General features: G+C 35.9%; 1 pseudogene; it reads left to right on the top strand.

Annotated features, from left to right (window-relative positions):
* Window positions 1-4848: 4848 nt before the first annotated feature.
* On the top strand, window positions 4849-43839 carry LOC123818682 (annotated as a pseudogene).
* The last annotated feature ends 28250 nt before the right edge of the window (window positions 43840-72089 follow it).

Below are 72089 nucleotides of genomic sequence, written 5' to 3' on the forward strand. Positions count from 1 at the left end.
AGGACAAACCTACCAGTTACTCTGGAGTGCCAATAAATTATTTGTGGACTTCCCATTTGTGGATAAGATAATTTGCCTCTTTATTTCTGTACATTGTCCAAAGAGGATGTTTGAATAATATGTGGTCACAGTTGGAAGGGGGTTTCTAGTTCTTCTACTCCACATCATCAGATATAAACTAAACTTTGCCATATTTTTCTTCCATCATCTTCTCTGCCTTTAAACAGGACCAGAAGTAGAGACAGAAGAGGAGGTGCATCTTGCAGAGGAGTGTGGTGGGTTGTCCCGCAAAGCAGAAGAGCCCTCAGGCCAATGCCCACCTTCCTGTGGATGCCCTCACCTCTGCTGTCTGAGCTTCCAAAGGCGGCTAAAGTTTTAGTTACTATTTCTGCAACTGCCAGTGACATTTATCATATCAGTCTCCTGTCCAGACAGAGCAAAACTCTCCTTATTCAAATCTCTTTTTCTACCACTCATAAAAAAATAACACGTTAAAAAATCCATCTGAATGGATGATTAATTTCATCATTGTTTTTTCCATAAGCCTAAGCATTTCCAGGATGTCAGTTTACAATTAAGATAGAAAAAAAAACACCCCAAACCCTCCAAGTGTAAAAAGCCTATAACAGAGTCAAAATTGCATATTTTCTTAGAATATTTTTCAACTTCTCATTATTTTTAATTTGAAAATATACATATGACAAAAATAATGCTCATTTTGTTGGATTGTGCCTTTTTAAATGCTGCATTTTATGAAGCATTAAAATGGATTTGGTATCAACATCCTGAAGACTCCTGCACTATAACAGCACCAGGATATCAACTGTCATTACTGTGTCATGGAAATTCATCCTTAAAAAATCTCACACAAAAGTCAAAGAGATGTTTGCAGACAGCATTGTCGTGTAGACATCGTCTCATGGTACATAGACCAATCCTAAGTGCTGTGCTCATTATAAAATGATTCCCAAATTTAGGGAGACTGGAATTCTCCAAATAAATGTTTAATATCTATGGATATTAGCTTGGGTGTTTTTTTAAACCTTTCTACATAGAGCTTTGTGATTTAAGGAATTCCTTTTACCCTTCTGCTTTCAAGGGTTTGTTTTTCTATTTTGGCTTCATATTGTTTATTGGCAACAAAAGCAGCTTAGTGCCAAATGTGTAATACATTGCTCAATACATCTTAGCTTTCATAAACTAAAGAATCAATGCAGCTGCATATTTGTACCTTTGATTTGCTGTGTTCAACAGAAATAATGTACACAAAAGGATATTATATAATGGAACTGCTTCTACCATTTCTACAGTAGCTAGAATGCCCTGAATAAAGCAGGATGCTTGGTAACCTCACTTACCCCTTAACTTCCCCTATATCCTCTCTTAAACGGGCCAAGTTATGTAGCAGGTAACACCAGGTACCCCCGTCATCACTTTTTTATCTCTTTACTACATCCTAGATTTCTGCCCTTTTCCATCTCCAATTCCAATCTCTGCTCACTGAGTTATACCTTTATATTTTAAATAAGACTATAAAGGGTAATCAATCAGAGTGTAGTCTGGAGAGGGCCCTCAAAATATCACTCTTTCTCTTCAATTTCTCTTTCCTCTCTTGATCCAGTTATAGCATCTCCTTATTCTCTACTGTTCAGATCAGAAAAATAAAACAAGTCAATAAAAAATAACAGTCATGTAAGATTTGTCCTGACTTCCTTCTGCCCACAGGTTTTACATGGGGTGGTATGGGAGGGACAACAGCAAAGAAAGACAAGAGAGCTTGGAGTCTGGAGGGAGAGAGGAAAAATTGACAAAGAGACCATTTGAATGGAATCTTAGAGGCACAAAAATCCATATTTAAAAAGTCCTTGGTAGAGTGTATTTTTTTATTTGAATCATGAATACCAGTGCTGGTTTTTGCTTCCAGGTTGATGCAGGGCAAGAAAAAGAGGCTACTCTTGAAGCCAAGACACAATGTTTTAGAGTCAGAAATTATTCTAATATAAAGCCCATAAAATACTTTCTCCAATTGCTTCTCTCTCTTTTCTCTCTGTTTTTACTCCTGCCACTCATAAGAGTTCTATGAACATAGCCTCTACCCAGCATAAATTAATCTTTGTTCCTTTATATTCTACCTCAAAATTAATCTTCCTAAACACTGCTTAGATGACACTCCCCTGGTCAAACTCCTTGCAGGTGCGGAGACTTAGCTATCCCCTGCTAAGATTTGAAGTATAATATTACTAGCATGTTAATGAAAAATTATAATGTATCATCAACTCTGTTATTTGTCCCCTTTTTGTCATTAGTTATCTCCTGCTACAAAATGACTGAACATTGTCCTTAAATAGATATAGTTAAATATGTTTCCAGACCTCAGTGATTTGCCAAGAGGGACTTCTTAAGGGGTAGAATCCAAGTCATTGAAATATATTTATTGCTTATGTGAGCAGGCATTCTTTTCCTCTGTAATACTATTTATATCCTCTACATGTCAACTAACCAGTCAAGTGTTAGCGCAAACTGCACTAATATAATTTCTTGACTATTTAAAGAAGTAAATGTATATTGTATAATCAAATGGCTCCTTCTGTCTTCACATTGTCATCCTGGACAATGGGTTCTTAAGACATGGTCCCCAAAGGACCAGCAAAAAGCATTTGAGAACTTGTGAAATATGCTAATTCCAGGCCTCACCCAAAATGAAATCTCTGGTGGTAGAACCCAGAAATCTGAGTTTTAACAAGTATCCATGTGATTCTGAAAAAAGCTAAATTTTCAAGACCACTACTCTAATGCCCATGAATTCTGAGTTCATTTTTCAATATTAAGTGAGATTTGGCATAAAAAGTATATTCTTCTAGGTCATATCTACTACAGAGAAAGTGAATGTGAGTTATCATTATTCATTCAATTAATATTATAAAAAACTTTCTGAAATTTTTGGAAAATAAACTTGATGATACCTAGGCTTTCTATTTTTCTTTTCTTTTTCATTTTTTTTATTGTTGGTCAAGTACAGTTGTCTCCATTTTCCCACCACAACTTTCCTCTGCCCCACCCACTCCCACCTCCCACCCTCACTTCTTCTTCCCTTTGGCTGTGTCCATGGGTCCTTTATACATGTTCCTTGGTGACCCCTCTCCTTCTTTCCCCCATCATCTTCCTCTTCCTCCCCCTCTGGTTACTGTCAGTTTGTTCTTTATTTCATTGTCTCTGGTTATATTTTGCTTGCTTGTTTGTTTTGTTGATTAGGTTCCACTTATTCGTGATATCATATGGTATTTGTCTTTTGCCACCTGGCTTATTTCACTTAGCATAATATTCTCCAATTCCATCCATGTTGTAGTGAAGGGTAGAAGATCCTTCTTTCTTTCTGCTGTGTAGTATTCCATTATGTAAATGTACCATAGTTATTTGATCCACTCATTTACTGATAGGCACTTAGGTTGTTTCCAACACTGGGCTATTGTAACTTGTGCTTCTAGGAACATTGGGGTGCATAGGTTCTTTTGAATTGGTGTTTCAGGGTTTCTAGGGTATAATCCTTGCAGTGGAATTGATGGGTCTAAAGTAAGTCATGTATAAAGGACCTATGGACAAAACCAAAGGTAGGAAGGAGTGAGGGTGGGAGGTGGGGGTGCATGGGGGAAGTGGTGGCATGAAAATGGAGACCACTATACTTGAACAACAATAAAAAATTGTTTTAAAAAGTTAGAAGATTACAGGTTTTTATTCCATAGACACAGTGATAGTAAATATGTCACTCTAAATATTAAATATAAAAGTCATATTATTTACACAATGGTAAAAATTTAGCAGCATTTTTTATTCTAAAGTTAATATATAAAAATCTTCCTTTACAATATATTTAATATATTTTAGTGTTTGTAAAAATTCTAATATCTAGTATATTAGAAATAAATTACAAATTGAGTTATTGCACAGATTTGAAGTGTAATTTTTATTAGCTACATGTGTAAGCTCAGATAGTTTTGCAGTGTATCAAATATAAATCTGATGCAAAATAACATAAGCAAACATTCAGTAGAATGTCTGGACCAGTTATCTAGGATGTAATAATTTTTAAGGTTTGTTAAAAAATGTAAATAGAAGCAACTTTTCTCATTTAATATATGTTAAAATTAAGGTATTTTTTAAAGTCACCCTTCCATCAGCCTACCTTCATTTTAACACAGTCTTAAAAACATTGGCATTTTCTTTCCCATTATCCGGTTAAAAGACGTTCAAAAGTACAATTCAGTAACTCAAAAGTGCAGTGAAGGTAAACTGTATCTTGGGAATTCATTCACCATTTGATTTAATGTTCACTGTTTAATCATATTATAAACTTCTCCACAGGCCTGCATAATTGCCTCCTTAGCAGAAAAAGGTAAACAGCTTACCTTGCAACTCCAGTTGCTTAAGAAACCCATTACATTTCTGAAAACATCAAAAGATTTGTCAGCACTTCCATTATCAACCTCTGTTTTCTAGAGTTGATAGCTGGCTATAAAATTTTTATATCAGCTTAAAATTTGATATTTTAACCATGGAATAAATGTGTCCTTCTCTGGGAAGGAACGTGGGGTTCCTTTGCCATGCAGCTCAAATTAGGTAAATTATTGTTTCCATGATTTAGCAAGTCCTCATAATAATCACTGCTTTTGTTTAGTACCTATTTCCTGCCAGGTATATTGTACACAGTATATTGAATTCTTTTTAGTCAGTTCAACAAAGAATGTGTTATTATCTTCAGTTTTTAGATGAGGAAACTCCTGCTTGGAGGAGTGAAGTCCTTCTCCAAGCTCACACTTTAAGAAACTGAGCTCAAATACAAGTTCAGATACCATGGAGTTTCACACCACAGAATTGCTGATTAACCTCCCTCATGCAGATAGGGTAAGTGAGAGGGACAAGAGCTAACAAGAAAAAATAGAATCTTCACAATTCAACAATCAACCTATTTCATTTAAATTGCCAGAGGCAACTGTCTCATTTCATATCCAATTATAGCACCCATGGATATTTTTGCTGCCTATCTTGAAGGGAAAAATTATACTAATAAGTCAAGATTAGAAGAAGACATGCTACTCATTTGACAGCTTGCCATGTTTCTGTAACAAACGACTGTTTAATTAGGAAAAAAAATGAGTTTTCAAAATAATCACTTTAAACCAAAATGTGAACTCATCAATGTAGGTGTTTTTATTAAAAAGAAGTTCACAATAGTTATAATGTACTAACTTAAACAACAGTAGTTTCCTACATATGGTCTTCATGACTTCTTCAGCAAAAACTCTGTAAATACTTTCACACAGAGAAAGCTTAGGCACCTAACATCTACACTAATATGACAGATCACATGGCTCAGCATGTTGAAAATTCATTTTAACTTACAAATACATCTAAAATTGTTCTGTGAGCAAGCTCTGAGTAGTGTTGATGGCTATGCTGATCTTGACTTTGGGGGTGAAAGCAAACTTGAGAGATAAGAATAATTATATTCTTGTTTTAAAAGTCAGAGTATGGTAACCTGACTAAAACTTTGTTTCCTGTTTTCTATGTTTCTACTTTGCCAATTATGACCATCAACATGAAATATTTATTAGGAACAAATCTCCTATGCTTATAGTACTGTAAGAATTGTCCTCAGAACATAGTTAAGACTCCCAAATCTCCTCAATGTACCTAATTTGGCCAATCCTTACAGATTTGATCTTTTAAACCTGTCTTCATGATTAATTGTGAATTGATCAATTGGAGTGACTAGGCAGTAATCAAAACTGAAAACTTAACAGTAAGAATAACCAAATTGTCTCTAGTTATGGTCTTTAAAATGGTCTACATTTGACTTCACATCCAGACTGTAGCATATTTTTAAAATTTTTATGTTTTTATCTTAATCACTGTTTTTTTGTTGATGTTGTTGTTCAAGTATAGTTGTCTCCATTTCCTAACACCACTTTCCCCCACCCCACCCACCCCAACCTCCCATCCTCACTCCTTCTCTCCTTTGGCTGTGTCCATGGGTCCTTTATATATGTTCCTTGACGACCCTTACCCTTCTTTCCTCCATTACACCCTTCCCCATCCCTTCTGGTTACTGTCAGTCTGTTCTTTATTAAATGTCTTGGTTATATTTTGTTTGCTTGTTTGTTTTGTTGATTAAGTTCCACTTATGGGTGAGATCATGTGGTATTTGTCTTTTACCACCTGGCTTATTTCACTTAGCATAATGCTCTCCAGTTCCATCCATGTTAGAAAAGGCAGGAGCTCCTTCTATCTTTCTGCTGGGTAGTATTCCATTGTGTAAATGGCTATTTTAAATCTGTTAGGTAATACCATCTGGTAATTCATCAGCATAGATATAGGGATAACCAATTCTCAATTATAATGAGACTAATTTCATCAATGAGAAAGCTGATTTTTCAATTTTTGATTGAGAGGATCACTTAAACTTATTAGTAATCTCTAAATGACATTTCAATGATAGGTATAAAGTTGATTAGCTTTTATTCCCACAAACTGCCTATAATTAAATAATGGCTGAAAGGGAATGTGTATAAAAACAGAATTCTAACAGTTATTTTCAACCCCTAAAACTGGATGATTTTACTTACCTGAGAACAGATGAGACTCAAAATAAACAAACAAACAAGCAAATAAACAAACATGGTACATATCAAAAAAGGACACTTGTCACTGAAAGTAGTAATGTTCCATCAAAAACATTTCACCAGGAAAGCAGACCTAGTCCTCTGGCCAAACTGACTTTGGGAAGCTTGTTAGCAGGCAGGATTATTCTCATAGCCATAAAAGCAGACAAGACTGGCTTTAAATTTACATTCCTCTTTTTTCCCTGGAGTAAAGACATATTCCACAAGTTTAAGTGACTAGCTACATATCTCTTCATACTTTCTGTTTTACTCTTGGAGATTTTTGATAATTTCCAGAACCCTGTAGATATGGGCCTCCCAGGAGTGAGTGGATTGATTAGGAAGCTCCAGGTTGCTGGATTAAAAATGAAAAATGCATGTCAGGACAACTTGTCTCATGCTGTGTGGCTTGTCTGTATCTGAGCCGTGTTGCTGCTTCGCATGTCTTATGAATTCTACTCAGTCAGGATTTCACCTTGACTAGTAAAAACTCAAACCTTATTTTTAGTTAGCTTAGTTTTTGTTTTTTGTCCCTGTCTGAATGGTTCAGTCTTAGAGAAGCACCTAACAAAAATCAAAGAACAAAATTTTAAGACAAATATACATGTGCGTCTGTTTCTTTCTGACTTGTTATTGTTATACCTGACAAGGCCTCACCTTCTGCAGGTCCAAAACTGCAGTTCTAATTTCTATAAAAGGCCACTGTAGTCCGACTAGAAATGGTTATGGCCTTGAGGAACCACAAAGGGGCGGCAATGGTCTATTTTGTTGACTCATAAACTCCAAATCCTGCTCTGCATATGAAGAAAGTAAACTGGAAGCTGAGGTAGATGATGATGATATTTAGTATGATAGAGACTGGCTAATTGCTCACCACAGCCATTTCTTCTTCCTGAGCACATATCAGTCCATATTTCCCAGCCTCCTTTACAGGGAGAAATAGTCACATTGCTGAATTATATCCAACAGAAATTGAACTGACATAACATAAAAAGTTTCCATGTCTGACACATAAAACCTTCCCATGAAATTTCACACCTTTTCATATGCCTGTTGACTGATTTATATTTTCTTTGGAGAAATATCTATTAAAGGACTTTGTTATTTTGTGGGGGGGGGAGTATTAAGTTGTAGAAGTTCTTTATATATTTTCAATATTAACTCATCAAATATATGATTTGCAAATATGTTCTACCATTTTATAGGTGGTATTTTATTATTTTATTTTATTTTAATTTTATTATTTTATTTTACTTAAAGGAGATTTTAGTCCCACTTGTCTAATTTTGGACTTGTTGCCTGTGTTTTTAGGGTCATATCTGAAACAATCATGGCTAGGAACAATATTAAGAAAGCTTTCCCTATGTTTTTTTCCCTAGAAGTTTTACAGTTTCTGGTCGTGTGTATGTGTAAGTCCTTAAGCCATACAAATGGCTAACAAGTACATGAAAAGATGCTCAACATCACTATCTGGCAAATTCAAGTCAAAACCAAAGTGAGATGATAACATCTCACACTTGTTAGGATGGCTTTATTTAAAAAATAAAGATAAATGTTCAAGAAGATATTCAGAAATTGGAAGAACTGTGCACTATTGATGGGTCTACAAAATGGTACAGCTGCTATGGAAAACAGTGTGGAATTTCTCCAAACATCAAAAATAAAATTATCATATCATCCATCAATCCCCCTTTTGTGTGGATATCCAAAATAACTGAAAGCAGGATTCCTAAGAGATATTTGCACTCCTGGGTTTGTTGCAGCATTATTTATATTAGCCATGATATGGAAACAACGAAATGTCCACTGAAAGATGAATGGGTAAAGAAAATGTTGTATATACCCAAAATGGAATATTGTTAATCCTTTTAAAAGGAGGAAATCTTGACATATGCAACAACATGGATGAACCTGGAAGACATTATGCTAAGGGAAATAACGAATAACAGAAGAACAAATACCACATGATCACAGTTATGCGAGCAAAGAGTAGAATGTTGGCTGCCAGTGGCTAGTGGGAGTGGAGAATGATGAGTTGTTCAATGGGTATAAAGTTTTAGTTCTGCAAGAATAGATTGTAGAGATATGCTGTACAAAATAGTGACTAAAGGTAATGATACTCTATCATACACTTAAGAATTTGTTGAGTGTAGGTATCATGAGTGTTCTTACTACAATAAAAAAATAAACAACAAACATTTTCTTACACAAAAGTCTTCATACTCTTTCTCTACTCCACAAGCTTGTATCAAATATTGATGATGGTTTTGGAAGCCACAACTGAAGATGAGAAATATACAACATGGAAGAACACTGCATCCCTATATTATCATTTGGGGAAGAGATTTCAGCTAATTAGGAAAATTTATGTCAAACTTCATATAAATGAGAAATAAAAGCTTAAGTATAAGAATAGTGAAGTTTGGGGCTCACATCTTTAAACAGCTATCATTACCTAAAGTAATACAGCTATTTCTATGTTGACAATGAAATGTTGTTAAAACAACAACTAAATTGGTTTAGTGATCAAGGATCAAATGAGAAGAGAATTGATACTGGAGACTTTGATGATGGGGTCCTATATGATATAGAACTGTTGTTACCTATGATATTTGGAAGACAAATCAAGACAATATGATCCTGTTTATCTGGTGGGGGGTGGAAAGAATAATGTATTGGCTCTCGCTTTAGCTTTTTGAAAAATATTACAAGAAAAAAGATAAACTCAGAAAAGAGTTGTCCATTTTGTAAGCAGAATTAAAAAGAGAAAATCCAGAAACTCGGCCCAAAATGGTGGCAAAACTGATTATTACTAGATACTCAGAAGTAAAAGAGAAGATTTGAAGAAATTTTGAAAGGCAAGGACTATATAAAATTTCTCAGAAACACAAGATGACTGAGTCTGTGGCAGAAATCAGATTAACCATGGATTTTCTCACGTATTTTTTATAATTAATTTGCTAGTTAATAATTGCATCAAGAAAAAAGTAAGACATGGAAGAGAGTAACAAATAAATTTGTCTTAAATATTATGCCTCAGAAAGGAATTCTATTTTCTTCTTTGACACATGAAATTCACCAGAAACAAATAAGCCAACAACTTATTCAGATATGAGTGAATTTTATTGCCCCAAAATTTTGAGTTTACTCCAAAAATGCCTTTGATTGTTTGTCACTTAGAAAAATGAGTCCCCAAATTTCACTGACAAAATTATTTAAAAGTTATATTTCCATGAAAATTAATTGCACATGTGAATACTTATTGGCATACCCCCCTGATGTTTTAAAAGGTTTTATTTATTCATTTTTAGAGAGAAGGGAAGAGAAGGAGAAAGAGAGGAGAGAAACATCAGTGTGTGGTTGCCTCTCACGTGCCCCCAACTGGGGACCTGGCCTGAAATCCAGGCATGTGCCCTGACTGGGAATCAAACTGGCCCTTTGGTTTACAGACCTACGCTCAATCCACTGGGCTACATCAGTTATGGCTCCCTCCATAATTTAAAATATTATGCTACAAAAAAATTATCACCATCACCTGACTTAAGCATGTTGAAAAGAAAAAAACAAAATAAAAAAAAACATTGCTCATAAAGTAGATGGAAAATTCCAATTGGATATGATTCTCACCTAAAAATCTAATGCTTTAAGACAATGGAGAATTGGGTATAAATCATGAATTTAAGACCCAATGTTGTAACTTATGTGTAAAAGCAAGAAAATAGTTTTCTCAGATATACTACAAATTATATTATTTAATAAAGTGAACAACATGGAAACATTTCATAAAATGAACAACATGGAAATTATTAAAAGATTAACTTATCAAGAATAAGGGGATCATGGTTTTAATGGAATTTCAATGAACATTAAATGTATATAAACATGTTAAAATAATTCAAAATTTATTAGATGAAAACAAAGTTTAACACCATAATTGACTGAGGATTTATTGTTTTATTAATATAATAATAAATAATACCTAACTTAAATGTTTTATTTGTGGCCAAAATGTGAGAAGAAGAATGCAGCGTAGGGAAGTAAAACTGGCTAATCTTCTGTGTATAAAAGGGAGGACTAAACAGAATACTGGTACTCTCAATGCTATGAAATACTTTTAAATGTGAGATTTTGAAAGAGGTAAATGTTTTACATATTTATAAGTTTAAAATAGATTGAATAATTTTCAATGTACTGGAGGATGCAAAAACATTTGTAAGTATAACCTGGATAGCACCAAGAAAAACAAGGAGTTAAAAAAAGAACTTGAAGAAAGAACAAAACAGATAGCAAGAGCACAAGCAAATATATTAATATTCGTACCTCACATAATGAAAGAAACAATCTTATTAAAGTCAAACCATCCAGCAACATAAAACAATGTAGTTCTAAATGTTTACAGTAAAACTAAAATTAAATTTAATAAACTAAATTTAAATTAAAAGTGTTTAAGGAGTCTCTGGTCGAATGGAAAATAGAGCACAGTTCTCCTATATATAATATACCCTCAAAAAGTCATAATATTTAAATTTGGAGTTTCTTAATGTGGAAAAGAAGCTAATTAGCTTCAAATAGATATATCAAGTAGATATTTTGAATTTATACTTATTTCCACTTAAGTACCACTTGCTTTCTAGTATTCAATTCTAAAACTTATTCAGAAAAATTAAAACAGTAGAATAACAAATCATAAAAGATAGTTTTTGAACTGCCAGATATTGATTCATTGTAAATCAATAACTATAAATATGCTGTAGTGATAAAATAATAGGCATACATATAAATGAAATAGAGTAGAACATCCAGAAGAATCATCAGAGGATAATAAGAACAAAGTATAAGCATTGTGTAACAAATTTAAAAGGTGGTGTCATATCATTGGTGTTGAGTGAGCACAATGACAAACCCAGGGCAGGTAAGGAGTTAGGAGAAGGTTAATCTCATCAACTGACAGAGGGGAATGTAAACTGGAATTCGTTTTCTGCAGAAATGTTTATCAGCATGTGCCCATTTGGGCTCTGATTTTCCTCTTCACCTTCTTTAAACAACGTAAATAAAAGTCTTATTTTTAGTAATTTATGCTGAGAACATAAGCAAAAATTTCACAAAGATGCACTCCTAATGCTGTTAATGTCAGTGTGGTTCAGAATAAATGGACAAGGCAGGAAAACACAAATGTACAATAGAGGTGGTGTGGTTTGTAGTTATAACTAAGATTGAGGGGACAGATCTGTATCTGACATAGAAAATACACACACGAGACTTCTGGCAAGATGGAGGACTAGGTGGACGCACCGTACCTCCTCGCACAACCAAGATTAGAACAACAATAAATTACGGTCAGCATAACACATAGAACTGATAGAGGATTTATCTGAATGGAAGTTGGACAGCCAAGAAGTTGAAGTAGACCTGTTCATCCAGACTGGTAGGGGACAAAGAGCCGGGCGGGTGCGGGGCTGGCGCGGGTCAGTGGCGCGCGGAGGTCGGGGAAGTTTGGTGCGGAATCGGCGCGACAGCCATCCGGGGCGCAAGAACGCAGCGGTGATCCCTGAGTACGCAAGCTGCGGCTGGCGGACCCTGTGGGGCAGCGATTGTGGACCAGGGCAGAGCTCACAGCCCAGGAGCCCGGGGAAGGGTCTGGGCCCAGGAGAACTGAACTGCCGCCATTGATTCCCTCCTGTCCCCGCTCCCGCCCCCACATAGAACATTACAATCTAGCGACTGGGGCGCCCAGCCCCGGTGAACACCTAAGGCTCCGCCCCCCACCATAATAAGAGCGACCAGACTGGAAAAAAAAAATAGGAGAGACAGGGAAAGACATAAGACATGTGTACAACAGAGCAGATCAGTCCCCCAGGACTCATCCTTTTGAGCGACCAAGAAATAGCCAATCTATCAGATGCACAGTTCAAAACGCTGGTGATCAGAAAGCTCACGGAATTGGTTGATTTTGGGCACAATTTAGATGAAAGGATGCAGGTTACCATAAAAGAGATGCAGGAAGATACGCGGAGGAGAGCCAATAGAGAAATGAAGGAATCTGAGTCTCAAAACAATACAGTGGACCAGAAGGAAGATAGAATCAACCAAGCAGGAAAGCATGATGAAATAAGAATTCAAAAAATTGAGGAGAGCCTTGGGAGCATCCAGGACACCTTTAAACGTTCCAACATTCGAATTATAGGGGGTACCAGAAGGGGAGGAGCAACAAGTGGAAAAGTTATTTGAACAAATAATAAAGGAGAACTTCCCCAATCTGGCAAAGGGAACAGTCTTCCAAGAAATCCAAGAAGCTCAGAGAGCCCCAAGGAAGTTGGACCCAAGAAGAAACACACCAAGGCACATCATAATTACATTAGCCAAGGTAAAAACGAAGGAGAGAATCCTAGAAGCAGCAAGAGATAAGGGGACAGTAACCTACAAAGCAGTTCCCATCAGACTGTCAGCTGATTTCTCCAAAGAGACCTTACAGGCAAGAAGGGGCTGGAAAGAAATATTCCAAGTCATGAAAGACAAGGACCTACATCCCAGATTGCTCTATCCAGCAAAGCTCTCATTTAGAATGGAAGGGAAGATAAAGTGCTTTTCAGATAAGGTCAAATTAAAGGAGTTCATCATCACCAAGCCCTTATTTTATGAAATGCTAAAGGGACTTATCTAAGAAAAGAAGATAAAGAAAAAGACATGTATAGTAAAAGGACAGCAAACTCACAATTATTAACAACCACACCTAAAGCAAAACCGAAAGAAACTAAGTAAACAACTAGAACAGGAACAGAACCACAGAAATGGAGGGCACATGGAGGGCTAGCAGCAGGGGGGTGGGAGGAGGGCAGAGGGGGAAAAGGTATAGAGAATAAGTAGCATAGAATGTAGGTTGAAAATAGATAGGGGGAGGGCAAGAATAGTACGGGAAAGGTAGAAGCTAAAGAACTCATAAGAATGACACATGGACGTGAACTAAAGGGGGGGAACATGGGTGGGAGAGGGGGTACAGAGTGGAGGGGAGGGAAGGGGGGAAATGGGACAAATGTAATAGCATAATCAACAAAATATATTATAAAAAGAAAATACACACACATATGCTATGTTATTAGAATTTACTATGGGATCTTGAGAAGCAAGAACAGCCTCTTTGTGTTGTAGAGAGAGACAAAAATGTCCTTAATTGACTTTTGGGCATTCACTTAGCCATTTTATTACTTAAGTCCCACAGAATTTTAGAATTTGAACTCAACTCTTCTGTCTAAAATCTTCTCATTTAATTGGAATTTTCTCCTGTCTTTCACAGGTGAAGCCCCTTGCTATGTTTAAAGCCCCATGGCCTTGTTTCTGTCAAAGTGAAACATCACCTTCCTAACGGAATCTTCAGTCTCACTGGGGTCAGGGATTAGATGGAAACCCGTCCTCTCTCTTTAACAAAGGGGCACCCTTTTCCTTGTTGGCTTTCCTCTGTTCTGCCATTGGTACGGAACCAGGCACAATGTCTCTAGATTCATCGCACTTCACTTTGGAGAAATTAATTTTCTTGATCTGTGTGTTACAGCATATGTTCTTTAGGTTGTAGCCTGTAACATTCTATATTATCATTGAGAGTAAGAGGTCAAAGGGAGAAATAACTGGAACAATTTAATTAATACTTTATTTAATTAAATAAACTTGGCTTTGACAAATTATGAAAGGTGTCCAGATTATTGGACTTTAAAAGCTATATCAAGCCCAGAACCTTCATTCACTGTAACAGTAGGTGGTCTTTGTCACAAGGCTTTCCTTGCAGTACAATGGATTCAGTGAAAAGAATGCAGATTTGATGTAGTGATGCAGATAACCGGCCCGCAGTGTCTGAGGCATTATGCATGAAATAAGACATTCACCTGGACTACCGAGTCCTGTGGAGGAAAAGGGACAGCACGGCTACCCTCTCAAGGGGAGGGTGCCTCAGAGCAGCCTGGCCACCCTCTCTAGGGGAGAACACCCTGATCCTTCCCTCCACAGGTTTTTATTGGCTTTTAAATTGCATAGGAATACAGGTAAATTTCATTAATCATTGTCAGGCAGTAAGGATCAAACAATAGATAGCATACAAAGAACTACGAGGACTTATTTTGGGTCAGGGTCTTTTATGAGGGTTTGTTTGAAACAAACTCATTTCCTGCTCCGACCTTATCATTTAATTGAGAACATTCTTAGCAAAGCAGTTTTCACAGGAGTTTATGTATTCTTTCTCAGGCCTGATCACCCAGGGAACCTACCCTTTCCAGCAAAGGGCTGCATCGCCTTCTGTGATTATTTCAGGATTAAGTCAGGCAGAGGAGGGAAGATAGCCAAGAAATTAGAAGACTTCTCGCGGGCAGGTTGAGGACTAAGGCTTTGTCAAAGCCAAGGGGCAAGGGTCCATCACCCCCTTTGCTGTAGCCCCCCAAGTTCCTTCCCAGGGGCCTCCACAGGATCATGCCTGTCTTAGGTTGTTGCCCCCTTGGGGAATCTTACCCGTCATTGGCTAACTGATCAAGAATTGGGGGCCAGTTATGGAAAAAGGAGCAGAAGCAGCGCTCTTGCCAGGGAGATAAGCTTTGTCTCCTTAGTGGCTTATGGTCCGAAGGTCACTCACTCAGCCTTAGACATGGGGGGATTACAGCTCCTGAAACCAGGCAGGGCAGTTCCCAACAATGTAGCAGCTTGACAGTGTAGGCGTCAGCTCTCAACTGTAAACAAATATTCTTATAAAGCAAACCATTAGTAACAATAAATTATTCAGTGTAATCCAAACATACAAGAATTTAAAAAGTGAATTTTTTTCAAGTTAGATTTATATTCATTGCATTTATGAACAAAAATAATAAATAATATTACATAATTCTTTAATCTGTTATATTACACACAGTCATTAGGGTGCTTGGCAACTTTTTTGGATTAATTTTTTTTCATTTATGTTTTGTGTCAAAGATAAGAAGCTATGGGTATATATACATATATATGAGTCATTATAGAAAAAATAAGTAACTTCCTTAAAATTAGCAAAATCATTATTTCAGTGATTATGAGAAGTGGATTTTCCTGGACACATATTACACAGAGTGCCCCTTCAGTGTCATAAATAGAACGCTTAATGTTTAATGTCAGAAATATCCAAATATATATTCTGGTCTGTTCCACAGTTAAAAAAAATGAATAGAAATCAAAAAGACCATCTGTGATTTTATGTGAGAAGTTATCCTAAGTTTTATTTTAAGGTAGAAGACTAACATTAAACCAGTAATTCAAACAAAAATTATATTTGCTCATTTTAAAAATATACATGTATGCATGTAAATATGTATATAAATATATGTATATATAAGTGTATATATACATATATATGTATATTTATGAGGCTTTAATGATGTCCTGACTTGCAGAAAAATATAATTACTTCACTGATTTTACTTTTCCTCTGGTTTTCTCCCTCTCCTCTCACAGCATTGTCCATTTTATGTGCTCAGAAAAATAAGCCTGAGAGCTCACATATACAAAGAAAAGATAAAATGAAAATGTCACCCACCTCCAGAGCTTTCATCAAAGGTGAACTCAAACAAAATATTCTAACAAAAGGTAAATGAACAATAACCTAAAATATGGTAACACATATATGATGAGCTACCAGAAAAATAGATCAATAAGTGCACTCAACATCTATGGAAATAATTTTGTCCCTGATCCAAGCAAATGACTATTTTGCTGCAGTATTTGGTGAGCAGAGCTCTCCTGTGGGATTGGGCTGCAGAGGGCACTTTAGTGGGAGGAAGAGAGCAATAGGAAGAGAGTATGATTCATGTTCAGCATCTCAAGTGGAGGATAGAGTGCAAGCATTGAATAATGAAACAAAAACAAGATATTCAGCATGACAGGAAGGTTACTGTTATAGAGCTGTTAGAATTATTTAAAAAGGTTAGCCTATGAATAAACATGCTTCATCAAGGTCTCTTACACATGCAAAGAGAGATACTAATGAATAATAAAAGAGTAATGGGGACTGGCAAAGAAATTAATGTTAATCTTATCCAAAGCAGATACAAATTAATATTGGAGCAACATTTTTGTAATCACTTTTCAAGGCAAAAATTCAATTAATGTGACTATATCAATATTTCAAATCTTAGTCCCTTGAAAGTATACTTGTCTCTCTTCATATAAGTGTGCTCTCCTCTGTGAATGGTTGTAGCTCATCTTGTCAATACTTGGGGAGACTTGTAAATGGTATAGCCGGAAGACATTGGGACGAGTGTTATGATGCAGAATTGCCTCAGGGAATGTTTCACTTAGGAAGTTTTGTTTATATAATATTTACTCTACAGAAAATAAATAATGTAGGCCAAGAACAATTTGCCTTACTTTATGGTTTTATTTACTATTTTATACAGACACATACATTCACATGTACATATACAACATGGAAAAAAGCTGTTTGTGATTTCTGAAGAACGCATATTTTAAGTAAATGTTTATAGTCACAGAATAAGCATATATGCTATGCATATATCTCCATATAATATTTATATTTAAATGAATCAGCACAGGGAAACATATCATAACCACAATGCCAAAAGGAGACTCTAGTTTTGTCAGTGAGAAAACAATTATGTAAACAAGTTAAAATAGATTTCTGAGTCTGAGCTAAATTTTATCCTTTGTCAGAGCCTGCTTTGAAGACAGGAAAGGGAAAAGGAATATTTTCCAAGGAATTCTTTATATATATAAGTATATGATTTTTTCCACTAAAGATTTATTTTATCTCATATCTCTTTTGTTGGTAGTCACTACATACATTTTACTGAATGAGTATTCCTCTTGTTTGGCGTACAATATAAATGTCTGTCATAGTTTGTTTAAGGTGTCAGGGACTTAGAAAAAGTTTATGAAACTAAATGGACTCCCTGAATAAGTGCTTTACAGCTGAGCAGAAAGTGTTGTTTATATTGTAATACCCTGACAGGCTTCTATAATAAGAGGTACTAATGCCACCATACTATGTTAGACTGGACTTACTTGAAGCATGGTGCTATAGACAAGTAGGCCTTACATGCTGTTGTTTGCAAAACCAAAGATGATCCAAAGCCAATCACTCTATTAAAATAACTGCCTGGACAACATCACTTCTGTATTTTTAATAGACAGTGTATAATTCCTATAATGAAAGAAACATGCAATGATTTCCATACTGAATGAGTTCCGTAGAGGTGCTGGGATTTGTCTCATTACATAAGGCTTTTACATTACATTCTCAATGCCTCTTCTCATCTTTGCTTCTCCCTGGAGTGGAGAATTTTCTGTCAACAGCTATACACTGGCTGAACCTGCATAACCCAGAAGAGGGATATACCAGAGATAAGATTACCTTTTTCCATTTATGTAGAAAATTATACCCAGTATTCCTGACTGAAAAGCATTACTGTAAGATGTGGACAGCATTCTGCACTCTCATTAAAACAGGCAGTCTACAATTTTATTTTATTTTAAAGAAGTTGGATATGGCAGAAAAGACTATCTGAAATTCCATGCTGTTAAATTCACCTGGGGGAGAAACTCACCACTTGTGTATTCTCCTTGGCCGCCTTTGGTAACTAACAGTCCAATACCATACAGAGAGCTTCCTGTGGCCAGCAATCCTACCACCTGCCTCAATAATTTTGACTGGGGGAAGAAGGTTAATATGATGGAATAAAATGAACTTTGTCAAGTAATATTAAAGGTTAGTTACTAACTGACAAGGTGAGGAAATTTCTGGGAAAAAAAAAGTTACTGTGCTCCATGATTCTCCTTGAGTCTCTGCTGCTTCTGTTTGCTTTAGTCCACACACAGTGTTTTGTGCAGCTGTTATCTCACAGCAGAGTTATTTCCTGGTGTTCTACTATGTGCCCTTACCTTGCTATCACCATCACCATCATTACCATCTCCATCACCAATTACTGGTTGCTTAAAATATGTCAGTTAACATAGTCTCATCATCAAAACACCCTCTGTGTATTTTTATGTTCACTTTAGATACAAAATAAAAGGAACTTAGAGAAGATAATTCAAGACTTTAAAACACACAAATCATAAATGGAAGAAATAAGATCCAAACTCACAGATTAATACAGAGACAAATTTTTCAACATATCTGCAATACTGCCTCAGCAAGGATGATCTAATACTATTGCTTTTCAAACATACTTCTTTTATAAATTTATTCAATTTTGTGCTATACTTAAATTGTCAGATTTGGGTAAAGTCCTTTGTGGGACATAGATGTTCCTTATTAAGTGTGCTCCAGGATATCAGGCATAAGAAACAATGTACCTTGATTTAATAGGCAGTAAGAAGAACAAATTAGCATCCATGGATTTATTCTTTGGAAAGTAATCAAGTGGTTTAATTTTATTTGATACTGGTTTCCAAATGATTATTCTGGACATTACTTTAAAGGGAGGAGTAAAAATGAAATGAAGCCGGTTTTTCTTTATTTATTAATTTCTTATATAGCAATATAATTTCCTTAGTATCTGCAAAAAGATTTTAAAATGTAATTGGTGATAAAAAAGGTCAAAATGTGTAGTTCCATTATTGCTTTTCATAAAGAAATTGGACTAATCAGATAGATGTAAGGTAAATGGGGCAAAATAAAAATGATTAAAAAACTGAACTCCCTAATAAAGAAGGAAATTACTGAGAAACCATGAACAACTAACCAAACTGTAACAAGCAATGATGATAGGTAAAGGCTGGAATCATGTACTCTCACGACTTGTAGATAAATTTATCCCATAATATACTCTCTTCACTGTACTGTGACTCATTCCATGTTACCATCTATAAAATACATTTTAGGTTCTATTCTATGGGTTATATAAAATAAGTACCTTTAAGGGGATTAATCTTAAAAACCAAAACAATGTAGCCTACCAACAGAAGCCAACATTTAGACTATTATCTTATTTCCATGCATATTCTTAGGTTTGTGATCTCGCAGTACCCACCTTCTTTGGGGAAATGATGTCTTCCTAGTTTCAAGCAGTGATAGTTGGACTGTAATTCAAAGCATACATTGGCCTTCACCATGAAGTTGAAAAGGTCGTTGGCAGTCTTTTTAACAAGTCCTTTATCTTACAACTTCAATATTGCAAAGAAATGTGTAATCAAACCTTCTCACTTGGGACAGTGGATCTTTTTTTACTAAATTTATTGGGATGACTGATTAACATGATTATATAGGTTTCAAGTGTACCATTCCATGGTACATTATTTGTATTTGTATTTGTTCTAACCACCCAAAGTCAAATCTTTGTCCAACACCATATACTCGATCCCCTTCACCCTTTACCACCCCTGCCCCTCTTCCCTCTGATAACCACCATATTTTTTACTATGTCTATTAGATTTTGTTTGTTTGTTTTTCTTGTTTGTTCATTTGTTGCTGTCAGTTCTATATCCCACATATGAGTGAAATCATGCAGTTCTTAACTTTTTATGACTGACTTATTTCACATAGCATGGTATTCTCAAGATCTATCCATGTTGTCATAAATGGCAGTATTTCACCTTTTCTTATGGTTGAGCAGTATTCCACTGTGTTTATGTACTGCAACTTCTTTATCCAGTTGTTTATCAAAGGGCACTTCAGTTATTTCCATGTCTTGGCCACCAGGAATAATGCTGCAATGAACATAGGGGTGAATATATGTTTGCAAATAAATGTGTTTAAATATTTCAGGTAGATACCCAGAAGAGGAGTTCCTGGGTCATATGGTATCTCTGTTCTTAATTTTTTGAGGAGCCTCCATACTGTTTTAAACAGTGATTGTACCAGTTTACATTCCCACCACCAGTGAATAAGGGTTCTTTTTTCTCCACAACCTCTCCAACACTTATTATCTGTCTTATGGATAATAACCATTCTAACAGGTGTGAGGTGGTATCTCATTGTAGTTTTGATTTGCATTTCCCTTAAAGCTGGTGAAGTTGAGCATCTTTTCATGTATCTGTTGGTCACTTGTATGTCTTCTTGGAAGAGGTATCTGTTCAGGTCTTGTGCCCTTTTTTAATTGGATTGTTTGTTTGTTTGGTGTTGAGTAGTATGAGTTCTTTAAATATTTTGGACATTAACCTCTTGTAGGAGCTGTTGTTTGCCTGTCTTCTCCCATTAAGTTGACTGTCCTTTTGTGTTTTTTTGGTCATTTCTTTTGTGGTGCAGAAGCTTTTTATTTTGATATAGTCCATTCGTTTATACTTGATTTTAGTCCCTTGCCTTTAGGGTCAAATTCATAAAATCTTCTCTAAGACCAAGGTCTGTAATTTTAGCACTTATGTTTTGTCCTATGTAATTTACTATTTTGGGACTTATATTTAAGTCTTTGATACATTTTGAATTAATTTTTCTATATGGGTACAAATAATAGTCTAGTTCCATTCTTTTGCATGTGACTTTCAATTTTCCCAGCATCATTTATTGAAGAAACCTTTTTATCCTTTGTATGCTTTCAGCTTCTTTATGAAAATTTATTTGCCCATATACATCTGGGTTTATTTGTGAACTCTCAATTCTGTTCCATTGCTTATTTTTCTGTCAGTACCATTTTGTTTTGATTATTGCTGCTTTGTAGAATAATTTGAGGTCAGGGAATGTGCCATATCCAGCTTTGTTTATTTTCTCAGGATTGCTTTGGTTATTTGGGGTCTGTCATGGTTCCAATCAAATCTGATGACATTTTTGTTTTAGTGAGCAATGCTAAGATGAAAAGAGTGATTGAATTTTATTGTAACCATGCCTTTCTAGTGACTGGGGTGTCTGGTGTAATAATTTCTGGAATTTCCAGAGCTCTCCCAAACTCAGTTTGTTCATTTTACCTCTGCATTATAGTGAGAATCTTTGTATCTTTCCAATTAATCCTTATTTGTTTAAATAGGGTCACTTACTATTGCTTACATATGAAACAGTAGATGGCTAAAATTCCAAAAGCTAAATATAAACAGCCCAGTTTTCTTGGTACACAGATCAAATTCATACTTCACTAAAGACAATTCCATGCCACACCTATCACATATTATCAATGTAAAGATCAGGCTAACTTTATGACCATAGTCATTAAAGTTAATTTGCTTTCTTTATTATTCATTTAACTAACCAGTGTAATAACCTATCCCTCCATACTCTATCTCATACCTAGCTGTTTCTCTCTATCATTACTGGCAAAAGCTTCATTTAGGCCACCATTTTCTCCCTTTGCTTAGAATACCCAATATTCTTTTTTTATCTACTCTTTGTTTTTTGCTCCAATCAGCATCTAAGGAAGTATTTACAAATGATAAGTTCAGTCATTTCACCCCACTGTTAAACTTCTTTGACAGCTGTCAATTGTACTTTGGATAAAGTTCAAATTACTATGACTTGCAATACCTTGGGTAATCTAGCCCATGGCTCATTTTTAAACATAATCTCATACCATTGTTTTCACAGGTCATTTTTACTTTCTTTCTGTTTTTAAAAATTCCCAAATTGTCCTCCACTTCTGGGCTCTCAGGTTAAGTGGTTTCTCCTCAGAAAATTCTTCTTTAAATAGTCTATTTTTACTTACTTGCCCTTGTTTATTTACTTCATTGCTTTATCATATTTTAAGTAAACAAAAGTTATTTTTCCACTTATTTGTTGGTTCTGTAGTCACTGGAGTATAAAATCCATGAAGACAAATCGATTCACAAAATACCTCCAGGGGTGGCACAATGCTAGCCCACAGCAGCCTCTCAATAAATTATTTTTGAACTAATGAGTGCATATTTTCTAGGTAGATCTAAACAGTATCGCTTTTCTTTTAGTAGCACAGCTTATTATCATCTTTTTTTTAAAGTGCTTTTTATTTTAACTCCACATTTCATGTTTTAGTACTTGAAAATTTCATGCAAACCTTTAGGTAAGCTTGTCTTTTATAGAATATAAAATGAATAGTATTTTGAAGTGTTAATGTCTGTCTCTTTTTTTTGCATAATAGTAATGAGATTAAAATGAATACAGTATAAGCAGGAAATCTACTAAAATTTCACTGGAGAATAGGTTTATAAAGTAATCATGGTGTCAAGGGGAACCTAACAAATCTTTTTACTGTAAGGCTTTTTTTGTGTTGGGAACAGAGCACAGTTCCAAGATCTCATACAGATAGTGGAACGTTATGTTTGAACGATTATGGGTGGTATCAGTCTGGCAAATCCGCATTTTGCTTCTCAGAACAATATACTCAAAGAAATGATTGAGTAAGATGGAGAGAGAACTCAACACTTCTGAGAAGAAAACACTCAATTTCTTCTACTTTGGAGAAATTATGGTGGTGATTAGAACTTTGCAAAATGGATAATTTCATTGGAAACATCATCAGGTTTCATATAAAAAGAAGTATAAAGAGTACTGTGCTCTTCTTTTTGCATCCAAGCAATACTTGTACACTCAGAATAATATAAGAATGAATAAATACAAGTGAAGAATAAATACAAGTTTAAAAGAAAGGTGTGGAGAACAAAGCTAGTAATAAAATAATGTGCTGAAAGTACTTAAAATATTTTTAAATCATGTGCAAGTAAAATGTGTTCTTTAATTTCCATTTGAAATACAATTTTCACATTAAAGTTGTAATGAGATGTCAAATATGATACACTATTCCATTTGTTGAATCCAGTCTGGGCAAAGAGATTAACATGGAAGAAGTTTATTAGCCCTTGATCTGTCTTTGTTAGAAAAATATGGTGAAGATATTGTTTCTGTGAAGTAACTATAAAAACTTTATTATTGGAATGAGAGGAAGAAAACATTGACAAGTTCTGGTTTTGCTTTTTGTTTTCTCTGGTCACATCATAATATTACTAATTTTAGATTAAAATTATCTATCTTATAAAGTATCGACAAATAGCATTTCATATGGATGAGGCAGGTGTTCTAAATACAGTTTAATAGGCATTATGAAATATCTTCTCTTTAGAAAGCATCAGGTAGTAGAGCTCTTCACCAGTATATATAGGTTCTTCTCAAGTAAGTCTCAGTTTGCCAGGCTATATACAAGCTGTACAGATTGGGAGAGAAATTCCAGCCTCTTAAAGATTAATGAGGGTAATCACTTGGAATTTATGGTAAAATTCAGATTCTGTTTCAATAGCTTCAGCGTGAAACATAGATTCTACATTCCTTACAAGCTCCAAAATAATGCTGGTAATAGATCAATCTTTGAGCAGAGAAGATATAGACTTCTTTAGGGGTGTCAAACTCGTTTTCACTGAGGGCCACATCAGTTTTGTGGTTGCCTTCAAAAGGCCAAATGTAATTTTAGAACTGTGTGAAAGTAACTACTCCTTAACAGTTAAACAAGAGCTCAGTTCTACTGCCGGGTAGAAACAAAGTGCCTGGCTGGATGAAACAAGGTGGAGGGCTGGATTTGGCTTGCGGGCTTTGTGTTTGCCACCTGTGAATAGAGCATAGTGTTTTGAAGAAGTTCTTAATGAGTGAACCTTCCCTTGACCAGAAATTGCACTTAAAACAAATATCTTGGGATTTTTAATGGAGGTATTTCAGCAGCAGGAAGGCCCTGTGAGAAAAATTGTATAGATAGGAAATTGTCTATTTTAGATGGACATTAATAACTATTATTGTTACAGAAAAGACAACTCAGACGGCCTCAGAGTTTGCAAAGTAGGGTTTATTCAAGCATGCGGACCCAGAGGAGATAAAAAAACCCAAATTCTGGGCAATGAGCTCAAGCTGGAGTTTCTTTTATATGCTTGCTACACAGGCAGAAGGAGGAGGGGAAGGAGTGCAGCGCTAAAATGGGGGTTAGTGTACGACCTTGAGATAACTTCTTCTCTGGGAACGGCTGCTGGTCAGCTCCTACCTAAGAATGGCTACTGCTCAGCTATGTCCTGTCACATTATGATTTTTGTAGGGTTATTGATCACTCACTACGTACTAGGTAATCTGCAAGAGTTTACAATATATAGTTGGTACATTTCAAGATGTGTTGCTGGTTAGTGATGTATAATTTTGGAAGTGATAATTAATGGCATCATATTCTCTGGAAATTGAATCTTTGGGATGCTTTCATAAATAACCACTAGACCATTTTGTAAAGTCCTACTGCAAATAATATTACCTCCATCCTTCTGTTTTGTGTAAGCTCTGGCCTGCTTCCTTCTAGCCAAAAGGAAAGCACTCCTTATATCATGTTATCAGCTAATAGAAAGGTGTTCCCAGAACAGAGGGATTATGACCCTGATAGTGCAAACCCTTATTTTTCAAAGTAAACAGAACCTTGGACTGAGAAGAGGAAAGGGCTCAGGTGGATCTTCAGTTGGATGGTGAAATACACACTTTATATGCCACTGTAATCTTTCTGGGCCCTGCTGTTCAGTCTGACCCTATCTTCTAAAAATCTTTCCTATATTATTTTTTCTTTCACAAAATCTTCATTCTCTCCCTCCATCTGACATCTTTCAACAATGCCTGGTTCTTCAGATAGGTTTGTTAATTAGGGCAAGTTCATGTTCTTTTGAACTATGACCCTAGATCCTGAGTAAATCAAAACTCATGGCTGGGCAATGTTTTCAGTAAAGTTACACAATCTGTGACATTTTTTCCAAACACTAGAACTTTTTAATTTATGTTAGGACTTTTTAAATATATTTTATTGATTATGTTGTTATAGTTGTCACATTTTTTTCTCCCCTTTATTCCCCTCTGTCCTGTAACCTCCTCCCACCATCATTCCCCTACCTCAGTTCATGTCCATGGGTTATACATATAAATTCTTTGGCTTCCACATTTCCCATACTATCCTTAACCTCCCCCTGTCTATTTTGTACCTATCATTTAGGCTTCTTATTCCCTGTAACTTTTCCTCCATTCTCTCCTCTCCCCCTACCCAGTGATAACCATCCCTGTGATCTCTATTTCTGTGAATCTGTTCCTGTTCTAGCAGTTTGCTTAGATTGCTTCTGTTTTTATTAGTCTCATTTGTTGATGATTGTGAGTTTGTTGTCATTTTCCTGTTTGTACTTTTGTTCATCTTCTTTTTCTTAGATAAACCCCTTTAACATTTTATATAATAATAACTTGGTGATAATGAACTCCTTTAACTTGACCTTATCTGGGAAGCACTTGATCTGCCCTTCCATTCTAAAGGATAGCTTTGCTAGACAGAGTAATCTTAGATGTTGGTCCTTGCCTTTCATGACTTCAAATATTTCTTTCTAGCCCCTTCTTGCCTGTAAGGTTTCTTTTGAGAAATCTGCTGATAGTTTTATGGGTACTCCTTTGTCCCCTTTTGCTGCTTTTAAGATTATCTCCGTATCTTTAATCTTGGGTAATATAATTATGATGTGCCTTTGTGTGTGCTTCCTTAGGTCCAACTTCTTTAGAACTCTGTGGGCTTCCTGGACTTCCTGGAAGTTTATTTCCTTTTCCAGATTCAGGAAGTTCTCCTTCATCATTTTTTCCAAATAAATTTCTTGCTCTTCTTATTCTCCTTCTGGCACCCCTATAATTCAGATTTTGGAACATTTAAAGTTGTCCCAGAGGTTCCTAAGCCTCTCCTCATTGTTTTGAATTCTTGTTTCTTCATTCTGTTCTGGTTGACTGTTTATTTCTTCCTTCTCAAAACTGTTGATTTGAGTCCTGTTTTCCTTCCCTTCACTGTTGGTTCCCTGTACATTTTCCTTTATTTCACTTTTCATAGCCTTTACTTTCTCTTCTATTTTGCAACAATACTCAACCATCAGGTTGAGTATTGTTGCAAAGGTTCATCAACTGTGAGGAACCTGATTACCAGTGTTTTGAACTCTGCTTTTGATAGGTTGGATATCTCTTCATCACTTAGTCATATTTTTTCTGGAGCTTTGATCTCTTCTTTCATTTGGGCCACATTTTTTTGTCTCAGAATACCTGTTACATACTAAGGGGTGGGGTCTTAGTTATTCATGAGGGCAGGGTAACCCTCGTAGCTGTGCTGTGGCACTATTTGTGAGGGAGGGGTCCAAGCAGGAACAACGTCACTTGCTCAGCTCTTGACTGGTTTTCAGTCACTTCCTTTGCTACCCACAATCAAATTGGGCCTTTCTGGTGCTAATTTGTGGAGAGTGGTTTTGTGTATGCTCTAGGACCCCGTGGGTCTCTTTAATGAACTCTCCTGTGGGGCCGGAAGTTTCTCCTGCCACCTCAACCCCCACAATTTTTTCAGTCAGATGTTTTGAGGTTTATTTCCCCAAACTAGAATCCTGGGGTTGCATGGTCTGTCTCACTCCCCATTTCTTCCTTCTGGTTTATCCACAGGCAAATGGGACCACTCACTCCACCAGCTGCCACCTTGTCACAAGTCTTATCCATTCAGATTGCCCATCTCCGCCCCTCCTACTGGTCTGGATGAATATTTCTTCTTTAATTCCTTGGTTGTTGGACTTCTATAAAGTTAAATTTTCTGGCAGTTCTGGTCATTTTTGGTTTTTACATTTGTTGTTGTCCTTCTTTTGGTTGTGCAAGGAGGCAAAGTGTATCCACCTATGCTTACCTCTTGGCTGTAAGTCAGATATGTCCCAACATTAGAACTTTGCATTAAATTCAACATGTGGTCTGTTTAAAGCACTAAGAGGGCATGTAAGAATCAGTCATTTAATGCTACCCACTGGTCTATCTGAGTCTCAGGTCTGGCTGAAACATTACAATATCTCACTTGTGCAATATAATTTAATCCTAAAAACCTACCATATCCATATAAGTTAGACTTTATCTCCATTTCCTGCAACACTTTAAGCAAGGAAAGCAACTAAAGCTCAAGAAAATTAAATCACTTTCATAAAGTCTGATTGCTAGTAAACAATAAAGCCAAAATGCTCACCCACTTGAATTTGGAAGATAACTCCAGTCCCAGTGAAATAGCTAGTATTTCTTAAGCACTTGCTGTATACTGGTCCATGGTCTAAGCAGCTGGCATGTATTACAATCATTGATTCTGTACATTGAACCAAGAAGGTAGGAATTTTACAGGTGAAGCCACTGAAGCACAGATATTTGTTCTAAAATCACATAGCAAGTAACTAAAAAACTAAGGTTCAAACTCAGGCATTGTCAGTCTATAGCTACACTATAAAAACTACTTTTTTCAGTTACAGTTTACATTCAATGTTACTTTGTATTAGTTTCAGGTATACAGCACAGTACTTAGATAATCATATACTTTACAAACACATCGGTATTTCTAGTACCTAGTTGGCTCAATGCATAGTTATAATAATATTATTGACTATATTTCCTATGTTATACTTTACATCCCTATGACTATTTTGTAACTGCCAATCTGTACTTTTTAATCCCTTCATTTTTTCACCCAGTCCTCTAGTCTGTTCTCTGTATCTGTGAGTCCATTTCTGGTTTGTTTATTTATATTATTCTTTAGATACTTCATATAACTGAAATTATATGGTGTTTTTTACTGACTTATTTCACTTAACATAATACTCAACATGCTCTCACAAATGGTAAGATTTCATTTTTAAAGCCACTCTATTAACTACTACCTTTCCATCTTTCTATGAGAGATATTAGTTTAAGACTAGATAGAGATAAGAGATAAGGGCAATCAATATTACTGAAATGAAACCTGACCAACTGATCTGGAAATGGCAACTATGTACAGTATGGTATGAATCAGCAAGTTACAGTGACTTTATCATTGTGGAAATCTTTGTCAGGAGGTGGAGAGGAGGTCAATATGTGCAATGCCAGTCCATGGAACTAAGTACACAGAAACCTGGGAACTAGAGAGAGAATGATACTGCAGAAATATAGGATTGAGAGACACACCAGGAAGATGTGAATTGCTGAAGCTGAACAAAGAATATTGAATGAAGAATTTCTTAAATTGTGGAAGACCGTGTCCAGAGCATGAATGTTGGGTGGTGGTCTGCACCAAAGCTAATCTCTCCCAACTAGGTTTTAGTTTCTGTCTCCTGGAATTTCCCTCTCGATTTTTTAAAAGTAAAAATCATATGTATTTAGGGTGTACAACATGATTTGATATACATATACAGAATGAGATAATTACTGCACTCAAGCTAATTAATATATTCAACTCTTCACATAGTTATCATTTGGATATGCATATGTGGCGAGAGCACCTGGAATCAACTCCGCGTTTTTTACTGTATTTTTTCAATTACCATTTATCCCCCTTATACCTCCTTCTACCTCTACTCATCATCCTTAAACCCCACCATGTCCCAATCACCACCCTATTGTTCATGACCATGAGTCCTGTTTTCTTTTTGCTCCATCCCTCCACATCCTAACCTCCCACTCAGAGCTGTGAGCCTGCTCTCTATCTATGAGACTGTCTCTATTTTGCCTGGCAGCTCAGTTTGTTCATTAGATGGAATATATTCTCTTTAAAAAATTTCAGTATACAATGGGTATTCAAACCTTAGACTAAGATTTGGTTCATAATTTTGCATGACATAAAATAGCCCAAATAAGAAGACAAGGTGTGGACTAAGTTATGAATTATGTGGAAGAAGAGAAGCTCATAAATGTGAAAGGCAGAATGTAGAACAGTGATTTTCAACTCAAGTGCCACAACATATTTTTAATATATGTAATACCTGACTATTTAGTCAGGGGCACTGACTTCTTTTCCCTTGGACTGTCAAATAAAAAAAGTGACAACAGCAAACACAACAATAGCCATCCAGTGTGAATACGCTGTCTGGAACCATAAAAAGTAGCTCATATCATAGAGTTGCATCTTACTGGTCATGTTGCATAATGAGTTTGCATGTGATTGGTTAATTCTTGGTGCCAGAAATCCTTATATACACATATAGGCACTTGTTTTGTTTTTTTTTTTTAAGTCATTTTGGAGCTATAATTACTATTATTTTTTGTAAATCAATTAAAATCATAACTATCTTTTGTCAAATGGGCAAAAATATATTTTTTCTGTGTGCTGTGGAGTTTTAGTATTAGTTTAGGTATTCTGTGAAGTGGAAAAGGTTGAAAAATTGCTGCTATAGAATGACAGAAAATCCTCTGTGAGCCCTCATATGTAGGAGGTAAGAGAGTGAGTTGACAGTAGCGATACTACTTTGTATTTACCACTTTCACCATCTTTCATTAGTTATTCTATCTGGTTTGGTGGTATACTTGGGTTGTCCACTAACTACTTGTGCCAATTAAAGTAATTCAGCTTTAATTCACTCTACAATTATCTATGATGCTGAGGCTGGAATCTCCAATCATATTTTGGTTTATCCAGTTGGCTCCCTATAATACTCTGCTAATAATGAGGCCCTGGAGGGAGATTGGAGATTGGAGAGAAAAGAAACTTGTTCCTTTCTCCTTTCATCAGTGTTATCTGAGCAGTGTGTCTTTACTTTAGTGGTGGCAATTCATTCTAGTTAGTAACAGTTGATGCAGTTTTAATTGTTTCCTATATTTAAAAAAATAGCCTCATTACACCACCAGAGATACTAGAATAAGTCATCTACTCTACCATTTTCATGAGTTAAAGATATCAACACAAAACTAGTGGCATCCTCTACTTAGCAGTCTGAGGATTTTTTTTTCTTTTTCTTTTTTGGCTTTGCAGACTTCTTGGAAGCTTCTAAATTTCCAGCCTCCTCTCTGCCCAAGAGTGGAAGCTGCTCTCTGTAATTGCTACTTCTGTGATAGCTTGCTCTCCTTTGTTTCTTCAGTTCTCCAGTACCTAGTCAACAATCTTTACATGTATTTTCAATTTTTTAAATTATGTCTTTTTTTCCCTTAAGTAGACTAAGACTGATGCACCACATTTGTGACTTTGAAAAGTGCAGTAAAACATAATTTTATTACTAAAATGTTTTTAATGGACAAAATCCAAGTTTCTTTTAGCTATGCGTTCTGTGACTACTTGTATACCAAATTGGGTATAAGAAAAGACCTGGAAGTCTTAGTTGATTTTTTATTCACTACTGTGTTTACAAGGATTATCAGTCCCATCAAAAACACTAAATATCACTCTGATTGGTGTGGTTCAGTTCTTTGGGCATCATTCTGCAAACCAAAAGGTTGCTGGTTCAATTCCTGATCAGAGCACATGCCTGGGTTACTGGCTGATGGTCCCTGGAAGATCAATGTTTCTCTTGCAGCCCATGTTTCTATCCATCTCCTTCTCCATTCCTTCTCTTCTCTCTAAAAATAAAAATAAATAAAGCATTGAAAAAATAAAAAAACACTAAGTGCCTCAGCTTATGAGAATAATATGAAGTCAGAGTAAATTTTAATGCAATTTGGAAGAGCAAACACTAAATGCATGCAATGGTGGTACAGACATTGGAATGCTGATGGGGGAAAGAAAGCACACACCAGGACCTGAAGCATAATAACTAAAGAATAAGAAAATAATTACCACTATTATTGCTGTTATTTATTGAACACAGACTTCATACGACACATAACAATCCCTTTAAATATGTTCCATTCACATAATAACCTATGTTGTTGTTGGGAATTTTTATGGTCCTTTTATTACTAATGAGGAAGTCAGTGCTCAAAAAAATTACATAGTTTGTCACCCACACTGAGGAAGAAGTAGGGCTGGATTTCAACACCAATCCTTGATGCTCCAAAGTCCACTTTCTAATCATTATACTTAATTTCCTGTTCTGAAGGTGCTGGACCAAGGAGAAAATCAGGGGCATTAATAAAGCCAAAAACAGATTACTGAGAGAAAATGTTAAATACAAATGTCACATACATCAACTTCCAGTTCTTGATATATCTTTATTTCTTTTCTTTTTTTTTGCATTTGAATGTTTTATAGCCTTTAACAAATAATTGTTTTGTCACTTCATATGTTCTCAAGTATGAATTTCCTATCAATGATCATATCTAAGCCTCAGTCACCCAGAAATATTGCTGAAGTAGGTGTAGTAACTAAAATACATACTGCTTGTGAATTTATTTATTTTATTCTTAAATCCTAAAGATAATTTACAATTGCATGAGTTGCTGATACTTTGTTAAATTTTGATTCACATACTTTAATATCCTTTGAGCTAGTGAATTCAAACAAAGTTGAATTTATTGGAAAACTAAAAAAGAGAGACTGATCTAGGTATTAATTATGCTCCTTATTCTTGAGATAATTGGACAGAAATCAGTACTTCTAATTAATACCAGGCACAGTATCATAAAATTCTGTCCAAATGAATGATGTAAAGAAGAAACTAATATGGCTAATAAAGTCATACTGTTTAAATCTTGAGCTTCTTTAGATCATATTTTTGTAAAATAAGCCAGCCAAAGTATTAATAAAAATGTACATGAACAATTTTCTAAACTTCTTGTTCCTTTTCTAAAAATTTCTTTTCTAAAAATTCAGGAAGATTGGAGGCTACTCTGTGCCCTCCATCAGGGAAGTTAGCGGCTTTAATAGGGTAGAATCTATGAAGCACTCGGAGCTCCTGAGGGAACCATCCTGCATAAGCATGGGTTATCACTATTATAAAGTAGCAAATGTTCCTGGGTATATGGTTAGACTACTAAGAAACTCAGTATAAAGAAGCGGTAAAGAAAAAAAGAGAAAAAGGGGAAAAAAGACTAAAGAATGTGAACCAAAAAAAGTGCTGTTATAAGAATTAGTTAGAACCCAAAGCGAAAAGACAGACATTTTGTAGGTTACTAATTAGAAGTTGATCTTTCCCCTTTGATCTCTCTGGTGCCTGTACAAATGTGCTGGAAATCCGAGGGCATCTTTCTCATCACATGTCAAACATCCCACCCTAAGACACTGCCAAAAATACCACAAAAAGAATGGTCCTTCTTATAGTACCCCAGATAGATGGTATAATAAAAACATTCTTCCAATTATTTCAGGGCCTTAAAAAAGAAAAGAAGATAGAGTTTAAGTTCAATTCTGAAATGGAGTAAAGCTGTCAGGGAAGATTTTTTTGAATGGGTTGACCATTCCTAGTAAAGATTTTTTGAAGAGAACTTTGCTCACTTGTTAAAAGAATATATTAAAGGGAAGGTAGAATATTCATCTCCTTATATCATAGGAGCAGTGGCAAAAATATAGTGGAAGTTTGTGAAGTAATCTGAAATCTTATAGTACTCAGACAAAAGACATAGGTAAATACAGGAATACTGAACTCAATTTTGTAGTGGCATCAAAAGTACTCATAAAGTTTCTTCAGAGGACTGTTTGAGAGACTAAGTGCTAAGTGCATTCCTCCCTAATTTTTATCTCTAGAACAGCAACCCCAGCTCTCCTTCATAGGCTTCTCAGAAAAGTCTATGCAAATGCCTACTTGCAGTGAGTGGCAAATTCTCAATGACTGAGGGCAGAATTGAACATGCGGAATGTGCTGCAAGATGCAGGTGGTTACTCCTGTCCTGTCTGCCTTCCTTTAGCATGTAAGCAAGGATATGGTTAGTCATCAGGATGAGAGGAAATCCTTTTTACTCAGAGTGAACTATCTTCTGAAAGGAGTCAGTATCAATCTTTGACCCCAGAAAGGGTTCCCTTGAAAATTATTAAAATCTGCCTGAGCACCAAGGCTTCTCTGATTTGTGTGAAATTTGTTTCATTTATTTATTCAGATGCATTACTCTGTTATGAAGCTACCCCTGGTTGTGTGTTTCTGACCCTTGGTCTTATTTAGCATGTACATTGCACTTCTACTTTAACAAAGTCATGCTACAGTCATTTTTACTAGTTCTTCCTCACAGTTCCCTGTGAAATGGAACAGCATCATTACAGTTATTTCATAGAAGAAGAAAAAACTCAAGCAGGGTGTGGAAGTATAATTTTAATTGATGCATTTATAATTAAGGAATGTGCTTTCAAATGTTCATTGTTTCACCAGGTAAGCCAATAAAAGTGTTTGGAAAAAGAAATGAAGGATTCACATGCACTTATCTCAATTCACTAAGGATTTGTGTTCATTGCCTTTCAGTACAATAAACACGTATGTTGGTAAAATAATCTGTTTAAAAGCTCAGAAAATATCCTCAATACACATACCCTCAATACACACAATGTGTATCCTCAATACACAAAATATCTTCAATGCATTTGAAGGCATATCCATACCTTCAAATGTTAAGCTAACAATACATTTTTACTAAGAGAAGAGATAAATAAATTGGTTTCTATTTTTATTGTAGGATTGTCTTCCAATTTCTCTTTTTTCTGGGACATAAATACCTCCTCAGGAAGAGGCCATACTCACCATTTTTTGTTTAGTTGCATTCTGCAGCAGTTTCTGCATTGATATATATGGTCAGCATTTATGCCTGTTTCGCCCTATCAAAGACTCAGTAGTTGCAACAGATTCATGCATAGCTTTCCCCCTTAAAACCAGTTATTTTCACACTATATACCAATAGATTACTTAGTCAAGGTAATTAATTCCAACTGGGCAAAAGTTTATCTAGCTAGTTTCTTAGTCTCTAAGCTCTATTTCATTCCATGTAACTGGTTCAAAAACACTTGCTAAACATTCATTATATGAAAAGAACATTGTAGATAGTGGGGGCAATACAGTCAATCTAAGTGAGATCTCAAATAGTTGATGTATAATGATATTTTTCCCTGGGATCACCGAATCTCTCTTTCTGGTTTTACAAATTTATAGGCATCTCATACTTGTCGCTGAAACAGAATATGTCCACTAATTTTAAATGTGACATATTTAAATTTGACTCACCCTCTCACCCTTGTAGGCCAGACTATGGCTTCTTCACTCTGGTGGAGTGGGGAGGGTATTCTGCTCTCCCACACTTCCTACCCATTCTTTCTTTCATATTCTTTGAGGTGTATTGGGGTTGGCATGAAGAAAATGGGCAGGGGGAGAGGCTTACTTTGGTAATTCTCTGTCATAATGGTAGTTTCCTTGTGTCAACAAGTGGCCTGTTTGGGAGGGTGTTGCTGTTACAGTGTACAACCAACGGGGTGGGGGTCCCAAATAGGGATTTGGAATGGGGTCCAGAACTCAAGGTGTCCAGGATATATTAGAAAAATATATAGGATGTCCTCACTTCTTCCCCTGAACAGGTATAAGTTGGGGGAAGGGACACATAGAGCAGGAACATTCAGAGCTATTTTGTACAGCAACAGCTTTGCAGCTAACCTCTGGCATGGTCATTTAACATATCTATAACCTTTGACTGGTTGCACAGTTATGTGAAATAGCTGTGGTCATGCTCTGAGCCAGGGGGATGGAAGGGACTTCCACCCAAGATGCAACTGGGGGCAGCTCCCCCTGGTTAGAGCACCTGCGTGAGTGCTTGGAGAAGATTGGCTCCATGCCATGGGGCCATACCTGCCCAGACTCACGATGGCAGCCCAGTAAACTTGAAATAATATAGGAATGATGGCAGCTGTAACTGATTGTAGGAGGAGTCGGAAATGGGAGTACAGAGGAGGGTTGGCGCAGAGATTTAAACTCAGACATGTCAGCCATGCTAAGAGAGAGAACCATGCAGTTTTGCCAGAGTGGGGACCCCCACAGCTTTGATGGGGGACCCCTGTGGCTTTGGTGAAAGTGAGGACCCCACAGCTTTGGGTGCACTCTTTGGCCACATGGCTTAAGAAGTAGGAGAGACTTTGCCTGGAAGAAAGAGTGTGAAAAGACTCTTGTTGATGGGCCATGAGTAGGTGCCACAAGGCTTTGGATTATCTGAAGTTCCTGGTGGTTATACAGCCCATGGTGCTGAGTCTGAATCACAGACTTCTACTTCTTTCCTGAGATACGGTACCCCAGTTTAGGGCAGAGGGAGAAGGAAGGACTGTGTGTGGCTGTGGGTATCCTAAAGGACTTTGATATTTTAATGAAGACATTGGGTCACTACTTTAAGTCTGTGTAGTTTTAAATACACATTTCCTTTCCTTTTCACAAATCTCTGGCATTGAGAGATGTCTTTCCTCTGGTGGTGGACAAGTGAACCTAGCGGGGGGTCCTTTTGGTAATAGCATCTCGTACCTCCCTCGGCCTTGCTCTGTAACATTGCTATGCCCATTTGTTGACCATCACTGTTGACTCAGCTCATTTTCAAAAGGTATGTGGAGCTTAGTGGAGTGTGGGAGGCCACTCTGTGTGGCATGGGCCCAGCTCCCACTCGGAGATGCACAGGACCCACGCCCTGGGATAGATTTTCCCTTGGAGAATCAGGCCTGCAATGTACTTAGGCCACTATAAGTCTTGCTTTTTTGCTAACACTTCCTCACCGTGAATTGAGGACATTTACTGCAAAACAACTTCCTAAAAACCATGCTAGACCTTCCTACTGGTTTGGTTCAACTACTGGACCGACTGGTTCAACTACTTTTGGCCTTTTTGTTTGCAAATATCCCTCTTCTGTGATGCGATTACCAGCATCCTCTCCTTTGTTTTCTGTATAAGGTAACTACCTAAGGCCAGCCTGTGCAAAGTTAATGAGGATCTTCTTGTAATGTGCCCAGTAAGACAATAAAATCTCATTGGAGTGAGGGCCAAGGCTTTTGTTTCCCTTCAGAGAAAAGCCATGCCATGCCTTTCCCTCCATAGGGCTTGGTAGTCCATGTGAATTTGTCTCATATTTCACCCATAATGACTCAGACCCCACGAGCCGAGGTCCACATCAGTGGAGGTGTCACCAATCCCTGTTGATATAGCACAGAATCTAAATCAAGTTTGCTAACCATTTATGGTCCCGTATCTTCCACATAATTTTTAGCTGGCGGAATTGAACTGAAGTTTTCTGATAAGATCACAGCACAGCCAGAGCTCCCAGCCTCAAGGGCCACAATCTGTCTTTTGCCATCTCGATGTTATTTCTTGGAAACCTGTCACTCCAAGGATTCCCTGCCTTTGTTACAGAACAAACAAGGGGAGCCTGGGATGATATACTATTACTGAAAGAAACCCCCAGGTCCGTTATGTCTGCCGTCTATAGGAAAGATGTCTCTCAATACCAGAGATTTGTGAAAAGGAAAGGAAATGTTTATTTAATGCTATACAAACTTAAAGTAGTGACCTAATGTTTTCATCAAAAATCCTAAAGTCCCTTAAAACACCCACAAACAGACACAGTCCTTCCTTCCCCCTTTTCCCAGTCTGGGGTACTGTATCTCAGAAAAGGAAATAAAAGTCCATGGCTCAGGTAGCTCCCGGTTCTTCCCAGTAATCCCTGCTAGGCTGGTAGGCCTACCCTGGTTCCTGACACCATCAGCTGTGTCGCCGGGATCTCTGCTAAAGCTGGGTAGTGGTTCCCCCTTCTAAAGCTGAGGGTGTCCCCACTCTGGCAAAGGCACATGGTCCTCTCTCCCAGGGCCACAGGAGTCCCGACTCAGCCAAAACCACATGCTTCTCCCCACAAAGCTGTGGGGAGGGGGGTCACAACTCTGCCAAAGCTGAGTGGCGGTTCTCTGCTAAAGCCGCATGGTGACCCTCTCTCACAGGGCTGCGCGAGTCCCCACTCTACCAAAGCCACGTGGTTCTCTTCTCCAATGGCTGCCACGTCTGGGTTTAAATCCCCTCGCCAGTCTTCCTCTGCAGCCCCATTTCCAATTCCTCCCACACTCGGCTTCACATGCCAGAACTTATATCCTTCCAGCTTTACTGGGCTGCCATCATGAGTCTGGGCAGGAGTGGCCACATGTCATGGAGCCAATCATCTCCAACTCCCACGCAGGTGCTGTAACTTGGGGGACTTGCCCCCCAGTTACGTCTTGGTGGGGAAGTTACTTCCATTCCCCTGGCTCAGAGCATGGCACAGCTATTTAACATATCTATGTAACCAGTCAAAGGTTATAGATGTGTTAAATGATCACGCCAGAGGGTAGCTGCAAGGCTGTTGCTATGTGAAACAACTCTCAATGGCCCTGCTCCATTTGTTCCTTCTCCCAACCCACACCTGGGGCAGAGGGGTGAGGACATCCTAAAATCTCCTGGACACTTTGAGTTCTGGACCCCATTTCAAATGCCCACTTGGGGTCCCCCCTCTTGGCAGAACACCTTCTGTCCTCAGGTCTGACCACTCCAGTCTCCACAGTTCTCTCTTCCACACTCATGCTCACATAGGAAAGAGTGGTGAACCCTAACTGCACAACAGAAATCAAATAGGGGAACAGATTTTCTCCTTGAAGGATTTTCAAATTTTCCAGCAGTACTCTTAATTATTCTTTGTTAGTTTTCTAGATAAACGGTAGGATAACATTCCCAAACAATGCACTTTGCCCAAAGGCAACATCTTTTCACACTTACTGATGCTTATCTCTCTCTTTGGTAATAATGGCTTGCAGGAGAGTTTGTCCTTACTGGCCTGAGGTCTCACAAAGAAGTTCATTATGTTCAATTCTGCCTTGTAAATTTAGTTCTCAGCTGCTCACTAGCTTGCAGAGCGTGGCTCAGGGAGTGAGGCAGTGTTAAGAAAGAACTGTGCTAATACACTTCTTCACTTTTTCTTCTTACATATGAATAAGACAATATTAGTATCATCACCAGCACGCTCCAACTAATGGGGAGCAAGAACATATAACCTGAAGGGTTATAAATGGAGTCTGATAACATACCAGAGAGGATACTTATTTGTGAAGGAGTGAGTCAGGCGAGCAGCATGGAGAAGCAGATAATCGAATGATGCACTAAAGAATGAACAAAACTGTAAAAGAGCAGATCCATAGCTTATCTCTCCAGAGAATGTGGTGACTCTTTAAAGTATCATGCCAATTTTTATTCTTTTTCACTATCAAAGCAAAACTTTTCGCCAGAGATATTTGAATAGGCAAAAATGACTTTATTCAAAATGATTATAATAAAGAAGAAACTGAATCCAAGTTCACTGCAACAAAAGATTAGAGAGTTTATAAGCACAGGGTGAGCTAATGGAAAGTACTAGTGGAAAGTTGGAGGAGGGGAGATTTGATTAGGGGGACATGTTCAGCACATTGAGTTATTCCTGTATTTGCATGTATTTTTCTCTGTGATTAGGCCACCTGAGTTTGCTAATTGCTACCTGTGCTATGTTAGTCTCTATCTGAACCCTAGCCCAAATTAGCCTTCTATCAGCTCACAAAGACAGGGAGACAGGTATGCTATCTCTCTCTTTCAAGACTTACTTCAATAGATGGTTCCCAGGTCCTAGAGAGAGACATTTCCTGGGTTGTAAAATTGGCAAAAGATAGGAAGAAAATGTATGCATACATCTCAAAAGGGCAGAGAAAGAATTTACAATTGCAATTTTCAAATTCAATGCTCTAAAAGGGAAATCAGGGGCCTAGAGAAGCAAGAAAGCTGAACACAGGTAAGCTAAGGAGAATAAGACCATCTTAATCACCACTCCTCGGGGTGAGAGATGACAAATGTTGGTCAATGGATTAAACTATAAAGGGGTGAAGGAAGCAGACTGTTATTATCAGCTTTCCAGGAAACAAAGAGTTAGTCTATGAAGTTTCCTACATTTTTATGTTAAGGGCAAGGCCAAAGTAATAGTGTTTCATGTGGTTCATGGATCAGAAGACTGTTGTATTTGTTTGAATAAATGGACAATGCCTCATGTGTTCAGAGTTCTAGTTATAGAATCAGACTGGCTTTAGCTAAAATCCTGTTGTTACAGAATGGACCCATTGCAGGGTGGGGGGCAGATACTGTTATTGAAACAAGCCCCCCCCCCCCAGGTCTTTCTGTCACTGTGGGTTCTTTGACCGCTGCCAGGTATTAGCAAGTACGGGTCTCAATGCCAGAGTTTGGTTAAAAGGAAAGGAACTATTTATTCAAAAGATATACAGGTTTAGAGTAATGGCAGAATGTTGCCAGTAAAATCCCAAAGTCTCTTTAAAACTCCCACAAATACACACAGTCCTTCCATGAGCGCTTTGCCCAGTCAGGCCAGTCAATCCAGTCAGGGCTACCATGACTGGCCCTCAGGAAAAGAAATAGAAGTCCATGGCTCAGCTGGATTCCCGGTTCCTCCCAGTAATCCATGCTCAGCTGGCAAGACTCCCCCAGCACCATCAGCTGTGTCACCGCCGCTTTGATCTCCGTTCTTAATCCCAAACCGAGTGGTACTTCCTCATGATCCAAGAGCCAGAGTACTTTCTCCCCTTTCCTTCCAGTATAGTTTCACATTGCCCTCCATCCCCTGTGGTGGTCAGCCTTTAGTTTTAAATCCCAGTCTGGATCCTCCTCTGTAACCCCATTTCCAACTCCTTCCACAATTGACTACACCTGCCAGCATTCTCACATTTTTTTTCTGTTTTTCTTGACTGCCATAGTTAGTCCCAGCAGGCATGCCTCCGTCACCCCTCGACCACCCCCCGGCACAGAGTGAATCATCCCCATGCTCTCATGCAGGTGCTGTAACCAGAGGAACTGCCTCCCAGTTATGTCACTGGTTAAAGTCACTCCCATCTCCCCAGCTAGATATGCAAAATTTTGTTGTTGATATGCAAAATTTTTACATAGCAAGTATGAAGCTTTCCTGCTGTTTTTGATATGCAAAATCACTCTCAATGGCTCTGCTCCATGTGTCCCATCCCCTAGCCAGACTTGTGGTGGTAGGGATATCCCATATTTCCCAACAACCCAAGTTCTGGAACTCATTACAAATCCCCCTTGGTTGGGCCCTGACTGTACCCTGTTACACTGTCCTTAAAATTAATTTAATATAAAATCTAGCAAATGTACTTAATGCTTCTACGACAAATAATTATACCTATCTCATTAGTTCATTGAAAGAACTAAATAAAATTACCTAAGGAACATTTTCTATACAGGCTTGCTTGGCACCTGAGGAATGCTCAGGAAAGCATGGGTACTTTATGAGTACCTGAATGAGGTCTTAATTGGTCTATTGCCTAAAGTTATTCTCATTCTTTCATCTCAAACCCAGCAAATAAGCACAATATATTTAGTCACGTTCTTCAGGGAAAGATACATAAATCATTTAAACACATCATGGTTATTATTATTATTCATACTTTAAGTTCACCTATAATTTATGAAATGATAATTATCACAGATGGAAGTAACCTTAAATGGAATTACTCCAAGAAATAAGAAAGTTTTTACTTTTTCTTTAGAATACTCTATCATTCCTTTAGCCTTTACCAATGTTATTTGAGTAGTTATTTGTATCAAAACTATATGTTCTTATTACCTTACTACTCTGAGTCTTTAGGGAAGTTGTAATTACGTAAGCAATAAAAGCTTTAGAAGTGAAAATCAGTAAAGAACATAGTTAAAATCATTTCTCTGTAGAAAGAAAAAAAATCCCAAATTTCCTCAGGCCACCAACAGAAGAGATTTTTCTTCAAAACAAGAGAATCCTGTTACTCTAAGAGCCCTTTGCTGAATAAGTAAAATTTTTCTGGTTTTCTGTTTTGCATGAAATGCTAAGCATCCTGTGTAACTAGTACTGCTGGCCACAGCAGGAAAGGTACCAATAACCTTTCTGCCTGGAAAGTAGGGCTGGAACCCTTGGTCAATTACTGAAAAACCCAACATTGACTAGAACATTAGTGCAGATATGATCTGCATGCAGCGCCTCAAATTATGTTTTTATTTAATTCTCCTAGAACAACAAATTACTTTATAAATGCTTACTTGTGGATGATACCGTCCAGCAGTATCCATCTTGGCTGCGGATGCTCGTTGAAACATGAGAAAAACATACACAGAGTCAACCAGGTCCTGTGGGGGAATAGGGACAGAAGGGCCACTCTCTCTCTTGGAGAGCACCATGACCAGTCTCTCTAGTGGAGAGCACTGCTTGGCCACCTTCTCTCCTGGAGGGTGCACCATATCCATTCCCAGGCAGATTTTTATTGAGAAAACATACTTAGTTTGTGGATTCACAGTCTGGCAGAAAAGATCAAAAGAGGTAGGTGACTTACAAAGGTGCAGACAGAACTCCTGCTGTGATACTGGGCAGAGGTTGGGGTTTTATCATATGAAAAGAACTACAGGTTCCAAAAGTTTCCTGTCTGTGCTTTTAAATTCCAAGTTAAAAACATCCTCCAGCAAACAGATCTCATAGGATCTTGCATATTCTATGTCCCAGTCCTGATTACCTCAGGGGTCCACCATTTCTGGTCTGGGCTACCCCTGCAGGCCTGAGTTAACAGAGAAGACACAGGCAGCCAGGAGACTTGGATTTCTCACAAGGACTCAGGCTTTGACAAAGCCAAGGGGGCAGGGGTTGATGTCCATCACTCCTTCATTTCCACTGCCCCGAGTCTCTTCTCTTAGGACATTCCCATGTGATTGCATCTGTCTTAGATTCATTCTCTTTCCTAGAGAATTGTTACCTGTCATTGACTGCCAATTATGCAAAAGGGAAGCCAGACATTAGAACAGGCAGTGTCCATGCCAGGGAAATAAGTTTTGTCTCCTTAGTGGCTCCTGGTCCGGAGGTCTTTCATTCAGCCTAAGTCATGGGGCATTACAGCTTCCTGAGACCAGGCAGGGCGGTCCCCAACACTTACTATGTTCTTAGCTCAGTTTGATGTACTTATATGATATTGTCAAAGATCAAGATTGGTATTTGCTACAGATTGAATGTTTATGCCCGTTTACAATTCACATGTTAAAACCCTAACCCCTAATATATTAGGCTGTAAGGCTTTTGGAAAGTGATAAAGTCATGAGGGTAGAGCCCCCAGGAGTGGAATTAGTTCCCTTATAAAAGAGACCCCAGAGAGATCCCTTGTCCCTTCTGATTTGTGAGGATACAGCAAAAAGATGGCTATCTATAAACCAGGAGGTGATCCCTCACTATATACTGAATATGTTGATGCCTTGATATTGAACTTCCCAGTGTCCAAAACTATGAGAATTAATTTCTGCTGTTTATAATTCATAGTCTATTGTATTTTTGTGATAGTAGGCCAAAAGGACTAAGACAATATTATTCTTACCATTTTTCTAGATGAGGAAAGTATATTCCCAAGATTAATATGAGATGGGGGGGTTTGCATGCAGACATCTGAAAGTTTTCAACAAATGTTAAGAAAGACAGAGCACAAAACAGGTCAGTAAGTCTATAACTGAGGGAAGGAGTGCTTTTGGAAGAGGGAACAGTGTATGTCTTGTATATGGGTAACATTTCAAATGAAATGTGAGAATCTATGCAGGAAGAATTGTCTTCTCTTTATATAGAGGAAGCCAATTTGTTGATGCGTAGGGAAGATACAGACTTAGTCTGATGGTCAACTGGGATTTAAATTGATAATTTTAGCAGATGTTTTCCTCCTCTGTGATTCAAAAAGAAAAAAAATCACCTTCATTTTTTTTTCTTAGACATATTCAGCAAAATATCAATTAGCTGCTATGTGTTGTGTGTTATTGGCTCATGCGTCTCTGAGACCTGAAATTAGAGAGCTCCTTCTGGTCAAGAGGGCTGCACCCAGCAACTCAGAGGCTGTAACCATGCCACAGAACAATTATACTAGTTACATCACAAACTAGTTATTTTACTACTAGTTACATAGTTTGAATTACAATGAGAAAAGGGAAAGATGGGAAGTCAAGAGGCTCATGAACGTTCAAACAAGGCAAAAAAGATGACTGACCTGAAGGCTAAGCTCTACCATAAACAGTGCCATGCTGAGAAAACACAAATGAAAGACTATCCAGATGCACGAAAACAGGAATACCAAACAAAATAAGTATGAATAGGCTCCACGAGGAGCAGTACAGGCATATCTGCTGGACAAAAGGGGACAGTCCCAGGCTAATTTTCTGTATGATTAAACACACACACACACACACACATACACAAACACACACGCACACACAAAAGAAAAAGAGAGGGGAAAATGGGAAGTCCCAGCCAAAGTTTATGCCCAGGGAGAAAGTGGTACTAAAAGTTATTCCAACAAGAAAGAGAAAGAAGATAGCATGGAAGGGGAAGGTTACTTACTCAAGTCTGCTTTGTTGGAAATGACTTTACTTGAAAACCACCTAAATATGAAAGTTTCATTAGACCAATGGGCTTACATAACAAGAAGGCCCATATAACACATTCTGAACTGACAGCCAACTTTCGCCAATACTTGGTGTAGAGAAAACTCCCTCATCCCCATTTTATACAGTTTAGGGTGTTATTACCAATGATACTGTCATTGAGGGGAAATTGAGTGAGTTGGTACTTGTGACACAAGGAGGCAAGGTTACCTGGATGATCTAGAAAATGGTGGGTGCATAAATGCAGCCTTATTGGTTTGACAGCAATTTCATATAAATAACTTTTGATAATTATTGAAGACTATGTACTGATCAGGAAAATACTGTGATGTTTCTGAATACTATCACACAGCTTACATGTCTGCAGTCATCAAAAGAACTATTTATTGGCCCTGTCTGGGCAGCTCAGATGGTTGGAGAGTCACCTGTGCACCAAAGAATTGAGAGTTTGATTCATGGTTGGTCAGGGCACATATGGGAGGCAACTGGTCGATGGTTCTCTCTCACATCAATGTTTCTTACCCTGTCTCTCTCTCTCCCTCTCTCTCACTCTCCCCTGCTTTCTCTCAAATCAATAAAAACTTATCCTCAGGTGAGGATTAATACACACACACACACACACACATGTATATATGTATATCAATTAAAAATAAAGATTAAAACAGCTTAGAATGTAGGCAGGAAGTAAATATTCCAAGTTATTTACTGCAGTCAATTAATCAACAAATGGCTTTTTACACATGAAAACAATAACAAAAAAAATACTTTCAATCCTGGCTGGTGTAGCTCAGTGGATTGAGCGCGAGCTTGCGAACCAAAGTGTTGCAGGTTCGATTCCCAGCCAGGGTACATTCCTGAGTTGCAGGCTGTAACCCCCAGCAACCTCACATTGATGTTTCTCTCTCTCTCTCTAGCTCCCTCCCTTCCCTTTCCAAACATAAATAAATAAAATAAAAAAAATACTTCCAAATGCTTTAGATTAAAAAAACAAAACAAACAATCACAGTAATTAATTTGATTAAATATCTAAGTCTGGAAATATTAAAATTTGTTATTTTTTTCTATCTGATAGAATTAAATACTAACAATAAAATGTGTCCTATTATAAGAACTATAGAATTCAAAAAGCTGAATCTAACTGAGGTACATACAAATTATAAAAGTTGAAAATCTAAAAATATAAAAACCTTTACATGATTTTCTTTACAATTCACAAAATATATCATGGGTAACCATCCAGTCTGGAAAAACCTCCAATGAAGAGAATATGTTCATGAAACTTGTCAGGAACAGGAACCCTTGCAGCTGTGAAACTTGTAAAGAGCGAATTACAATACTGTAGCCTGCTGGCAATTTAGCTTAGTCAGAATCACTGAAAATATATACATAATATTAAAATTTCGATGTCTTGTTCTTGTGTCAGAAATGACAACGAGAAGGAAAAAGAATCTATTGTCGTGACAAAAATCTTAAAACCGCACAAAACAGTGGAGTGTGTCATCAAAATAAAGACACTATGAGCTTATCTTCCTGAAGTGTTTTATTCACACTCTAGCTAAAATTAGTTGAAAATGTGATTCTCCTATATTTAAAAGTAGTATTTTTTCCAGCTTAATTTAGGGAAAATCCTTCTCTTTCTAGGCAAAGATTCTCTTTGCAAGAAGCTATACAACTTCATGAAGATGCAATCTTAATCAGATTAGTGCATAAATCTACATTTCATAATACTTACTCTTTTACACATAGTCATTGTACCTGGTACGACTATCACGTTGTTTATTCACTTCCACCCGAGACAAGGGAAAGATCGTGAGCTAGGGACTCAGCTACAAAGACATCTAGAATACTACTCTCATTTTCTGATGCAGGAAAATTTACGGAATCTAACACAATAAAACAAAAATTATTTAAGCACTGCTCCTTAGTTCCCTATACCCATATTAATGCTATATTTAATATGACATTAAAGTGTTCTTGATAAGATTTGCTTGCTTCAAGTCCAAACATGATGTTTCACTTTTAAACTTTACAATGTAGCTGATATTTGGAAATTTATAATTAATCTCTCTTTGTAACCTTTGACTTAATGTCATCATAATCGTAACCTGGCTTGAGTAAAAAATAGCAAAACTACAATGGAAGTACATTGGGGAATATATTACATTTGATCCAGAAATGCTACTTGTAAAAATTTGTGCTACAGCCATTGAATTTTGCTTTCTAAAGAAAAATATAGGAAACTATCTAAGTATGTATAAAGATATGTTAAATAATTATGACATAATCACACAATGAAAAATTATGTTGTCATAGAAAATAATAAGGCTATTTATTTATGTGCTAATATGGTAAGATCTGTAAGACATTCTGTTATTAAAATAATGCACCAAACGTTGTATAGAACATTATGTAAAATATTAAGATATATATATATATATACATATATACATATCTCTAAAAAATGCAGAATTAATTTTTTTAGTATGTTCAAGGGAACTAGGTGGATGAAGACACAGTAGGAGGAATAATTTTCAATGTATGTCCTTACACAGGAGCCTGAAATTGCCATCCCCAGGGGGAGGGACTGAGTGATGTGTTGGTTAGGACCTGTGACCCTCAGAAGGCCCTTCCTCCCAGCCAGGTTCCATTGCAGTCCCTGCCTCCTGCCCTTGCCCTCTCTAATGTCAGAGGTCATCCTAAAGCTCAAAGTGGGCCATGTCCCGCCGCCACTTAGAACCATACATGGCTACTTAGTGCCCCAAGAGGAAGCCCAGGTCCTAACCTGGCCATGGGCCCTGAGTGGTCTGGCCTGCCAAGGGTCTACCATGCCCTCTTCTCTGACCATGACCCTTGCCTCGTTGCTTGCCATTTTCCACTGCACCAGCCTTGTTCCTGCAATTCCTCCAAGCCCAGCTCAGAGGCAGCTGCAGCCAGAGGGCAACACCCTCCTTGACCATTTCAAGGACTTCCAGAAGAGAAACATGATTGATCCTGGGAGAGAGCCAAGTTCAAGTGCAAGTACAAAGTGAAGCTTGTGGAGAAGCAGACATTCAAGGAGATCCAGTTGTAGCTGATGCTGGATGCCAGAGCCCTCACCCTTCAATAAAGCACCTTCTGCCCACCAAAAAAAAAAAAAGGAAGAAGAAGCTGAATACTTTAAATTTTTCATTATGTGAATGTATTCCTGGGCAAGATAAGGTTAACTCAGCAATCCTCAATTGCTCACACTGCACATTTCAAAGAAATGTCTGTTTTCAGGCCTGGCCTTTGGTAGACTCTTGGAAATAACCTTGGTATATTCTGCCTGAGAAGAACCATTTTGTATGATTGATGCATTAGGACATACTGTATTTTTTACGATAAATACCTGTTTTTATATGCCTGAGACATCAAGTCATGATGTACCAGTTAGAGAGCAGATGAGATCATCCTAACAATGTGATACTTGGTAAATTCCTGGTTTTCCTCTGAGGCAGTGGAGTGCGAGAAGCCTGGAGTGTGAGTAGCTAAGGGTCGTCATGTAAACAGTGGACACTAAGGCTTGGGTGAGCTTCTGTGGTTGGTGACATTTCTCAAATACTGTCATACATTGTTGCTGGGAGAATTTGGCATGTCTTCATGTGACTGGGAGGGGATACCACTGAAAGCATGTACGTGTTTTTTCCTAATCTTTACCCCATCTGACTTTTTTCTTTGCTCATTTTAATCTGTATCCTTACACTGTAAATGTATAGCAATCCTGAATATAACAGGAGTCCTGTGAGCCCTTGTAGCAAATCAGTGTGTCTCAGGATGGTCTTGGGGAACCCTGATACAATTGCATATTCACAAAGTCAAAGTAAAACATTTTAAAGTTTAAATAGCCTTTTTCAGAGTCACATCAATAAGCAAGTAAAGTTCATTATTATGCTAAGCAAAATAACCCAGTCAGAGAAAGACAAATACCATATGATATCACATTTATGTGGAATTTAATAAACACAATAAATTGACAAAGTAAGACCAAAAGCATGGATACAAGGTGGGGCCCAAGAAAAATCAGAATTATCTTCTTGTGGAAGGGCCCTTTGTAGCTCAGGCTACTTTGGTAGATGAGTGTTCTAGAAACCCATCTGTTTCAGTGAACCAGCTAACATTATTGTGAGAGGCTGCATTCAGCTTCAGGGAATTTTTTTGAAGACTCAATGCATTTGGCCATTTCATGATGAGTGATTTATGAGGTAACCTGCCCACACCATGCTGAGTGGTCAGCAGTATTTCTTTTCAGAGTTTATTTATTTGTTTTTAGAGAGAACAGAAGGGAGGGAGAAGTAAAGGGAGAGAAACATCAATGTGTGGTTGCCTCTCAAGCTCCCCCTACTGGGGACCTGGACCACAACCCAGGCATGTGCACTTACAGGGAATAGAACCAGTGACCTTCTGGGTTGCAGGCTAGCACTCAATCCACTGAACCACACTAGCCAGGGCATGTTCAGAGTTCTGGACCAAAAAGGGCATGATCCCCATGCCCCACCCTCCCTATTTACCTGATCCCACCCCAAGTGACTTTTTTTTTGTTTCCTTGGATTAAAAAAAGTTCTCAAAGGGAAACATTTTGTCCATGTGTAAAGAGGTAAAACAAAAAATGGCATAAGTACTAAAAAGCATCAAAACTTACCAGTTCAAAAACTGTTTTGAGCAGTGGAAAAAAGTCTCAATAGCTGTATCAAATGGCAACTATTTTGAAGGGGACTAAAGTTTAAACATGTGAGAATAAATACACACATTTTTATAAATAAATTCCATTTTGGGGGGTCTCCCTTCATACATGGAACAGACTGACAGCTTTCAGAGGGGAGGGGTGTTGGGGTTACTGGAAGAAATTAGTCAAAGAACATACATGCATGTATGCATGACTCGTGGACACAGACAACAATGTGGTGAAGGCTAGGAGATAGGGGCCAGGTTTTGGTGGAGGTAGGCAAAGGGGAGAAACTGGGGCAGATCTGTAACAGTGTCAATAATATTAAATAAATAAGTAAATAAACATATCATCTGGTGAGGAAGTATGACATGTTACCCTCTCTGCTTTGTATTTATCTAAAATGTCTACATTTAAGATTAAAATTCTTTGAAATTGAAGTTTTTCTTTCTTTTCTTAAAGAGTTTATTGAACTCCTACTACCACCAAGTTCTGTGCTGGTAGTTATGAGAAATCTTGGGATGAATCCCTTGTCAAGATTACCAGCTAATTAAAGGGATAAAACTAAGACAGTGAAATTATTCATTTTTAACACAAAGAGTTATGATTATTTCATATATAAAGTGGATCAGAGGCTCTAAATTCCTGGAGTTTGAAGATTACTGTTAAGAAAAAGAGTAAAGGCACTGTTTCATGAAGATAGATGCTCTTACTGAATATCTGCTGTGCTCTGCCACTGGTGCAAATTGCTTTACTTACATTTTCTCTAAAGAGCACTTCAAGGTAAAAACAGTCCTGTTTTACAAATGAGGAAATGGAGGCTCAGAGAGCATAAGACCAAAATCGTGTATTTAAAAAATAAGTGGTAACTTCTTTCTATTTTGTATTTGCTAGTATAATGTACATACAATATAGCCATGTAATAATATAGGAGTACACTGTCTAAAATTTCAAGCTTTACAGGTGAAGAATTCTCAGGTTTAGAGACACTAAGTAACACTCAGCTAGGAAGAACCAGACCCAGAATATGAACCCCCATCTCCTTGAACCTGACGATTGCCTTTCCTTCCATTGTGTTCAAGCCCTCTATGAAAATACATAGTCTCTATGAGACAGGTTACAGTTAAATGATTGTAGAGCAATAACAATTAAATTAGTTTTAAAGTTTCACAAAAATAAAATGTTACCAAAAATACGCCTGGTCCTAAGAATTTTCAAAAATGCTTTATCTTTAAATATAGACTAATTATAAAGGAAGGAACTGGCAAAGTAGTAAGTTTTAAATAGTACAAATACATATGCATATAAAACTGCCTAACACTGCACAACAATTAAATACAGATGTGTATTAGAAATGAAAGTAAAATGTCTCTGGCATTCTCTAGTTTCAACTGAAAATAAATGAGGGATTCCAAGTACACTCTTTTCAGATTTGAATCCTTGTCCTTGAAATATCTACTTTTACTTTGAAAGAATTGCTATATGTTACAAGTAATCACAGAAACAGTTAAAAGCTGTCAAATTGTATTAATAGATAGTGCATATATGGCAACATCATAGTTATTGACATAGGTATTAATTTCCAAGCAATTTCTTCAAATCTTTGAGATGGAGGCTAAATGCAGCTTTGTTTGATGACCCCAGCATTGCATGTTATTGAAGGATCCAACAGAAATTTAGAGTACTAACTAAATTAAACGCATTAAAAGCTTATTGGAATCTCCAAATTATAGCCTTTGAAGACTCAAGAAGTCAGAAACACAAAGAGAGCTATATTTAACTGATTTAAAAGAAAAAAAAAAACAACCATTGGAATTTACCATAAGACACAGTGCTTATAATACAGAACTGTAGTTTTCATTAGTATCTATCCATGTAATCTAAGGAAGTTTCAACTTGAAGACAATTAACATTTCCCTTAGGATATCACTGTATTAAAAGTAAGGTGGCTTTTATTTTTAGTTGAGAAGAATGATGAACTACTTGAATCTTGTCATACTTTGTAAGTAATAAGCAAATATTACCCCCAAAGTTGAGCCAGATGCAAAGATTGCCTCAAGAGGAGATTAGTGAAACACATGCATCTTATGATAAAAATTGGTACTGAGAAAAAGGATGAGATGACTCTGAGCCATCAACATCTTTAGAAAAGATAGTGTATGAAGTCAGGATTACAAAACTCAATCAAAGCTGTGGGACTGGAATTGTGTCACATGCTGGGACTTTGCACGCACTGAGCAGGGCCACTGGAAGTACACATGGAAGCTGAGTTAATGCTTATAGATAGCTTGCCTTGAATATTTTAAAATAAAAGAAATAGCATAAATAAGGTAAGAAACATTCCTTAATCTTTCATTACATTTCATTCGAGTTTTACAACAAAAGAAGATCTGAATATAGTGAAGTATAATAGAAGCAAATCAGTGGGTTCATGGAAATGTTCTCAGCATGAAGAAGGAACAGATGATGATGTAGGATTAAAACTTCTTTTAAAGAGACTTCAAAATTGCTTTTAAAAGTTTATTGATGCTTACTGCAGTTTTGTAGTTTTGTAATTTTCTTACAAAATTTAAGATATAACACTTCCATTTAGAATAAAGAGAAAAAATTTTCTGACTTCTTTATAACTGCTTTTAAATAAGAAAACAAAATATTGCCAGAAATACATTCTTTTCAGGGGAATTAAAAATAAATGAGACACAGTCCTTTAAAAGTGCATGATAAAGGATTCTGTATCTCAAAGTTTAGGGTAGGTGTAGTCATAAAAATGTCTAGCACATTTAGTATGTGATGTTGGATTCAAATATCAATGAAGTTGAGATTAAATTTGGGAATTTAGGGATGAAACACTCAGAGTGATGCTGCTCTTGGAACTGAGAACCAACTGGTGCATCTTCATGTACAATTTCCAGTTGGGTTCTCATAAGTTCCCAGATTCACATGTATATAGAGAAGCTGGGTATCTTTTAGGATAATCACCTGTGTTTTACTGATTCCATGTCTTATTTTGTGGTTTTTGGCTTGTTGAAATGCCATTAATTGAGTATGTTCTTCTCAGTTCTTTACCTTAAAATACAATATTATAGTAGTCCCCCTTTATCTACAGTTTGGCTTTCTGAGGTTTTAGTTACCTGTGGTCAACCACAGTCTGAAAGATTAAAATAAAAATTGAAAAAATAAATAATTCATAAGTTTTGTATTTCTGCCATTCTGAGTAGTGTGATGAAATCTTGCACTGTCCCACTCAGTCCCAACCAGGATATGATTCATCCCTTTGTCCAGCATTTCCATGCAGTGTATGCTCCCTGTGCGGTTGTCACTTAGTCCTCTCAGTCACAGGGCCTGTGTTCAGGTAACTTTTTTTTAATGCTCACCTGAGGATATGTTTCTATTGACAGCAGAGAGAGAGAGAGAGAGAGAGAGAGAGAGAGAGAGAGAGAGAGAGAGAGAGAGAGATTGAGGAAACATTGATGGGAAAGAGAAATATTGGTTGACTGGTTGACTCCCAGACTCTCTGCAGCTGGCAATCAAACCTGGGCCCTGACCAGGAATCAAGCCCACAGCTTTTTGGTGTAAGGGGTGATACTCCAACTCACTGAGCAACACAGCCAGTGCTAAGTAACACTTTTTATATTTTACTTAATAATTGTCCCAAAGCCCAAGAGTAATGATGCTGGTAATTTGGATATGCCCAAAAGAAGCTACAAGTGCTTTCTTTAAGGTGAATACAATACCAGATATTTTGAGAGAGAGCAAAAGCAAAAGAGAAACCACATTCACATAACATTTATTGCACTATATTGATAGAGTTGTTCTATTTTATTACTAGTTATCACTTTTTTACTGTGCATAATTTATACATTAAACTTTAACATTGAGATGTATACATGGGAAAAAACATCATGTATATAGGGCTCAGTATTATCCATGGTTTCAGGCATCCACTGAAGGGCAGGGAAATCTTGGAATATACCCTGAAGTGGATAAGGGAGGACGCTACTGTATAAGCACTTTTAATATTGGGTTGGCCTAAAAGTTTGTTTTTTTTACATAAGATTGCTCTAGTATCATTTAGTTGTCTTTAACTTCATTAAATTTTGTTTTTCAGATTGTATTGTGACAGCGGTCATATCAATGTGCATTTAAAAAATATCAAAATTTGCATATTTTTGTATAGCCATTTTAATATTGAAGATGGAAGAAAACATGCAACATTTTCAGCACATTATGCTTTATTATTTCAAGAAAGGTAAAAATGAAACTGACACAAAGTAAAGATTTGTCCAGTGTATGGAAATGGTGTTGTGACTGATCAAGAGGTTTTCGAACTTTCGTGCTGGAGATTTCTCTCTGGATGACGCTCCACAGTCAGGTAGACAAGTTGCAGTTGGTTGAGATCAAATCAAGACATTAATTGAAAACAATTGAGTGTGTGTGTGTGTGTGCGTGCGTGCGCGCACGCATGCGTGTGTGTATACCATGTAAGAGAGAGCCGACATACTCAAAATATCCAAATCAATAAAGTTTTTGGTGAAAATGAAAAAAAAAATGTCTTTTACTTTATGGAAAAAACTAAATGGGCATTTTGGCCAACCTAATAAATGTTTTACTCGGAAGGATATTGTGGCAGACACCGGCCAGCAGTATCCATCTTTGCTGCATCTGCAGATGCTCGTCAAAGCACGAGAAAAACATGCACATAGACAACCAGGTCCTGTGGGGAAATAGGAACAGAATGGCCACTCTCTATTGGAGACCGCACCATCTCCATTACCAAGCAGATTTTTATTGAGAATACAGACTTAGTTTGTGGATTCAGTCTGGCAGAAAAGATTAAAAAAAGTAGGTGATTTACAAAGGTGCAGACAGAACTCCTGCTGTGATTCTGGGCAGAGATTGGAGTTTTAACATTTGAAAGGAGTAACAGGGCTCAAAGGGCAGTTTTGGTTTCCTGTCTGTGCCTTCAAATTCTAATCTAATAACAGCCTCCAGCAAACAGATCTCACAGGATCTTGCATATTCTATGTCCCAGGCCTGATTACCCCCGGGGGCCTCTGACTCTGGTCTGGGCTGCACCGCCCCTGCTATTTCCGCAGGCCTGAATCAACAGAGACCAAGACAGCCAGGAGACTTGGATTTCTCACATCGAAGAACAAAGACTCAGGCTTTGACAAAGCCAAGGGGGCAGGGGTGATGTCCATCACCCCTTCATTTCCACAGGCCCGAGTCTCTTCCCTTAGGGCATTCCCACGTGATTGCATCTGTCTTAGATTCATTCTCTTTCCTAGAGAATTGTTACCCGTCATTGACTGCCGATCATGCAAAGGGAGCCAGGTATTAGAACAGGCAGTATTCATGCCAGGGAAATAAGTTTTGTCTCCTTAGTGGCTCCTTGTCTGGAGGTCTTTCACTCAGCCTAAGTCATGGGTATTACAGCTTCCTGAGACCAGGCAGGGCAGTCCCCAACAGGGTATCAATTATCATGAAAGACCAAAACTCAGAGCGCAAATTTTTTACCTGCTATTCCAAAGGAAAATTTTAGTGAGAATATGTATAAGGGTTTCTTTAAATCCCTGAGATACTGCTTACTCTGCCCACTAGACAAAATTAATTCTCCTTTGAATTCTTCTCTTTCCTATTTTAAACACTATTTATATAGCACTTATTTGGTAAATACATTTATTTATTTTATTTAAGAGCTTCATTATATATGTAATCTATGATAGCCCTTGTTAATATTATTTCCCTGATCTACAATCACTAAAAAGATTCAATAAATATCTGTTGAATTAATAATTATGAGTTGAATGCAGAATCAAGTTAGTTAAGATTCTATTTGAAGAGTATCATTTAGGTTAAGAATTTTTGTTTGTTTAATTAAAGTTATTGGGGCAACATTGATTAATAATGTACAAGTTTCAAGTGTACATTTCTACAATATGTCATCTCTATGTTGCATTTTGTGTTCACTTCCTAAAGTCTTATCTCCCTTTGTTACCATATATTTGACCCCCTTAAACCTCTTAATCCACCCCACCTCCCTTCCCCCCTTGGTAACCAAATCTCTATTGTCTGTGTCTAGAATTTGCTTTGTTTGTTTTCTGTTTTTTATCCTACATACGAGTGAAATCATATGGTTCTTGGCATTTCCATCTGACTAATAATGCTTAACAAAACATTTTCAGTATCCTTCCACGTTGTCAGAAATGCAATATTTCATCTTTTCTTATGTCTCACTAGTATTCCATTGTATATATGGACCACATCTTCTCTATCCAATCATTCATTAAAGGATATTTAGGTTGTTTCATGTTTTGGCTATTGTATATAATGTTAAAATGAACATGGGAACACATATTTCTTTATAAACAAATGTTTTCACGTTTTGGGGGGTAAATATCCAGAAGAAGAGGTTGCTGAGGTATCTGGTAGCTCACTTTTTAAATTTTGAAGGACCTCCACACTATTTTCCATAGTGGCTGTACCAATTTACATTCCTACCAGCAATGTATTAAGGTTCTATTTTCTTCATAGTCTCTCTCACACACTTGTCGCATGTGTTTTTAATAATAGCTATTCTAACATATGTGATGTGGTATCTCATTGTGGTCTTGATTTGCATTTTCCTTGTAGAAAGTGAAGTTGGACATTGTTTTTTAATCCGTTGGCCATTTGTATATCTTCTTGGGAAAATGTGCATTTAAGTCTTCTGCTCATTTTTAAATTGGATTACTTTTTGTTGTTGTTGAGTATATGAATTCTTTATACATTTTGAGTATTAGCACCTTAACAGAGGCATTGTTTGCAAATATCTTCTCCCATTTGGTCAGTTGCCTTTTTTTGTTTTGTTGGTGCTTTTTTTGCTGTGAAAAAACTTTAGTTTTACATAGTCACATTCATTTGTTTTTGCTCTTATTTCTCTTGCCTTTGGATTCAAGTTCATTAAATTCTCTTTGAGACCAAGGTATACATGTTTAATACCTATATTTTATTCTACATGTTTTACTCTTTCAGGTTTTATATTTAACTCTTTCATCCATTTTGAGTTTTTTTGTGTGTATGGTGTGAAATAGCAGTCACATTTATTTTTTTGTGTGCATGTGGATTTCCAGTTTTCCCAGCACCCTTTATTGAAAAGGATTTCTTTTCTCTGTTCCATGTTTTTTGGCACCTTTGTTGAAAATTTGTTGCTCGTATACCTATCAGTTTATTTCTGGTCTTTCAATTCTGTTCCATTGGCCTGCCAATACCATATTGTTTTGGTTACTATACCCTTGATGTAAAACTTGATGTCAGGGAGTGTGACACCTCTAAGTTTGTTCTCTTTTTTCAGGATTGCTTTGGCTGTTCAGGGTTTTTTTTGTGGTTCCACACAAATTTGATGATCTTTTATTTTATTTCTTAATAAAATCCATTGGAGTTTTGCTAGGGATTAAGTTAAATATCTGTATTGCTTAGTTAATAGGGCTATTTTGACTATATTGATTCTTCCAATTCATGAACATGTAATATTATTCCATTTTTTGGTGCTTTCTTCAAATTTTTTCAACAATGTTTTGTAGTTTTCAGTGTATAGGTCCTTAATATCCTTTGTTCAGTTTATTTCTAGGTTTTTATTGTTTTAGTTGCACTTTCAAATGAAATTGTTTTCTTCATTTTTTCCTGATATTTCATTGTATATAGGAACCAAATAGAATTTTGTTCTTTGATTTTATATCACAAAATGACTATATTTGTTTACTGTTTCTAATAGATTTTGGTGGAGTCTTTAGAGTTTCTATATATATGGAATTATATAACCTGCAAAAAGTGGCAATTTTATTTCTTCGTTCCTAATTTGGATATCTTTTATTTCTGTCTCTTGCCTGATTCCTCTGTCTAGGACTTCCAGGACTATGTTGAATAACAGTGGTGAGAGTGAACATCTTTGTCTTGTTCCTGAACTACTAAGAAAATCTTTTATTTTTTCACTATAAGTAAAATATTAATTGAGGGTTTGTTTTTCATGGCATTATGTTGAGGTACTTTCCTTCTACTTCCATTTTATTTAGTGTCTTAATCATAAGTAGACAGTTTTTCTTGTCATATGCTTTTTCTATATCTGTTGATATGTTTATTTTGTTAATGTGATGTATCACATTGATTGATTTGCATATGTTGACCATCCTTATGCCTCTGCAGTGAACCTCACTAGATTATAATGCATTATTTTTTAAATGTATTATTGTATTTAATTTGCTGGTATTTTGTTTAATTTTTTTGCATCTGTACTCACCAGAGGGGTCGGTATTTAATTTTATGTGATTGTATTCTCATTGCCAGATTTGCTATTCGGGTTATGTTGGCCTCATAAGATGTGTTTTGAAGTATTGCCTCTTCTATGTTTTTGGAAGGGTTTGAGAAGAATAGATATTAAATCTTTGAATGTTTGTAAAATTCACTAGCAAAGCCATCTGGCTCTGTACTTTTACTTTTGAGGAATTTTTGGATGACTTTTCAATTTCCTTACCATTGATTATTCTATTTAGATGTTTTAGTTCTTCGTGACTTGTTCTAGGACAGCTATATATTTCTAAGAATGTTTCCATTTCTTCTAGGATTTAGACTTTGGTAACATATAGCCTTTCACAGTTTTCTTGTATCATCCTTTATATTTCTGTGGTGACTGTTGTAACTTCTTTTTCATTTATGATATTGTTTATTTGAGTCTTTTCTCTTTTTCTCTTAGTGAGGCTAGCCAGAGCTTTGTCAATTTTATTATTCTTTTCAGAGAACCACCTCTTTGTTGCATTTATTTTTCTATAATCTTTTTGTTCTCTATTTTGTTTAATTCTGTTTTAATTTTTTATGATTTTCCTTTTACTGTCTTTGTGTTTCATTTGTTCTTCTTTTCCTAGTTATTTAAGGTAAAATGTTATGTTTTTTTTATTTAAGACTTTCTTATTACTTGCCAAAAACTTTCCTGTTATTACTGTTTTCCTGCATCCCCAAATTTTTGATATGTTGTATTTCTCACTGTCATTTGTCTGCATATGTCTTTTGGTCTCTTATTTCTCCTTTGACTCAGCCACTGTTCGGTAGCATGTCGTTTAATCTCCACATAATTGTGGTTTTTCTGGCTTTCTTTTTGCTGTTGATTTCCAGCTTTAAAACATTGTGGTCAGAGAATATGCTTGGTATGATTTTAGTCTTCTTAAATTTGTGAAATTGGTTTTGTGCCCAACATATGGTCCATCCTTGAGAATAATTTATGTGCTCTAAAAAAGAATGTATAGTCTTTCTAGTGTTCTGAAATGAATAACAATAAATATCAATTATGTCCATTTACTCTAGTGTGTCATTTAAGGCTGATATTTTCTTATTGATTTTCTGTTTGGATGATCAATCCACTGTTGTCAACAAGATAGTTAGGTCCTCTCCATACTTGCATTTTTGTCAGTTTTCACCTTTAGTTTTGTCAGTAGTTACTTTATATATTTTGGTGGTCCCTGATTGGGGGCATATATATTGAGAAGTATTCAGTCTTCTTGATATAGTGTCCCATTTATCATTATAAAATGTTGATCTTTGTCTCTTGTTACTTTTTTATCTTGAAATCCATTGGGCAGATATATATATATATGGCTATACCTGCTTTTTGCTGGATGCCATTTATGTTTTGAGCCTGTGTTTGTCTTTTCAGAGATCTGTCTTCGGGAGGCATCATAAAGTTGGGTTTTGTTTTGTAACTCATCATAGTACTCTTTTTCTTTTAATTGGTAGGTTTGTTCCATTTACAATTAGAATGATTATTGATATATTAAAACATCCTGTAGCCATTTTCCTTCTTTCTTTTTTTTTCCTGATAACCTACTTCCACTGTTTTTCCCCCTTTTGTGCTTCTGTTATTTTAGTTTGTTGGTGTTCTGTGACTTTTTCCTCCTGTTTCCTCCTTTTTTAAATGTTATGTGTCTCAGTTCTGTATTTTTTTGTTTTTTGGTTACCATTGGGTTTATGTAAAAAAAATTTCATATGTACAAAGTCCTTTCACTTCTGGTTGCATCTTATCTCCACTCACCTGTGCAAGTTCAATCCTTTCCTTCCTGCACTTTTAGGTTGCTGTTATTACAAATTATTCTTTTTTATACTGTGCATTCCTCTCCACATCACTGCAGGTATCACCATTTTCTTTTTTTAATGCTCTGATCTTCCTCAGTCTTTATTATATGTTCAAGTGTTCAATCCCCTATTCTAAACAAGAGTTGCAATTCCCTTTTTTGTTTATTGGTCATCTTAGTCACTTTTTGTATTTCTTTGTCTCTTCGTTTCAAATAGAAGAACATTTTAATCATTTCTTGTAACGTAGTCTTCTGGTGATAAGTTCTCTCAGCTTCTGTACGTCTGGAAAAACCTTTATTTCTTCTTCATATCTAAAGAAGAACTTTGTTTCATATCTTATTCTTGGCTGGTGATTTCTCTCTTTCAATTATTTGAATATTTGATTTCCTCCTATCCTAGTTTATAGAGTTTCTGCTAAAAAAATCCAATGATAAGTTAATAGGGTTTTCTTTATAGGTTACTGTCTTCTTTTCCCTGGCTGCTTTGAGAATTCTTTGTCATTCATTTTTGGCAGCTTTAATATAATGTGTCTTGAAAAAGACCTTCTGGAGTTGAAATAATTAGGTATTCTGTTAGCTTCTTGGATACAAGTATGGAGTTCTTTCTATAGGTTTGGAATGTTTTTGTTGACGATTTGTTTAAACAGGCCCTCCCTTCTCCTTCTGATATGCCCATTATTTTTATACTGTTTTATCTAATAGAGTCACATAGTTCTCAGAGAGCTCTGTATTTTTTTTTAATTCTCCATTGTCTCTCCTCTTCCACCTGATTCATTTCTGGTCTCCTTTACCTTCTAAGCCCCCTAGTACATTCTTCAGCTCATATATTGAGTTACTCAGCTCCAGAATTTCTGTCAGTTTTTTATTTTTAGTTTAAATCTCTTTGATGAAAAATTCTCCTTTTGTTTATTTTAATTCTGAGCTCATTGAGTTGCTTTTCTGAGTTTTATTGTATTTCACTGAGTTTCTTCAGAAATGCAATCTTGAGTTTTCTGTCATGTAAACCAGTCTTCTGTGTCTTTAAGTTTATTTTCTTGAGATTTTTAATTTTTATTTCTAAATTCCCATGTTGCCTCAATTATTCATTGTGCTTGATAGATTTCTTCTCTGAACATCTGTGAAAATTATTATTAATAATAATAATTATTTATCACAGCATAATAGTTTATTATTATTATTATTATTATTATTATTATTATTATTATTATTATATAGGTCTTGATTTTATTTTCCAGTAGGTGGTGCTAAAGTGCAAGTTTTTATTTTCTCTTACCTGTACTACAGGGGTTTCTGGGATTTTGTAGGAAGGAGTCCCCTTGGCTGTGGAAAATGCAGTGTATTCTCTGAAGAGGTGAGCATGCCTTTAGTCCCAGTAGCCTCCGTCTCAGTCCACCTCCCCTGCAGTGGTGGGAAGTGCAAGCTATGGGTCTCCTGGCCTGCGTTGTTCTCACTATCCAGAAGCCACAGGCAGAGCTGCTCTGAGTTAACTCATGTGGTTCCACTGGGTTCCACTGTGATGGATAGGGAGAGGAGAGAGTTGAAAAAGCAGGCTTCCTGAATCTGCAGCTTTGTTCTTCCTAGTGGGTTTAGCCACAGTGAATATAGGCCACTAGGCTGAAAATTTTTTCCTGACTATTTATGATCTGCTGAGTGAGAATTTTACAGCCAGAGAGGCCACAGGAAGATGTGTGTGTGTGAGGGGGGGTCCCATATGTGCAGATTTATTTGTCCAGTGGTGGTGATTTATGGAATGCTGTCACCCTTTTTACCTTTTCTCTATCCCTCAACCGAGCTCAGCCTCCATGTAGGCCAGCCTCCCAGGCCCAATTGCTATCTCTGCTCTCCAGTTTGCTCAGGTGGGGTTGCACCTGATCCTTCTGCTGTGGTGTTCCTGGGCCCGGAGTAAATGAATTGCTTCTGGGGCTTTTGTACCTGTCTTTAATACCTTCTCATCTCCTCTGTTTACTCCCATGTATCCTCAGATATCTCAATGCACAGATCCCTCAGATATATTTGTGTGTTGAGCACGGAATCCTTCATTGGATTATAGCTATTCAATTTGTTGCAACTTTAAGGGAAGAGACCTGGAGCTCCTCCCATGCTGCCATGCTGCTGACATCACTCAAGAGTGATTTTTGACCTGGCTGGTGTAGCTCAGTGGATTGAGTGTGGGCTGCGAACCAAAGGGTCACTGGTTCAATTCCCAGTCAGGGCACATGCTTGGGTTGTGGGCCAGGTCCCTAGTAGAGGGTATGCGAGAGGCAACCACACATTGATATTTCTCTTCCTCTCTTTCTCCTTCCCTTCCTCTTTCTCTAAAAATAAATAAATAAAATCTTTAAACAAAAGAATGGTTTGTGAGCCTTGATTTGCAAGCAATAATTTTTAAAAATAATTGTGACAGAGATTCAGCCAAAAAAAACAATATTAGTATGTGTATTAAAAAACAAAGGTATAGTGTGAGTTATGCTTTTAATCCTGGAAGTATAGTAAAAACATGTTTAAAGAGATGATACATAGCATTTTGACTTAGGCAAAAGTTAAATGCATTGCTAGAATATATTAGCGGTGAAAGGTGCTGTTTTGATTTCTACACTGAGAGATGCTCCCTGGTAATTTTCATGTTATTTTCTTTCTGTCTTTTTTTGTTGACAAACATGTTTTCTAACAAAGCTGGCATGGCATTACAATGTGGTGATGACTAGATTCATTGATGTCATACATAAGAACATATGTAAAAGTCAAGAAAGAGTTATAACTTCATTTATTTAACTAATGAAAAATACTAGATGGACATTTAAAAGTCTGTGCAAAATAAAAATTAAGCAGATTATTTATTTACCCATATTTGCAATATATATAGAGAATAGAAAATCTTTGCTCTTGGTTATTAATCCTATTTTAAACATTAGGCCCCACTAACTAACTTAAATGTGTGAAAAATTTAAATCAGGGTTTATTTTCAATTTTTAATTTTCATAAAAAATGGGTTATAATGCACATTTTGTCCAAATTATTTTGTATAAATTTTCCAGTTTTATTATTTAACCAAGTTAAACTCTTGATTTATTTTTCCTAAAGTGTAGAATGGGAATAATAATGCTAATCACTACTGCATAGATTATAGTATACATTAAATTAAAAGTAAATAAGTAGGTCAATATCTGGCATGTATCACTCAAAAACTTTTGATGTTTGCTATTGTTATCATTATCATCTTTATTATTATTTTATATGATAGTTGCAACTAATTTATATAATTAAAATGTCTCCTGGTGTGTCTATAGAAAATTTATTATTTTTTAGACACAGACCAAATATTTGAAGGCAATAAATTTAAAAGAAAAGGTTGATTATTTTCCTCACTAATTAAACTAGAGTCCTTCTGTTTAGACTGTTTAGACTACAAATAGCTAACAAGGGCTTGCAAAGGAATGTTACTCTGATAACATTAATAGGGGCATCTACACTGAACTGAAACGTCTCGAGAGTTTTCAAACAAAATGAAATATGGGTTGGGTTCTGAAGGACAAGATAAGTTTGAAGGAGAGGGAACCCAGATAAAGAAAGTAGCATATGCAATGGTATGAAGTTCGAGAAGGATGCCACACTGGGGAACTTTAAGTGCAATAGGTTCAGTGTCACTGGGAGTTACGAAGCATAACTAACTAGAGAATTGGTGAAAACAATACTGAATTAAAAACATAAATGATAGAAATTGTATGTGTTCAAAAGTATTTGAATTGTATCCTATTGACAACAAAAAATCAATACAGGTATTTTTGCTAGGTATATAATTTTACATTTTTTAAATTTATCATTTACATTCATAATTTCTTTTGTGTTCAGTTAATGAATTTTCACAATTGGTTATTAACATGTAACAGCCATTCCAATTAAGATACAGAAGATATCTATCAGCCAAGTATCCTTATCATCCTTTAAATGGATGCTCCCACCTACCTCAGAAGCAACCACCTTCTGATTTCACTGTTATATGTTACTTTCCCTTGTTTTTGTTTTGTGTATAAATAGAATCATAAAGATTATATTTTATTGTGCTTGATTTATTTTTCAGAGTATACTATTTTGAAATTCACCCATTTTGTTGACTGCATCATTACTTTATTCCAATTTATTGCCAATAGATATCCTACTGTATTAATACATTTCAATGTATTTATCTATACTTATATTAATGGATATTTGGGTTGTTTCTAGGGACAATTATGTAAGGCTGCTATTAATCTTATCTACAAATGTTTGTGTACATATGTGTGTGTGTGGACACATGTTAAATACTTCCAAGTAAATTGTTTCAGCATTGTGTGGGGGCATGTATTACAGTTTTAAAAAATGTACCAAACAGTTCTCTAGAATTATTTTACCATTTTCACTCGCAGCAAAGTGTGAGAGTTCCTGTTGCTTCAATTTCTTGTCAGCATTGCAAATATTTTTTATAATAGATATTATAGATGGTGAAAAATGATAGCATTTGGGGGTTTAAATTTATATTGCTATAATGAATTCTGTTTCACATATTTTCATATGTATATTGAACATTTATGTTTCTTATTTTTTCAGTTGTTTTCAACTAATTTGCCCAATGTTAAATTGGGTTATGTTTTTATAAAATCTCACTGTATAAGTTCTTTATGTATAATTGATGCACATACTTTCCAAATGGCACCTGACAGTTCATTTTCTTAGTGGTGTATGCATGAGCAGAAATTATTAGTTTTGATAAAGTCAATTGACACTGTGCGTGTGTGTCTATCTAAGAAATACTTTACTACAATCATGAAAATAGACTCCCGTTATCTTCTAGTTTATGTATTTCTAGTCCTTATGTTCAGGTTTACGACCCATTTCAAATTACTTTTCATTTTTAGAGTAGAGAAGAGGTGGGATTATTTTTCTTTATGTTTTATTTTTTAAATGTAAGTATTCGGTTTTTAACAACATTTGCTTAACAAACACACACAGACAGACATAGGCACTCCTCCTTTTCCTCTTTGAGCTGACCTTGTACTTTTCTGTAAAAAATTACTGTCATGATATTCATGTGGGTTGAGATTCCCTGGTCTGTTCAATTAACCCATGAAATTATCCTTAGAGCTATACACCTCTGTTTGACACAGTAGCTTTACAGTAAGTCTTGAAATCAGGAAGTGTAAATTAGTCAATTTTGCCCTCCTGCTTTTTAATGTCAAGACAGATTTCTTTAGATCATTGTTTTTCTTTCTTTACTTTGTTTTCATTTTCTTAACAGTGTATTTTTTAAAAATTATTTTATTTTGTTCAAGTACAGTTTTCTGCATCTACCCCCTACCACTGCCCCACGACCCCAATCATACCCACCTCCCTCCCTTGTTTCCACCCCTCTGGGGTGGTTTTGTCCATGTGTGCTTTATAGATGTTCCTAAAGACCCTTCCCTTCTTCTCCCCCTTAATCCCCTCCCGTCTTCCCTCTGGTTACTGTCAGATTGTTCTTAATTTCAATGTTTCTGGTTGTATTTTACTTGGTTGGTTGTTTTGTTGATTAGGTTCCACTTAAAGGTGAGATCAATATTAAAGTAAACTTACTAATTTTTTTAAAAGTCTACTGGCATTTTTGTTGTGATTGCTATGAACTTATATATCAATTTAGGGAGGAGGAATACTATAAAATATCAAGTCCTGAAATTCATGAGCATGGCATACCTCTCCTATTCATATCTTCTTTAACTTCTCTTAGAACACTTTTGTCATTTTTGGCATAGAGATATTGCACATTTTCATTAAATTTCATTAGCTATATCATGTATTTTAGTGCTATAGTGTTTTATTTTAATTAATTTTCAAATTATTATATACAGAAAGAATTTTATTCTAATCTTATAAAATTAAATTTTTCCAAAATCATTTATTATTTCTAATAATTATTTTGCAGATTCCAAATGATTTTCAAATATATAACTGCAGGTTTATCTTTTCTTTTTAATCTTTATACTTTAAAACTTCTCTCCCTTGCTTTATTGTATTTGTTAAGATTTTCAGTACAATGTTGAATAGTAGAGGTGTGCATTGAGAAGTTATCAAGTTTATTATTTATGAAGGAATGCTCAGTGTTTGACATTACTTGTTATATTAGCTGTTGGCTTTTTCATAGAATCCTTTTGTCAGATTGAGAAAGTTCCCTTCTACTCTAGATACTGAAAATTTAATTTTTTTTATCCTGAATAGGCATTATTTTTCAACTTTTTCTCTGTATGTAACTTAATTACATTATTACATTTTAATGTGACAAGTTATAATCATGGATTTTAAACTGTTAAACTAACTTTGCATTTTTTGATTCATCCTGGTTGGTCATGATGCATTTATTACCTTTTACATGTGGTTTGATTCAATTCACTAATTTTTCTGTTAAGAATTTTGCACCTACGTTCATCCAAATTATTTTACCATTTTTAATATGTCTTTATTCCATCAGATGAGTTAGGAATATTCTCATTTCTATAACTTTGGGTAAGATTTAGTTATAATTTGAATTATTTCTTCTAAAAAATGATTGATAAAATCACTTAAACTTCTGTTTCTGAAATTTTCTTTGCAGAAAAGTATGTAAGTATGAATTCAATGTACTTAATAGATAAAATATTTGAGTATTTATTTCTACTTTTACCAAGTTTGACAAATTGTTTTTTTAAAAAAATTTCTCCATTTCATTTGTCTTATTTATTGGCATAAGGTTTTCTTTAATATTTTTTAATTATTGTATTCATAATAGAATTTTTTATTTTTCACTATGTTGTTTTCTTTACAAGTCTAACCAGAAGTTTATGAGAATATTTATTTTATTCAAAGGATCAATTTTTGACAATATGACTTCATCTATATTTGATCTATTCTTATGTCATTGATTTTCACTTATTTTATTATCTCTAATTTCTACATAATTTTATTTTAATTTGCTCTTTTTCTATTCTTAAAAAGAAATATTAGACCATTGCTGTTATTTGTCAAAAAATATAGTCATTTAAAGATAAAATTTGTTTTCTCTAAGCACTGCTTAAATACATTGTAAACTTTTGATGTATTTTCATTAAAATTCAATTTAAATTATTTTGAAATATATGTTATAATTTATTTTTTGATTTATGTATTATTTAGATGGTTTTTGCTGAGGATTAAATTTGGGGGGATGTTTTAGATGTTTTCTATTGACTTCTAATTTAATTTAGCTATTGTCACAGAATGTATTTGGTGTGATTTGTAGTATTTTAAGTTTATTTACAGTTATGTTTTTTGATAATTACATAGTCTATACTGAAGAATGATTCCTGTACACAGAAAAATAATTCTTATTGATTTGTTGGGGTCAGAGTTCTGTAAATGTCCATTTGGTCAAGTTGGTGAACAGTGTTACACTCTTACTAATTTGTTAATGGATTCTATCAATTACTGAGAAGCATTTTTACATCTCCAAATATTATTGCATATTTATCTTTTTTTGCTTTTAGTTATGTTTTTGACCCCTCCAATATAAGGAGTAAAGTAATTGAGATTAAATTATGAAAAACTAAATAACATGCAAAATTATGATGATTTCATAAGAATATTCTTACAACAACTAGTCTTGAAATTTATAATTTCTCAGTTCTAAGGATTATTCCCATTTCAAAATCAAATCAAACACAATTATTCCTGTTTAGGAAAATGTAAAATCATTAGTCACTACATATAAGAAATAATATGAACCAAAGGGTTGCTGGTTTGATTCCCAGTCAGGGCACAGGCCTGGGTTGCAGGCCAGTCCCCCAGTGGGGGACATGCAAGAGGCAACCACACATTGATGTTTCTCTCCCTCTCTTTTTCTTTCCCTTCCCCTATCTCTAGGATAAATAAATAAAAATCTTAAATAAATAAATAAGAAAAAATAATATGAAATTTAGCATGCTATATGTAAAAGTCTGAAAAGAAAATGACTAAATTTCAATATGAATGACATGAATAAAAATCTTTAAAAATGTGGAAAATATTAAAATTCTTAATTGTTTACCAAATGTCTGCCAAAAATCCTCCATGTTTGGTGAATGATTTGAGGTAATTAAAATCAATAGTTAAGTCAATGATATGGGCAATTTGAATGAATAATGTATTTATATCTTAGAAAATAACATTTATTTTAGTAAAAATGATGTTTGTCTTGAAATAAGTAGAAAGATTATATTCACATTTACATAAATATGCAAAAATAAGCCTTCTTAAGTTAATACTTCACTCTTTTAAAAATGTTTAGATCTTATAATTAATTTCTAATAGATTTATTGTATTATATATCTCACTAGTTTAATTTTTAAGTTAATTTATGTTTACAATTTAATAAGTCAAAATATTTGTAAAGAACTGAAGCTTGGTATATTTCACTATTCTCATACAAGTAGATCAATATATAATGTACAATAATCTTTGTGTGTTTTACTTAATGGCTATCTAAACATAAAAAGATAGCACATTTATGAATGCTATTTCTATTTTCTACACTTTGGGGATTGTTGCTTGTCAATGAGATTGTACTCAATACTTTATATTACAGAAATATAAGCCTCTGTATTTGGAAACTTTGTTAAAAAGAAGTTCATATTGTCAAATCACCTAAACAGCAAAGAGTTAGTATCTTAATGACAAGTGTTTAATCTTGTGCTTTAAAAAGAATATATCTTAAAAACAGGAGACATTTCCCTTGGCTCTGAAACAGAAACCTGCATACTATTTAAACCTCACTTTATTGTCAAGGTGATAACTATAATCGTCAAAGTTTGGCCATTGCTATAAGTATTACACAGAAACTAATATGAGTGATGTTGTACACCACCCAAAATAGATGGTGATTACATCAATTGCACTGAGAAAACAACCTTGGTGACAGTTTATCTTAGGGCTATTTGCTGCTAAGTGCATAATTGATTACTCAATGAACTTATAGAGCACCTGCAGTGTGTTGTTTTTCAGTGTATTAAGGCTTCAATAATCTTTAGTTTTTTACTTAATCTTTATTGTGTTTTTTTCATTATCATTTAGTCTCCTTACACCACCCTTACCCCAGTGAGCACCATACTGTTGTCCATGTCTGTAAGTCCTTTTTCCTTTTTTGCTCAATCCCTCCACCCTTTAAACTACTCCCAACACTCTCATCCTGCTCTCCATCTGGGAAACTGTCCATCAGTCTCTGCCTTCCAGAAGCTTGCTTTCTATTAGAACAGAATGCAAATCCTACATTGGTCAACCCTTTCTTTTCAAGCCCAATGTTTCTGCCAGGTAGGGTATTATACTTATATTACATGTGAGAAATTATAGCTCTAAAATATTAAATAACTTGACTTATACCAAACAGTGGTGAATAGAAGCACCAGATCAAACTCAGCCCTTTCTGACTGTCATACTTGTATCTTTGGTCTTTGGCATGTCCGTGCCCTCAAAAGCTTGGATATTCAGTGAAGAATTTTCACTTCTTCACAGTCTTCTGTCCATAGGAAGACAAATTCTGTCTTCTCTGTGTGGATGACTGCTTATCCATGCACTCAACATTTTGAGGCAAACAGTGATGCCATCCTTGTTATAATTGTCAGTTTCATTAAATCTTAGATCCCCAGGATTGGAAGATGCTGAGAAGCCCCTTCTTTGTACAATTAAGGTACTCAAGCTTAAGTGAGGCAGAGACTTCACAGGAAGACCACTGCTAGCAGAGCCCAGAACTGAATATGTTCTCTAGACTCCCAAGAATATGTTATTTCCATCATATCACACCATCCTTCCTCTGATGTATTATCTATGCTTTTCCATTTCCAAGTTCTTTAACTTTGCTTAGTCTTCATTCAAATAATGCATGCTTCTATATGAATACTATCAGTCTGTTGGATTACTACACTTTTCCCTATGAAGAAAAAAATAAAAGAGTAAGCATAATCTTCTAATTTTTAATCACTGTTTATATGTTACTGGATGTTTGTACATAATTATTCCGGTGACAAGATCTCTGTGTTCTCTATTATTAGTCTAGTTTACACACCTAAGCTAGACATTTTAGTCCTAACAAAGCTAAATTTATGTAGGTCTATGCTGAAAGGACAGTACCGACTGTTTCAGTTTATTTATAATTTTTACCATTATCCCCACTTGGCTTATTATAAGGTCTGCCTAGATAATGTGTTCAGTTTTTACATAATTTGGAGTGTTTATTATTTGTATTAAGAATTTTTTTTGCTTCTGCAAAACTCTTACTGTGACTTAAAAAATTTAACTATCTCTAAGTATTTTCATTGGCTCTCAGTTTTACCAGCATCTCAACAAGACCAGCAAGTAAAATAAAAAATGCTTTTGTATAAATTACAGGAAAAGGGATTCTGCTTTAAATTTTTTTTAAAAAGAAGCTCTTTCTCTTGGTTGACTAGCTCCAGGCCTGGTGTGGTGAGGGCCATGATTGTATACCTGTACCCAGACTTAATTTAAGACCCCACTCCTTCCTTTGGTCAGATTATCTCTGCAACATCATACTAGACATATATTATCAATCATGTGAATTAACCAGAGAAATGCTTTGTAATGCCCAGAACGTATCTATAAATGATGATGTTTACATAGTGAAAATGTAGGAAATGTTTAAAAGACCAGGGGATATGATGGTTACATTCAAAGCATCTCTTGAGAGACCAGATTTTTTATAGTCCAGAACGTAACTTTGGTCACCAATCAGTAAAATGCATATGATCTATATATGCATGTGCATTTTCAGATTTGTCAGACACCACTCCTTCCAATTTCACATTGAGTACATTCAATGTGTCACTGTTCTGTTACTTTTTATAAGATGATGCTTTCACTGCCACTATTTTGGAAGAGTGTTAGGAGTACAAGTCTGATCTCAAATGAATTTGTTATTATGGTCACACAGAAGATAAATCATAGTCACAATCCCATTGTATTTTTCAGAATATTTTCAAAGGACTTAATACTTAATGCCTAGCCAAGTACTTTGAAACACTTCAGTATGGGCAGTGGGTTATATTTATCAATTCAGTTTGGATACTATCTGCTAAAAATGTATATGTAATTTAGTATGATTTATATAGTTTGTAAAAAATCATTCTAAATGAAGATTACATTATTCATTAAGATTCTTGGAGTTATGGTTCATATAAAAACAGACTCTAAAAGGATGGAAGCTAACATTACATATTCTATAGGTCTCAGAGAGAGTGAAAATGAAAATGTGTAAACCAAACCTTATTTATTGTTGTGTTAATGTGAAATATTTACACCTTTGGCATCCTTAATACCATTACATGTGAAGATTTTTTAAATTGCCCTTCTGTATATTCACAAGGACCAGTGGTGTCTATCAGCTTGGCACTGCCAGTGAAACTTTAGGGCCCATGAATTGTTCTTGTATTAGAATGCTATAAGACTTTTTCTGTATTCCCCAGAAGTAATGTGCTCCTAAAAACTAAACTCAGATTTTAAAACCTGGGAACTCACTTAAGATCTGCCACTTACTAGTCAAAAACACTTAAAAAATTTACAGCCTTAACGGGGCTCACATTTCCATCTATTAATTGATGCAAGAAATACTTGCTCTGGCTTCCTTCCTATGGGCAAGTTGGTAGGAACAAATGAGAGTAATACATTTAAAACTATTTTTAAGTTGTGAAGTCCTATGAAGAAACAAATGCAGTTACTTGAAGTCTACTATGCACTTTGCAGTATGATATCACTTCTGCTTTTTGACATTCTGTATCATACATCAAATGTGGTCAGCCAAAATGCACTTCTGAATATCATCTTATAGCCAATTAACTTTCACCATCAATTGTTAGCTTAATAAATTGTGTACTCACCTGTTCAAGTGTATTGATTCCAAGTTTGTGATACTATTGTCCAAAGCTTGATGTCTAGGGTCATGCTTTTGGCACCAGCTATAGGTGGCCTTTCATGAAATGCTAATTGTGCCTCACCCTAGCAGCAGGGCTAGGATTTGGACTATTTTATACACTGTACCTCAAGCACCTAGAACAGTAATTAGCTCATATAAGTTCTCAATAAATACTTGCTGGATGACTGAAAGAATTACTCCTCTATAATACTGAAAAAGTATGAGCACAGGTAGAAAAATGTGGTAGGCCATCCTTGCATATCCTTTAAAACAAAGATTCATATTCATTAGTTTGCTCTTTTCTCCCATCCTTTCAACACAAACTGTTTTATGCCATGCTTCTAAGGAAATGCCAGTCCAGTAAGCTCTTTCATAAAACATATTCATGTAAAAATAGCATTCATACCTCAAGGTTTAAAAACAACTTAGTGAAGTCCAAGGGATAAACAGCACCAAGTTTCCCTCCAATGCCTTTTCCATAACTGAGATCCTACATTTGTTTGTAGTATTTTTATTAGTAGGGATTACATGTACCTAGTGATAAATTCATATAATGCAAACAGCTAACAGGTAATGTATCTACCTTCAATGATTTCTCTCTATATCTTCAATGTTTCCCAGAAGTATCCAGTTAACAATGACCTTATTTATTATTTCATGTATATTTCTGAATTTCTAAATAATGTTGTAATATATATACCATCTTGCAGCTTATTTTTCCTAAACTATATATCTTAGTTATTATTTACATTAGCTTATATACATCTTTTTAAATTATGACTATAGTAACATATTAATCCATTATATAGTTATACATAATTTAATTAATAATCTCTTGACCACTTATGTCATTTTCAGTCTTTTACTACATAATATTCAGATAAATATTCTCATCCAAATGTCTTTATACTAACATGTGAAGACACCTGTAGGATACACTAAAAATGGAATGAGTACATCAAATGCTCTGTATGACTTTTACGTTGCTCCTTAAAAACAAACTACAGGCATACTTCAGAGATACTGTGAGTTAGATTGCTGACCACCACAATAAAGTACGTATCATAATAAAGTGGGTCATACAAATATTTTGGTATCCCAAAGCATATAAATGTTATGTTTATACTATAATATAGTCTATTAACTGTGCAATAACTTTATGTCTTAAAAAACAATGGATATACATTAATTTTAAAAATATCTTATTGCTACAACATGCTAACCACCATCTGAGCCTGCAGCAAGTCATAGTCTTTTTGATGGTGGAAGGTCTTGCTTCAATGTTGATGACTGTTGACTGTTACTGCTGAAGGTTGGTATGGCAATTTCTTGAAATAAGACAACATTTTTTTAACATCTATTGACTTTTTCTTGTTAGAAATCATTTCATACTATGCTGTTTGATAACATTTACCCACAGTAGAATGTCTTTCAAAATTGGAGTCAATTCTCTAAAGCCCTGCCACCACCTTATTAACTAAGTTTATCTAATATTCTAAATCTTTTGTTGTCTGTTCAACAACATTTACAGTATATTCACTAGCAGCATATTTTATCTCAAGAAAGTGTTTTCTTTGCTCATCCATAAGAAGCAACTCCTCATCTATTAAAGTTTGGCATTGAGATTGCAGTAATTCAATCACATCTTTACCCTCCATTTCTAATTCTAGTTCTCTTACTATATCCTCCAAATCTGTAGTTACTTTCACCATTGAAGTCTTTTTCCTCTTTTTTTCATTTTTTTATTGTTCAGTTACAGTTGTCCCCCTTTTTCCCCTATT

The sequence above is a fragment of the Phyllostomus hastatus genome, unplaced genomic scaffold (assembly GCF_019186645.2).
Source record: "Phyllostomus hastatus isolate PE091 unplaced genomic scaffold, TTU_PhHast_1.1 phas_contig_29, whole genome shotgun sequence".
Taxonomy (NCBI): Eukaryota; Metazoa; Chordata; class Mammalia; order Chiroptera; family Phyllostomidae; genus Phyllostomus; species Phyllostomus hastatus.